The 68,283-nt window shown below is 50.2% G+C and overlaps 5 protein-coding genes and 1 pseudogene across 11 annotated transcripts in view; 3 read left to right on the top strand and 3 right to left on the bottom strand.

Annotated features, from left to right (window-relative positions):
- The first annotated feature begins 12,442 nt into the window (after positions 1 to 12,442).
- Positions 12,443 to 24,257, top strand: LOC307110225 (ATP-dependent Clp protease proteolytic subunit, mitochondrial-like; annotated as a pseudogene). The gene is made up of 2 exons: positions 12,443 to 12,526; positions 23,680 to 24,257. The product of its transcript is annotated as an ATP-dependent Clp protease proteolytic subunit, mitochondrial-like (transcript).
- Positions 24,258 to 32,877: 8,620 nt separating this feature from the next.
- On the top strand, positions 32,878 to 39,259 carry SLC37A4 (solute carrier family 37 member 4). 6 transcript variants are annotated; one of them, XM_079786958.1, is made up of 9 exons: positions 32,878 to 32,986; positions 33,946 to 34,288; positions 35,117 to 35,349; positions 35,631 to 35,874; positions 36,343 to 36,501; positions 36,704 to 36,789; positions 37,603 to 37,716; positions 38,282 to 38,420; positions 38,531 to 39,259. In XM_079786958.1, the coding sequence occupies exons 2-9, from the start codon at positions 34,141 to 34,143 to the stop codon at positions 38,695 to 38,697; spliced, it is 1,290 nt and encodes a 429-aa protein (XP_079643084.1). In that variant the 5' UTR covers positions 32,878 to 32,986; positions 33,946 to 34,140; the 3' UTR covers positions 38,698 to 39,259. The 6 variants fall into 6 exon arrangements, with proteins under 6 accessions (XP_079643084.1, XP_079643086.1, XP_079643085.1 ...); XM_079786960.1 differs by lacking the exon at positions 32,878 to 32,986 and having other exon boundaries at positions 33,005 to 34,288; positions 38,531 to 38,702; positions 38,932 to 39,259; XM_079786959.1 differs by lacking the exon at positions 32,878 to 32,986 and having other exon boundaries at positions 33,005 to 34,288; positions 38,531 to 38,702; positions 38,816 to 39,259.
- Positions 39,260 to 39,888: 629 nt separating this feature from the next.
- On the bottom strand, positions 39,889 to 43,509 carry TRAPPC4 (trafficking protein particle complex subunit 4). Its single transcript, XM_079786967.1, has 5 exons — positions 43,080 to 43,509; positions 42,740 to 42,914; positions 41,271 to 41,374; positions 40,498 to 40,624; positions 39,889 to 40,238 (listed from the first exon to the last, which is right to left on the bottom strand). The coding sequence occupies exons 1-5, from the start codon at positions 43,252 to 43,254 to the stop codon at positions 40,160 to 40,162; spliced, it is 660 nt and encodes a 219-aa protein (XP_079643093.1). The 5' UTR covers positions 43,255 to 43,509; the 3' UTR covers positions 39,889 to 40,159.
- A 58-nt stretch (positions 43,510 to 43,567) lies between these two features.
- On the top strand, positions 43,568 to 45,486 carry RPS25 (ribosomal protein S25). The gene is made up of 5 exons (XM_079786968.1): positions 43,568 to 43,717; positions 43,936 to 44,031; positions 44,501 to 44,684; positions 45,251 to 45,352; positions 45,442 to 45,486. Exons 1-4 carry the CDS (start codon positions 43,715 to 43,717, stop codon positions 45,343 to 45,345), a joined length of 378 nt encoding a protein of 125 aa, XP_079643094.1. The 5' UTR covers positions 43,568 to 43,714; the 3' UTR covers positions 45,346 to 45,352; positions 45,442 to 45,486.
- CENATAC (centrosomal AT-AC splicing factor) lies at positions 45,455 to 54,780 on the bottom strand. Its single transcript, XM_079786966.1, has 11 exons — positions 54,598 to 54,780; positions 54,303 to 54,466; positions 53,821 to 53,919; positions 49,117 to 49,183; positions 48,993 to 49,055; positions 48,616 to 48,680; positions 48,132 to 48,237; positions 47,040 to 47,070; positions 45,936 to 46,025; positions 45,722 to 45,854; positions 45,455 to 45,631 (listed from the first exon to the last, which is right to left on the bottom strand). The coding sequence occupies exons 1-11, from the start codon at positions 54,715 to 54,717 to the stop codon at positions 45,568 to 45,570; spliced, it is 1,002 nt and encodes a 333-aa protein (XP_079643092.1). The 5' UTR covers positions 54,718 to 54,780; the 3' UTR covers positions 45,455 to 45,567.
- A 7,329-nt stretch (positions 54,781 to 62,109) lies between these two features.
- Positions 62,110 to 68,283, bottom strand: part of FOXR1 (forkhead box R1) — a gene marked incomplete at both ends in the record, with an annotated part of 7,802 nt that continues 1,628 nt past the window's right edge. The window contains 5 exons of the mRNA XM_079788008.1: positions 62,110 to 62,138; positions 62,584 to 62,825; positions 63,809 to 64,035; positions 64,252 to 64,502; positions 64,594 to 64,668. Of these exons, the coding sequence (XP_079644134.1) occupies positions 62,110 to 62,138; positions 62,584 to 62,825; positions 63,809 to 64,035; positions 64,252 to 64,502; positions 64,594 to 64,668 (824 nt within the window). The remainder of the gene's footprint in view (positions 62,139 to 62,583; positions 62,826 to 63,808; positions 64,036 to 64,251; positions 64,503 to 64,593; positions 64,669 to 68,283) is intronic.

Raw genomic sequence — 68,283 nt, 5'->3', positions numbered from 1 at the left:
GCAGAGGAGGGGCCATGTGGCACAGGTGGGACCGGCTCGGGCCCTCGGCACCGCTGCCTCTCCTGAGCCACGGGCCCTTGCAGCTGCTGCGGCTTTGTCTGGAAGACGCCAGGTCTAATTAGCATATTACCCTTTTATCAGTATATACTAGATGCACGAAATTCGTGCGGCACGGGGGGGCGGGACGGGGGGGAGGTGTTCCCTCAGCTCAGTCTGCACTCTCTCCAATCCGGGATCCCTCTCACAATCCAGGACTGCTGGCTCCTAACCTCTTGCCTGCCTGCCTGCCAGCCTGATTGCCCCCTAACTGCTCCCCTGCCGGCCTGATTGAGGCCTAACTGCTCCCCTGCTGTCTCGATTGCTCCCTAACTGCCCTCCCCTGACAGCCCAATCGCCCCCTGACTGCCCTCCCCTGCTGGCCTGATTGCCCCTCACCACCTCTGCCTCGGCCCCCGCCACCGTGGCTTTATTTGGAAAGACATCCAGAATATGTCCAGTCTAATTAGCATATTACCTTTTTATTAGTATTGATTGGTAATCTAGCAATAAAAAGAAATTGTAGGGATAATTTGAAGTTTTGAATGATATTATCTTCCTTCAGTGATATTTAGTTTCCTTACAGTAGGCACTTAGGGCAGAGAAAAATAACCTTTTTTTAAAAGTCCCCCCAACTTTATTTGTTTAATTGACAAATACAACTGTAATACACTTAAAATATACAAAGTGATGATTTGATACATATACATTGTGAAATGATTTCCAAAATCACCCTGGCTAGTGTGGCTCGATTGTTTGGGCATTCTCCTGTGCCCAGGTCAGGGCACATGCCCAGGTTTTGGGCTTGATCCCCAGTGCAGGAGGCAGGCAATTGATGTTTCATGCTCACTTCAATGTTTCTCTCTCTCTCTCTCTCTCTCTCTCTCTCTCTCTCTGTCCCCCCTCCCTGTACCTTCTCGCTCTCTAAAAATCCATTAAAAAATCTTTTAAAAAATGATTCCCACAATCAAGTTAGTTGATTCTTCCATCCCCTCACAGGTACCTTTGCTGTGTATTATGTGAGAAAAATATTTACTGTCTTAGCAAATTGCAAGTATACAATATATTAACTGTAGTCACCATGTTGTACATTATTAGATCCTCAGAACTGATTCATTTTATAATTAAAGTTTATACTGTTGACCAACCTCTTCCCATTTCCTCCTCCTCTGAGCCCCTGACAAGCACCATTCTACTCTCTGTTTGACCTTTTTTTTTTTTTTTTTTTTTTTTTTTTTTTTTTTTTTTAGTTTCCAAATATAGCTGATACAATACACTATTGGTCTTTGTCTGGCTTATTTCACTAAACATAATGCCCTTGGGGTTGATCCATATTGTCATAAATGGTAGGATTTTCTTCTTTGTATGGCTGAACATTATTCAATTATATATAGATATATAATCACATTTTCTTTATCCATTCATCTGTCCGTCGACACTTAGATTGTTCCATACTTTGGCTATTGTGAATAGTACTGCAATGAGGATGAGAGTACTGATATCTCTTCAACACAGTGACTTCATGTCCTTTGGGTAGATACCCAGAAGTGGCATTGCTGGATCATATGGTAGTTCTAGTTTTATTTTTTAAATATATTTTTTATTTATTTCAGAGAGGAAGGGAGAGGGAAAGAGAGAGAGAAACATCAATGATGAGAGAATAATTGATCAGCTCCCTTTTGCATGCCCCACACTAAGGATCGAGCCCATAACCTGGGCATGTGCCCTGACCAGAACTGAACCATGACCTCCTGGTATATAGGTTGATGCTCAAACACTGAGGCACACCAGTGTTGAGGAGCACTAAACACTTGGTTGGAAAGTTTGTAAGGAGGACATTCTGAGAAAAGGGAAGTGTGCAGAAGGCTGCCCACCCTGTTTATCGCAATTTCAACTTAGGGGAGTGCTGAAGGTGGTGCCCCTAATTATTCCTTGACCTTTCCAAACAAGTCTGTGCACATGCAGATCCCTGGGTGTTTAATGGAATCCTTATGCTTAATCTTTGGGTGTCCTTGCTTAAAGGACACTGCAGACACATGTGTCCTCCCACTATTACTTACCCTACTGATTGTATCTAAGGGATAAACTTTATCTCAAACTGCTGCTACAATAAAAGCCTAACGAGGCAGGCAATTGAGGCTGTTGGGTTCATTTAGCCAGGCAGTCCCTTAGCCCTCTCTTTTACATCAAATGTTGTGTCAGAGTAATTCGTTCATCTGTCGCTCACGGTCTGCTGGTCAGCCCTGACAAGGTGGTGCCCCATGTGAGAACTAAGGGATGCAACAAGATGCAGTGGAAACCTCGAAAATGAAGAGGAAGGAGACAGAGTAACTGTGCAATAAGTCATTGGAGCCCACTTGGGATTTCCAAGTTCAAGGGTATGTTTTTCAGTTAAAGTTTCACAATAGGATAGCAGCTGTCCACTGAGTAACAGATTTCTTTGTTGCTTAAAAAGTTATTCAAAGCAATGATGCCTGAGTTATAGAAGAACAATTAAAGAGCCTGTTGCACTGTTATAATTTATAATCCTTGGTTCCCTTGGGATTTCCAAATTTGAGGGAATAGTTTTTCAGCTAAGGTTTCATAATGGGACAGAAATTGTCTGTAAATCAACAACAATATATAACAGTGCTTAAACAGTTGTTAAAAGTGAATGGTGCCTTGGTTACAAAGAAACAATTAAAGGGCCTTTTACAGACTATTAGCCTATATAATAAAAGGCTAATATGCAAATTGACCATCACTTCAACAGAAGAGATGACTGCCCCCATGTGGTCAAAGATGGCTGCCACAAGATGGCCAGCAGGGAAGGGCAGTTGGGAGGGACCAGGCCTGCAAGGGAAGGCAGTTGGGGGCGATCAGGCCTGCAGGGGAGGGCAGTTAGGAGTGACCAGGCCGGCAGAGGAGGGAAGTTGGGGGCGACCGGACCTGCAGGGAAGGGCGGTTGTGGGGGATCCAGGCCTGCAGGGGAGGGCAGTTAGGGGTGACCAGGCCTGCAGGGGAGGGCAGTTAGAGGCAAACAGGCTGGCAGGGGAGCAGTTAGGCATCAATCAGGCTGGCAGGGGAGTGGTTAGGGGGTAATCAGGCGGGCAGGCAGAAGCGGTTAGGGGCAATCAGGAAGGCAGGCAGGTGAGCAGTTGGGAGTCAGCAGTCCTGGATTGTGAGAGGGATGTCCGACTGCCCGTTTAGGTCCGATCCTACCGGGATCAGGCCTAAAAGGGCAGTCGGACATCCCTCAAGGGGTCCCAGATTGGAGAGGGTGCAGGCTGGGCTGAGGGACACACACCCCCATGCACGAATTTCGTGCACCGGGCCTGTAGTCCTATATAATAAAAGGCTAATATGCAAATTGACCAAACGGCGGCACAACTGATTGCTATGATGTGCATTGACCACCAGGGGGGCAGATGCTCAATGCAGGAGCTGCCCCCTTTGTGGTCAGTGTGCTCCCACAGGGGGAGCGCTGCTCAGCCAGAAGCCAGGCTCACGGCTGGCGAGCACATCAGCAGTGGCGGGAGCCTCTCCCGCCTCCATGGCTGCACTAAGGATGTCTGACTGCCAGCTTAGGCCCGCTCTTAAGCTGTCAGTCGGACTTCCCCTGAGGGCTCCCAGACTGTGAGAGGGTGCAGACCAGGCTGAGGGACCCCCTGAGTGCACGAATTTTGTGCACCAGGCTTCTAGTAACTTGATTCCCTGATGCTGGAACATTAGACCTTGATCTCTGGGAACAAGTAGGTAGGAATTTAGAGAGAAATCAGGCCCAGGAAAAATGAGTACCCTTGTCATCTTTAACTATGTGGGCTCTTGTTCTAGGTGCACTATGCCCACTTCATATTGAGGATCAAAGCCGACAGAAAGCCAGGAATATTTACCACCAACCCCTCCTTCTAAAGTAGAGCCTGTAAAGCCTGTAATACCTAAGGCCCCACCACCTGAGGAAATATTTCCTGATCCTCCGCCTCCAGTGTGGGAAGGCTCATCAACTAGATCGTCAGTTATGGGGTCCTGTGTCAGGCAAGCTATGTTAGAAGGAGAGCTTTTGGCTTGCCCAGTTATGCAAGATCAGCAAGGTAATTGAATATATGAACCGCTTTCCTTTAATACCTTTAAAGAAATAAGGAAAAGTGTTAGAGAAAATGGGGCTAACAGTCTGTTTATAAAAGGACTGCTTAATGCTTTGTCTGAAAATTACCATTTGACGCCTTGGGGACTGGCAGTCGTTTGGCTAAAACTACTTTAGACACCAGTCAATATTTGCTATGGAGAGCAGAATATGAAAAGATCTGTGAACAACAGACTGTTTGTGGGTGTTCACTGGCCACCCCACCTGGGAGCCCTCTGGACCACATTCTGGTTGTAAGTCCCGGGCACTATAAGACATCTTCTAAAAGATCCATGAAAAGGACTCTGATTTATTAAGTCTTGTCTGTGGGTTATGTGCACCTATAAATATCATATATAAGCGTGTCTGTTGATTGTTGTTTTATGTGTCTTTGTTGTTTGGTTTACTTTTTTAAAGATGAAGCATATTTCACTTTGTTAGGGCCCCCAGCTACCTGTGGTAGTGATTGCAGGAACTTCCCAGCAGCTGCCAAGAATTCTAAATCTTGGGAACCCTTTCTGCTCTCCTTTCTCAAAGCATCAGCAGTGTGGGGGCCACTCCCATTTTTGTAAAGTCACTGAAAGCCAGTGAGTTATCCCTGTTACAAAATTTGCCAAGAAAATGCCTTGGGTAATAATAACTGGCTTTAAAATCTCAAAGTTGTCAAGGCAAAATAAACATAACTAAAATGAAGGGTATATGATAAAACTTCTTCAGTGGTAATTATATATGCCTAACATAGTTTTCAAAAGTCTTTTGTAACTTAAAAATTTGGAGTTTGCTGAATTAAACAATAAAAGTTATTATATAAAAGGTATCCTATAAAATAAAAGGCTAATATGCAAATTGTCCTCATAGATGGGAGTTTGACCAACCAGGAGTTAGACATGTGAACGACAGACCAGGGGGAGGTGCAGAACATGGCAGGTGTTGGCGATGCGGTGCTGGCAGCAGGCGGCAGAGGACGTGCTGCTGGCCCCGATGGTCCCTGATGAGATCGGGACCATGGCAGGATGGTGGAACAGGTCAGCAGGTGGCACCAGGATAAGGCAGGTGCAAGCAGGGGCCCCAATAACCCTGCCAGTCACCCCACAGATTGGCCCTGATCACTGGCCAGGCCTAGGGACCCTACCTGTGCATGAATTTCGTGCACCGGGCCTCTAGTTTTTAAATAACAGGCTACTGAAATATTCATCTGAGTTTGCCTCATATGAAAAATCTAGAGGATAGATTTGAATCTGTTAATGAATGTCTTGTATTTTATTTGAAATTAGAGGCCTGGTGCATGAATTCATGCATGGGTGGGGTCCCTCAGGGTGGCCTGCAGGGATCAGGCCGAAACCTGTAGTCCAACAATGCCTGCCACTCCTGGCTGCCATTCCCGCTCATCCCAGCCCCGCTGCACCTGCTGAGGGCTTGCGCCCAGTCAATTCCAATCAGGAGAGGATTGCACCATCACAGCAGTGCTTGCCAGCCATGAGCCCTGCATCTGGCGCCCATCCTGAGGGACGCGATCAGTTGTTGGGAGCCACCTGGCAGCTGCTTTTATATTGTTTCTTCCTTGTGGAGTGTCTAGGGTGGGAAAGCGGCCACGGTGCCTGAGGCCAACTTCCAGGAGGCCAGCAGTGCTGTCAGGATTGTGCTGGTGGCACGGGTCCATCAGTGCCTGGCCCTTCTCCGGAGATTGGACCTGCGGGACTACTGAGGGAGTGAGTGGCTGCTGCCAGGCTGGTGGGCTGCTGGGATGGGTCGGTCAGCTGAGCAGTGCTCCCACTGTGGGAGTGCACTGACCACCAGCTCCTGCATTGAGCGTCTGCCCCCGGCGGTCACTGCACGTTATAGCGACCGGTCATTCAGTCATTTGGTCACTTAGCTCTTAAAGTGTGAATATATTGCTAATCTGAGAAATGCCACCTAAAAATTAAGGTTTTTAAGGGTTAAGAATTCTAATTAATTGGAAATAAAGTATGGCTTTGGTGTAACAGAAGACATGAGGCATGGAGATGCATTTTGAAGGAGAAAGAAAGTGATTTCTAAAGCTGGTTACTCCTGAAAGTTGTAAGGTTCTGAAGAAAGATTTGTGAAAGTTGTAGAAAGTTTGTGGAAGTTGTAGAATTTTGTGAAGAGAAATGTTGAAAGGAAATTGTATAAATGACAGGACAGTAAACCAGGACAAATGGGATAGGGAAACTGAGATGGTTAAACAGCAATTTGGAGCCATCTAGTAAATCCTATCTTCCCTAAACCAAGGACACTTAAGAGTAAATGATTTGAATGTTGCCTCCCTAACCAGAGGGTAAATAGCTTATATCAATGTACTTATCCTTATTTTTTGAATCTGAATTGGGAGACTGATAGCAGAAATCCAATTAGTGTCATTGGATGACTGCATCCAAGGACAAATGAAGTTAGAGAATAAACCTTATTTTGGTTAGTCCTTTTCTAGTCTGTTAATAGGGAAAATATCTTTCCTGTTTCTCTACCCACAAAGCAAAAGTTCTATAAATTATTAAAATAGTTATATTAATCAGGTTTTTAAAGCCATCTTTTAATCATGGGAATAGAAGTTTGTTAGCCTATGTTTGTGCCTAATACACTTTGATATATGATCTTTTGGTAAAATAAATTGGACAATCCTTCTAGGGTTTGAATTTTAAGAAACTTTTTCTTGACCTAGAATTGGCTTTAGATCATTCCAATAGGCTCTGGAATGTCTCAAGTGTTTGTTTTCTCTCTCATCAAGAAAACTTTTCTGGTTAAGGTGCATAGGAAGCTTTGTCAAATAATAATAACTCCTAGTATACTATGCTTTCATTTATAGCTCTAATTGTTATTCTGGAATATTGTGTTTTGCAGAAATAACACAATTCCATGTCATTTGTATTATTCTATACAGTATCTGGATTTATAGAAGTACTGGCAGGAAAAATCAGGAAAAACGAAAAATTTATTATGGGGCTGAATGAATGAAAAATAATTATATAGTTTTTGTAATTTTTGTTGCAAGTATTGCTGATTCTTAAACTTTTTGTTTTTCAGATATAAGAAAGCATTTAAAAAATATATTTTTATTTATTTCAGAGAGGAAGGGAGAAGAAGAGAGAGATAGAAACATCAGTGTTGAAAGGGAAACATTGATTGGCTTCCTCCTGCACGTTAGACTGAGCCTGCAACCCAGGCATGTGCCCCTGACCAGAATCGAACCCGGGACCCTTCGGTCCACAGGCCGACACTCTATCCACTGAGCCAAACTATCTAGGGCTAAGGAAGTATTTTTAATGCAAATTTGATAAATTATATATTCTCCCCACCTGTCCCTCCAGTATTTGGCAATTCTTAATAAGTGGCAATACATTTCTTTGCATGAATTCAATAAGAACTGTTTCTAATTGTAGCTATATTAACCAAGATAAACTGATAATCGGCCTGCTATGGCAGCCATGGTTTTACTGCCTTTTGTAGAACTTGGTCCATCCAGCATTCCACGGGAATCCCTTACAATCCACAAGGCAGGCCATTGTTGAATGTGCCCATGCTACCCTGAAGGGTATGCTAGTAAAACAAAAAAGGAGGAATATGGGACTCAAGGACCCAGCTATAATACTATCTAAAGCAATGTTTACCCTTATTTTTTGAATCTGAATGATCATTTTCAATCCTCAATAACCCCACCTCAGAAACCACAAGTCTTGTGGCAAGATGTGGACACTAATAACTGGATGGGACCCAATGAATTATTAACATGGGGGAGAGGATATGCGTGTGTTTCTACCCCCACAGGGCCGCTGTGGATTCTACTTCGCCAGATTAAACCGTATTGTGGAATGGCACTGGACCAATCCTCTTCCAGAAATGAAGAATCTGGGCCTGGGGACTCTGCAGCACCAAACACTGCGTCTTTGCAGGACCCAGACGGCCCTCGGAATAATCTGGGGAATGATGAAGCTGACCACAGAGACTGAGCAATTATTGGAGCCTACTCACACTCCACACATCTCAGGTAACTAACCATTGTTCTTTTTGTTTTTCTCATAGTCTATAAAATCAGAACTGGAGCAGTAAATGCACTTTGTGGACCCTGACATTCCAAAGCAGAAAGTTCACCACCTCCCTCTGTCTTCTACATTAAGCAAAACAAAAAGGGGGAGATGTTGGAAAGCACATGAGACTTGGTTAGAAAGTTTGTTTGTCGGAATTCCAACTTAGGGGAGTGCCGAAAGCAGTGCCCCTAATTATTCCTTGACCTTTCCAAACAAGTCTATGCATGTGCAGACCCCTGGCTGTTTACTGGAATCCTTATGCTTAATCTTTGGGTGTCCTTGCTTAAAGGACCCTACAAACACATGTGTCCTCTCAATATTACTTACCCTACTGATTGTATCTAAAAGATAAACTTTATCTCAAACTGCTGCTACAATAAAAGCCTAACGAGGCAGGCAATCGGGGCTGTCTGGTTCATTTAGCCAGGCAGTCCCCTTAGCCCTTTCTTTCACAGCAAATGTTATGTCAGAGTAATCCATTCATCTGGGTTATTCTGACATAACATGGTCTGCTGGTCAGCCCTGGCACACCGGCCAGGCTAGTTTTATTTTTTGAAAAACCTCCATACTGTTTTTCATAATGGCTGTACCGATCTATATTTCCACTGTCATGCAAATGTACAAGCATTCCCTTTGTTCCACATCCTCACCGATATACATATTTTAATATATTTTTATTGATTTCAGAGAGGAAGGGAGAGGAAGAGATAGAAACATCAATGATGAGAATCATTGAACTGCTGCCTCCTGCATGCCCCCTACTGGGAATCAAGCCTGCAACCTAGGCATGTGCCCTCGACCAGAACCAAACACGGGACCCTTCAGTTTCCAGGCGGATGCTCTATCCACTGAGCCAAACCAGTTAGGGCTGTTTTTCTTTTTTAAAAATTTATCTTTATTGTTGAAAGTGGTAATACTAAAAAGAACAAAAAAAAAGAAAGAAAGTAGTAACACCAATATGCCCTTCCCCTCCCCCCATTGACTCCCTCCGCCCTGACCCTACCCTTCAATTTGTTTCATCAGTGTTTTATAGTTTTCAGTGTACAGACCTTTCACCTAATTGGTTATTGTAAAAGAGATTATTTTCTTAATTTGTTTTTCACAGCCTGCCTAGTGGTCCTGGCAGGTCTGTCTCTTGCTTCATGCTTCAACAGTGTTTGAACAGAGAAGACCTGGGGACTCTCCATCTTCCAACCTCCTCTCCAGTTGCAACCTCCCGGAAGTCTTCTCAGCTATCCCCTGACTCTGGGACCAGACAAATCCATTTTGTGTTGTGTGTTTAGCCCCTTATTGCTGACCAATCCTGAGCCCTCATGTTCATCACAGTATTCCCCTGAGATGGAGAATGTTGTCAATTGTCTGGTCAACCTGTATCCCTTGGTCTCCAATGCCTCCCTCTTTCTCTTGGCTTCTATTTCCATTGCAGCGGTGTGACTTTGGAGGATTTAGGACACTTCTGCGAGTTGACCAAGAAGAAGTAAAAGGGAGCTGAGCATCTCTAGAAGATGCAGGACCGGCCTGGTGGCCATGCCTTCTTCCAGGGCTTACAGAAGCTCTCCCACCATGCCATGGGAGCTACCATGGCTCTATAGGACAACCTGAACCAGGCCCTTTTGGGTCTGCATGCCCTGGATTCTGCCCTCATAGACCCCATCTTTATGGCTTCCTGGAGAGCCACTTCCTAGATGAGGAGGTGAAAGTCATTAGGAGGATGGGCAACTACCTGCCTAAACTCCCCAGGCTAGTTGTCCCTCACTCTGGGATGGGCGAGTGTCTCTTCAAAAGGCTTACTCTCAAGTACTACAAGGAGCCTCCAGAGCCCACCGGCCTTTGAGGGGCCCCTCTGCATCCCCTGTGTCAGGACTTCTGACTCAGCCTCTCCCTGCAGCCATGAGGCAACTTTTTAAAAATATATACATACCATAGTTAATGTCACCTTCCTGAATAAGAAGGAAAAGTCAGAATCCAAAAAACACAAGGGTGAAGCATCCATCTTATATAAAAACGGCTGTTTGAAATTTTAACCCTGCTATTTGGCTTATGTAAATGCTTTCTTGCTTAAATAATAAGGAAAATAAGACTACTCCCACTTCAGAGAGGCCATTAAACCTTCCCCGGATGAAGTTATCAGTGCTGGCACCAGGCCAAGCCTTTGGTTGAGGTCTCTAGCACATAGGGGCTCTTTAAGAACTTGCAAAGGGGGTTGGAAACACCCCTATATTTGGGAGACAAAGAAGGTAAAAACATATAAATAGGGAAAGTTCCTCCATGTTGGGGCCCTGAATTTGAGAGACATTTTCCTCTGGACCTGCGCGTAATAAATGTAACTCCATCTCTCTAAGTGTTGCTTGGTTTTCTGTAATATTAATGGTTCCCTGAGCCAGGGAACAACTGTGCTTGGCCTTTTGGCCTCCGGTGAATGGGCCAGGTTTGGGGCCTGGGGGAGCCGGATAGGACTCTGGGAGGTGCGGCTCTGCTGATTTAGCAGAATTGAACTGGGGACTCCGGGCACTCCTGGACCTCATCCCAGGACCTGGCCGGCATCTGGAGAGAGTGGACAGACACTTTTGGACCTGTCGACAGAATTGGCAATGTAGGAGCCCCAGTTGGTTAGGCCCACTCCAAGTGAGTGGAAGGGGGAGCTTGATCACCTCCCTGGAAGTCAAGGACTTCCTCGGGGACTAGCTGAGACCCCGTTGGGTTATTACCTCTTTCTATTGTTTAATTTGTTTAAAGATAGGGCGGACCCGCTGTGACGGAATGCAGAAGTCTCTAGCAGCTGTGAGATTTCTTTTTCTCAGAGTAGTTTGCTCTCCATCAGAGAGGGAATCAGCCCACTTAACTAATAAACATTTCTCTCTATGTTTGTATAAGTAAGGGTTTCAATTTGCTCTGATTTGTGAATTTGCTATATTAAATTGAAATTTTGAAGTCCTAGGGTTAATTTAAAGGTATAAATTTGTGAAATTTCAAAGAACAAAGAACTTTTATTTATGGCTTTCTTATCTTTTTTGGTGGCCGGAGACTTCCAGGGGCAGGGCTTACAGCTCTGCAGGGCGGAGAGATTTACAGGCCCTGTCCCTGCCTGTGATATTATAGTCCAACGTGAGCCACCTGAGGCGGAACTAAGGCTGAAGTTATTATTAACTGTCTATGGATCCCGTTAACCCTGATTGTGTGTCTTGTGTGGTCTGTTGTCTTCGTGGTTGTGTGTTTTGTTTGACTTGCTGTTTTCAGTTATTTATTAGGATCCTCATAGAGGACATAACCTGGTCTTTCCCTTCCTCTTTCATCCTGATTCTAATAGCATCTGTAACTGGATTAAAGATCTTTTCTTTCAGGAGGCCCTCCAGGCTTTCAGTCTCCAAGAAATCTCCCTACACACCCTTATCCTCATCCGCTATCTTTCCAGGCCGACTAAGAGTCATTTTTCTCCACAGGTTGGACCCCAGCTTCCAGGAGGGAGGACTGCTACAGCGGTAGTCTGTAGTTTTCTCTGAAACTCCCACTGTTTCTATTTCTCCCCTCTGTAGGAATTGTCTTCCTCTGACTCACAGTAGGAAAGGGAGACAAGCAACTGGACTGGGTGGGGGACAGGGATGGTCGGAGAAATCAAGAGTGGTAAAGGAAGAGGATTTAAGATCCTAGGAGCTTAGAGTAAGAGGAAAGATCTATGAGGGAAAACAATGGTTACAGATAGAAAAAAGTATCCTTAAATGTAAAAAGCCTAAATATACAGGATCTCAGACCATTTGCCTTGTTTCAGGACAGAGTAAATGGTTAATGCAGAAAGAGAGGGGGGGTGGTATTGGCAGTTAATTATGAAGCAGGGAGAGATAGGTTTTTGTTGATTTTTACTGGCTGCAGACCGCTCTGCAGTCGTAGGGGTCTGGTCTAGGTGTCTTATCAGAACTTCACTAGATTCAAGGTTGAAAGTTTTCTGCAAGCATAATTAATCTTTCTCTTTTATTCTTTTTAACCCTTCCAATACTAAATTAGACTGATACAATATACTTGAAATTCATAAATATTAATCTAAAAATGCTGACTGTTCACTTTTGGTAATCATTAAAGCATTGAGATTTCTAAGAATAAAGAATTCTAATACATTACAAAAACTAAACTCCCAGGAGCCAAGCGGAGGAGAAACGGAGCTGAAGTCCGCAGCTGCCCTGGTGATTTAAAACTGGTTGCTAGGCAGACTCAGCCCCTGAGACAGGTGAAAGAAGGGGGTGAAGGGGGCTGGATGCCAGACCTGCCTGCAATGGCCTGGAAGAAGCAGCAGCAGCGAGAAAAGCGGGGGACAGCAGACATTTACCTGACACTAGAGCTGCCCCGCTGCTGCCCAGTGAGTAATGAGCATTTTACAACAAGCAACACAAGACTGAGGCCTTTGGCTTGCTGGCTGCAGCAGTTAAACCAGAAGCCAGTGACTGCGCCTGGCCTTCCGGCAGCCCCAGGAATAGAGCAGGGAGCCCAGGATCTGTGAAAGCAGCAGACAGAGCTAGTGAAAGCTCCCTGTTTGCGAATGTACTGAAAGGGTTCAGTACCTGCTGCTGCTGGAAGAGGAGGGGCTGAGATCCCTTCCAGTGCACTCCCTTGGGAGAGGCCTGGTCGCTGCTCTGCCACAAAGGGGACTGGCGGGAAGGCAAGGGGCCCAATACCCAAGCCACTGCCACAGAAGCCCTTTGCAATATGCAAAGCTGTTTCTAACTGCAACTCTGGCTGTTTTGGACTGGCAGCTTATGGCAGGGCCCTGTAACTAGTGAACGGTTAACAAAAAAGGCAAAGGAAAGGCTGGACCGGGGAGCCTTCAGGACTTTGAGAGTCTCCAAGAGAGGAGGAGTCTGACCGAGGGATGGCAGAGACCCTGTTGGGTTGGAAGGACCTAAGGCCGCATGTTAAACTTATAAATTACAGCTTTCTAGGCAGATGTCCAAGCCCAGGTATGTAGGGGTTAAGCTGCCTGTTTACAGCAAAACAACTTTCTCCCGTGCCAGAATAAATTTTAGGGAAATTAGACAGGCTGTGTTTGTGGCTAGAAAGAAGAACTGGCCGCCACGCACAGCCCTGACAGTGGCCTGCAAAAAACTGTATAATAGACTTAGATGATGCCTGCGTCTTCATGGACATGACTCCAGAGAGACAAGGACAATTTTGCTTCGTGTGGGAAGGTCAAGAATAGACTTTAGTCACCTCCCTAAGATATTTGTGTAGCCCTGCCATGTGTCATGTTCAGTAGCAGACGATTTAGCTGTCAGAAGTGGCCTCAGTGCCAATGTTACTGCCTCGCAGGCCTGTGTGACCATGCCCATGTCAGGGTGGCACAAACCTCAACTTTAGGAAACCGGGGAAGGCCTGTGTGGAACAGAGGGAAGTGGTGAAGTGGTGAGTACCAGCCCTTTGTCACAGGAATTATAGACCCCGTGAGGTCTTGTGACATGTGAGACCCTGTAAAGGAATAAAGCTCCCTTAGTCCTTTCTGAGAGGGCGTGTCACCCCTCCCAGAGACCATATGTAATTTAAGGACAAGTCAAGTAGGGGGAACCCTACTACAGGGACAGCTGTAATTGTCTATTTGAATATAGACACATTTTGAATTTCTTCTTGCCATTTGAAGACAGTTATATTACCTTAAAGAGTCCATGAAAAGGACTAACAAGGAAAATCAGAAGATCTTAAAACAGGTTAGTATATTTTTCTCCTTATATAATTCCTCCAAAATTTGGCAATTCTTAATAAATAAATCATGGCAATACATTTCTTTGCATAAATTCAATAAGACCGGTTTCTAATAGTGGTTTTAATAACTGAAAACTTTGATTGGAGTGTCATGTTTTAAAGAGTCCTGTCTGAACTCTGAAGACTTGAAGCCAATAAGAGTGCCAAGGAAAAGCCTGGTATCCTGCTTGGGAGCCCTGAAAATGGCTGGCGCTGGAGCATCAGGCCCATGCCCTACCATCACTGGCAGTTGGTCAGAGTAGAAGGGGACCAATAAGGACGACTCTGCGTCCCTGTGGAACCCGCAAGCACTCTAGGCCTCGATGAGTAGGAGGGCTACTGAGATGGGCCTTGAAGCTTAGGGCGTGGCCCCAGGTGGAGTCGCTGCAGGTGAGGGATTCACCTAACTCAGCAGATACTGCAGGCAGGCCGGAAGGCAGCTGGATGGCTTGGCTTCCTGCCCCTACGGGGCACACTAAGATTCAATCATGAAATTCCAGCAAAGATGGGGTGGGGGGGGGCAATGGTAAGATATGTACACATATAATACCTTAATAAAAAAATTGAAAAAAAAATTCCAGCAAAGGTAGTCAGTTACCATTCTTGTTGTGTTTATGCAAACAATCAGGCCAAATTGAGTACAATAGATAAATTGGTCTTGATCTGGATCTTTTGATAAACATAGAGGTAATTTTGAGGAGAAAAATTCTATTTCAATAGAGGTTATTAAAACTGGAATGTTTTCTTTCCCTTCCATCGGATCATTTGTTACAGTTTGTCTCTGCCAGGTCACAAGCCCACCTCCTTCTGTGCCCAGGCCTCATCGTCCCTCTGACAGACAGCAAGGATCTCTTGGCTCTGAGAGAAAACTCCATCCATCCTCAGCAGGAAGCAGCTACAGAAGAAATTCAATGTCCATTTTCCCTAAAAAAATTCAGAGCCAGCATCCTTGAGGTAATATATTAGGCAGTTAGACAGACATGAGCAGAGCAAGGACGATGGGCCAACTTGAGCTACCAGATGTAACTAAGTATTTAAGACAAGGGGCATAGCCAAAGAGGTACTCACCAAAGTCTCAGCCCCTAGAAAAGGCCAGTAGCCTATCTGTCCAAAAGACTTGACCCCTTTGCATTTGGGTGACCTACTTGCCTCCCGGCAGTAGCAGCCACAGCTATGCTTATCGAAAAGCAAATAAGTTAACCCTAGGGCGGGAACTAATTCTAACTGCCCCACATGAGGTCGAGGCTTTACTCCGGAACACACTGAAGTGCTGGATGTCAAACACTTCAGTCACCCAGTTTCAGGCTCTCCAGTGAACAAAAGAAAAACCAATAACAATTTATACTGATAGCAGGTACGCATTTACAATGGCTCACGTACACAGTGCTATTTGCAAGGTAAGTGTTCTCCACAGAAACAAGAGGGAACCGGGCCACAGATGAAGCAGCCCGGGAGGCTGCCCTAAAACCAGTGGGGCCTCTACAGATTCTAGTGCCTCTTCCAGACCCTGACCTACCCAATCTAAAAAGCTGAAATCCATAACCAGTCTTTACTCAAGTTCTTACAGGCTTTACAGTCTACCCAGGAAGCAATCCAGAAGCACCGAGACGCTCTGCCTGTACCAACTTCTGATCCGGTTCATCCCTTCCACCCTGGTGACTCTGTTTGGGTAAAGAAATTTGCCACCAAGGACTGACTCCTACCTGGAAAGGACCACCTCCACGGCAGTCAAGGTTGACAGAATCCCAATGTGGCTTCATCACACCCGGCTTAAGACAGCCCGGGCAAAATTGAGAGTCCAGGACTCTTCGGACTCTCTAAAGATTATCCCGACCCTCATTCTGGGCCCTTATCTTATAAGCAGGCCCACTAACTTTATTAGGCAGAAAATTAAGATTATAGTCCTCAGGGGTAAATATAACTCCCTCCCTGACAATGACTAAGAGTCAATGATTTGACTCATGTACATAAAACCAGTGGGGAATGAAGCATCCATCTTATATAAAAACTGCTGTTTGAAATTTTCACCCTGCTATTTGGCTTCTGTAGATGCTTGCTTGCTTAAATAATAAGGAAAACAGGACTACTCCCACTTTGGAGAGGCCATTAAACCTCCCCCGGACGAAGTTATCAGTGCTGGCACCAGGCCAGGCCTTTGGTTGAGGTCTCAACGCCCCAGCACATAGGGGCTCTTTAAGAACTTGCAAAGGGGGCCGGAAACACCCCATATTTGGGAGACAAAGAAGGTAAAAACATAAATAGGAAAAGTTCCTCCATGTTGGGGCCCAGAATTTGAGACATTTTCCTCTGGACCCGCGTGTAATAAACGTAACTCCATCTCTCTAAGTGTTGCTTGGTTCTTCTCTGGTTTTCTGTAACAAGGGCACTTTGGCTAATCCCATACTAACAGAAAACATTTGTTTTGGTAAAATACATAGAGATGACATTGCTGGAAAATAATATTTCTAACAAGGTTCATTTCCAGACCGTATAAAAAATTCATGCAAACCAACAAGCCATTTGGAAAAAAAAAGGTCATCGAGAGAAAGGTCACCACAGACAGAGCCAGGACGACCAACAAACACACAGCATTGGGGCGGCGCCGCCCCGAGGCCGCCTGGTCCCTGTCCCTCCGTCCTCTCCGCCCGCAGCCGTGACCACAATAACAACCCGAGGAAACGTGACAGCTCTCACTTCCTGCAAAGGAAACCGAGTGCAGAGCCTGAACCAGGAGGAAAGCAGGGCCGGGCCCCGCCCTGGGGCCACAGGCCATCCCTCGACGCTGCCAATGGCGCCGCCCGCCCAACACGTGGACCAGGCCAGGCGCCCGCTGCTGGCACCCCCAGTGGGCGCTTCCCCCTCCCGATGGCGGCCTGAGGCGCTGAGGCCCCGGTCAGCTCTGCGGCCCCTTCCTCTCCCCCGCCCGGAGGTGGAGCTCCGCGGTCCGGCGGCGGCCAATTCCACGGCTCAGGAAGCGCCGTAGGGAGCGGGCGCCGGGCCGCAGCTCAGGGCGCAGGCGAGGCCCGCGGGCCAGACGGCCCCTGAGCACCAGGCGGCTCTTAGCCGTGAGGGCCGGGCGGTGAGGGGTCCCCAGTGATAATTTTTGCCACCGGATTGGGAAGCATTCGAGATTCCTACGAACAGGCTCTCCCCCCTTGCTTTACTCAGGTTCCCCCCTCAGACCCTCCTCGGGAAGTCCTCTTTGTCCTCTCAAACCCCTTTCTCTGTCTTCTGACTCTTTCAACCCAGCGGATCGTTTCTCTCCACGTGTCTCAATCTCGCCACCTCCTTACAATCCTACACCTGTCCCTCTCTGACTAAGCACTCTTTTTCCCAGGTCAACGCCGGAGTGGAGTGCAGGAGTCCTTGGAGGACTCCGGAGTACGTTTAACCGTGTTTTTTTCCTTAACACACACTGGTCCCGCCCACTGACCTGCATTTACAGGCCCTTCCTCTCCCTCAGGGTGTTCGCTTCCTGAGCCTCAGTCTCCCTGAAACACCCCTCCTGGTCCCGCCCTCATTTTGGGAGGCAGGATGGGGCATTTCTACCTCTGAGAATTCTAACCCCCCTCCTTCCCCTGTGCTCTCCGCCAATCTCCGCTCCCGTGGCCTCAGCAAACGAATTCACAGGTGGCTGGCCATCCCCTTCTCACTCTCTGACCTTTCTCAAATTGAAAGACGTCTAGACTCTTTCTCTTCAGACCCTCTGAACCAGCAGCCGCCTTCTCCCCAGTCCCGGAGCCCAAATCCTGAGAACCTGAGCTCCAAAACAGCCTTTCCATCTAACACTCAATCTCAGGCCCAAAGACTGCCTTCCTCAGCTTCTTCTACTCTCGCGTCCACTCTACCCCTGAGGGAGGCAGCAGGAACTGAGGGCACACTCTTTGAGTCCATGTCCCATTCTCTATGTCCAGCCTCACAGATTGAGAGGCATCTCAGGTTTCTTTTCCCAATGACCTGACCACCTTTACTCCCCGACATACGCCGCAACTGCAGGTCCACAAACCCCTCAAAAAGACCTCGTTAACCTGACCTTTAAGGTCTTTAATAATAGAGACAAGGAGACCCAAATCCAAAACCAAGCAAGATCAGGCCAAGGCAGAGGCCCAGTAGGGGGCCTTCCAGCTCCTAGCCACCGCTTTCAAACCCCAAACGAAGTGCCGGTCCTCCAACCGCAGGTAAGTCGGGGCTGAACCTCCTCCGGGCCCATGCTTCTAATGCAGCAAGGAAGGACACTGAGCCAAGTCCTGCTCAAACCCGAGACCCCGCCTGGGCCCTGCCCAAGGTGCGGAAGGGAAGGCCACCGGAAATCAGACTGTAGTCTGGCCCCTCCGGTCTGGCCTCAGCCAGTCCAGCATGGCCACCCTCTGGATCCGGTTTGGAGCTCCCAGACCTCCTGGGACTGGCCACCGAAGAAGCTGCCCAGGCCCTGACAGGGCCCCACAGACTTACATCACCAGGACAGAGCCTCGGGGAACACTGTGGTGGCAGGTAAGCCGATCTCCTTTTTAATTGACACTGGGGCCACTTATTCTGCCCTCTCTGAATTCACTGGGACCCTTGTCCCCTCCTCAGTCTCTATTATGGGGGTTGACGGATTAGTCTCACAGCCATTAGCCACCTCATGTCTACACTGCATCTTACTAAATTCCCCCATTCACTCTTTTCCCATTCTACCTTGGTGCCCAGCCAGGGCTACCATGCATCCCCGCATAAAACCCAGTTGTCCCAAACCACAGTCACCTGCCTCAGTTTCACTCTCTTACCCTAAAAGGCCGAGCCATTCCTTGGACTGTAAACGCCTTATCTCCTCATCTCCTCTATGATCATTATCTGTAGGAAGAATGTGGCCATTTGGGACTGAAGCGGCTAGAGGCCTGGCTAGCCTGGGAACCGGCTGCGGGGCCTGCTCCCTCCCCCGCCCCCTGCCTTTTAGAAATAAAGAAAGATAAAAAGAAAGGAAGAAGTTACTCTGAGCAAGAAAGTGAGGCTTCAGTCTCCAAGCCTGGCAGGACAAGGTTGCTGGATACTTCTTAAGCTAAACCAGAATATTCAGTGTCTAACCTCTTATCCAACCTTCCAGGTCCCTGGCTTCCACTACTCCTTTCCTTCCCTTTCCCTCCCACTTTCACTGCAATACAATCTCAACCACTCATCTGTCACCCCTTATTGGTAGCGCCATGGTGACCACCCTCTAAAAGGAATCTCATACCCTTTAGTCCACCTCTTCTCCTTACACCTTTCAGCTTGTCTCCATGATCAGGGATTTTTCTTCCTCTGTGGGAAAAACACATACATCTGTCTCCCCATCAGCTGGACAGGAACCTGTACTCTTATCTATCTCTATGCAGCCCCCCAATAATCAGTCTTTACCTGTCCCCGTAATCCATCATATCTGACACAAAAGAGGAGTCCAGATCATCCCTCTCCTCCTAACCCTGGGCATCACAGCAGGAGTCGGAACTGCCACAGGGAGCTTAACCACTGCTCTACCTACTTTGAAACCCTGTCTCAGGACCTACAAGAAACATGTGGATGCCCAGCAAGGGGCAAAACTGGGAAAGCAAGAACCTCACCCCCAGGGTAACCTATTCTCCCCTTTCATATCACTAGTGAGGCCACTGAAACCCTACTCTTTTCCCCCTAAAAATAACATCTAGGTCTCAGTTGTATTTCAGCTCCAGGCCCAGAAAAGCGGCAAAACCAGACAAGTGACGCTGTGGCAGCCTCAAGACCAGCTTTTACCTCCCAAGTGACTCAACAGGACTTCGCTCTCAAGACTTCACCAACCAGTCCCTTGGGGAAATTATGCTGCTGCACTCCTCATCCAGCGTCCCATCATTAGGCCAACTGGTGTCTATTCCTTTAATTTTGCTCTTTGGCCCCTGTCTCATGCGTTGTTTCACTAGTCTCTTGCAGAACAGAATGCAGGCGTTCGCCAACCAGAAGGTGGGAGATATCTATCTGGCACTGAATTCAGAACCTAACACCAGAATCCTTGAGACCCAGGGTAGACGCCCCTAACGACTCCCCCTCTCAGCTGGAAGAAGTTACGGAAGATAGACCTTCACCCCCTGACCTTGCCCGGACTCTCAATTTTTAAAAAATAATCCTACCTAATAATAGACAAATATGCAAATTGACCGTACCTTCGCTATGCCTGCGATTGGCCAGGAGGCGCGGAGGGGCGGGACTCGGGGTGGCTGGTGTGGCCGATTGGGCCGGTGGGACGCTGAGCTCGCATCGACAGCGGCAGCTTGAGCTCAGCGTCTGCGCCATGGCTGTGCTGCGGCACAGAAGGGGCCTCTGGGCCAGCGAGCTCACGTCCCACCGCGGACCATCAAAAGCGGGGGAGCTGGGTGCCTGTCCGCTCAGGCACCAGGCCTTTCAGAAGGCTTCGCTGCGCTGGAGGCTTCTGAAAGGCCTGGTGCACCAGCGGACAGGCACCCAGCTCCCCCGCGATCGAAAGCAAAAGCGTGGGAGCTGGGTGCCTGTCCGCTCAGGCACCAGGCCTTTCAGAAGGCTTCGCTGCGCTGGAGGCTTCTGAAAGGCCTGGTGCACCAGCGGACAGGCACCCAGCTCCGCCGTGATCGAAAGCAAAAGCGTGGGAGCTGGATGCCTGTCCACTCAGGCACCAGGCCTTTCAGAAGCCTCCACCACGCTGGAGGCTTCTGAAAGGCCTGGTGCACCAGCGATCAAAAGCAAAAGCGTGGGAGCTGGGTGCCTGTCTGCTCAGGCACCGGGCCTTTCAGAAGCCTTTGCCGCGCCGGAGGCTTCTGAAAGGCCTGGTGCACCAGCGGACAGGCACCCAGCTCCCCCATGATTGAAAGCGAAAGCGTATAGGGGACCCTACACGTGCATGATTCAATCATGCACTGGGCCTCTAGTATTAACAAAAGCCTGGAATGATAGATCATCCCTTCCCCCAACTGATGGATGGAGTATGACGTCAACTCCACCTGCAGCCGGTCATTCTTGAACACCTTTATGGACTCTACATTGAACCACCAATCAGCACCTGCCAAATACCCTAAGCCCCCGATTCCTAATTCCCTAGGCCCCTAACCATGTGCCTTACATGAAACCACCAATCAGCGTGTGCTGAGTGCCCTAAGCCCCGTCCCCTCTTTTCCTTCCCTTAAAAGGCACTCTCACCCCGGCACGCTCTCTCTCTCTCTCTCTCTCTCTCTTCAATTAAGCCTGTGTCCTGGTTCTCCGGCCCTCTGTTTCATCTTTTACCTGGCGGTGAGGGGGCCCGGCCGTGAGGGGTCCCCGGCGGTGAGGGGCCCGGCGGTGAGGGGCCCGGCGGCGGTGGGGGGCCCGGCGGTGAGGGGTCCCCGGCGGTGAGGGGTCCCCGGCGGTGAGGCGTCCCGGGCGGTGGGGGGCCGGGCGGTGGGGGGCCTGGCGGTGGGGGGCCCGGCGGTGGGGGGCCCGGCGGTGAGGCTGCGCTCAGAAATGTCCGGCATGGGTGCTGAAGCTAGACCAAAGAGAATTGCTGTTTTAAAATCTGTGAGAGCATTGGGATTGTTTACTCTGTATGCAAATTTCTATAATGCCTGGCTTTAAAGACCACTAGCCCGGGGGTTCTCACTTGGTTAGAATGGATACACCAAGGTTTCCAGTTGGATCCCTGGGCGGGCACATACAGGAAACTACCAACGAATGCATAAATAAGTGGAACAACAAATCAATGTCTCTCTCTCTCTCAAATCAATAAGTAAAAAGTAAACAAAATCTATTGGTCTATCTTGCACTTTGGATCGCTTACCTGAGTGCTTTTTTTGTTGTTAATTCTCACCCAAGGATATTTTTTCCATTGCTTTTTTAGAGAGAGTGGGAGGGAGGAAGGGGAAGAGAGAGAGAAACATTCATTGGTTGCCTCCCACATGTGCCCCGACTGGGGTGGGGATGGAACCTGCAAACCAGGTACGTGCCCTTGACCAGGAATCGAACCCTCAGCACTTCCGTACACCGGCCGATACTTCATCCACTGAGCCACACCAGCCAGGGAAATGCATGCTTTTTTAACCTCATGCATTGGTCATTTGGAAAATCTTGGTTCACTGAATTATGCAGATCTTCCAAATGTTAACACCTTACATTACACAAAACCAAAGAATGATATTTGGTAATATCACCACTGATCTCATTGGAAACGTGATAAAAGAGCGGAAAGCTGGCCCTAGCCGGCTTGTCTGAGTGGCTAGAGCGTTGGACCATGGACTGAAGGGTCCTGGGTTTGATGCTGGTTAAGGACACATACCTTGGTTACAGGCTCGATCGTAGGCCCTGGTCAGGGTGCGTGCGGGAGGCAGCCAATCCTTGTGTCTCTCTCACATGGATGTTTCTCTCTCTGTCTCTCCCTGTCCCTTCCACTGTCTCTAAGGAATAAAAAAATCAATGGAAAATTATCCTCAGTAAGGATTGACAAACAAACAGAAAATAGTGGAAAGATATCAAGCTGAAATTTAAAAATTTTGGCCACAAATACTGTCAGTTATTTTCCTTGACATGACAGGATTACTTGGTTCATTTTGGAGAAAATGTCTGCCAAATCCCACATCTGGGTAACCATAGCTTGTCTCTCGGTTGTTCTTTCAGGTAAAACAATGTTCCATGCAGGAAGAGGCTGTGCTCAGCCCACAGCTCAGCTGCTTTTCCTCAGGCAGCCATTGTACTTCTATACGCAGCAGGAGTGCCTGGCATGCTTCGCATTTTATCACGCAAAGTATTAAAAAGATATGTGCTTGAGTTCAAAATTAATAAAGTTAATGATGTTTCCTACTTAATAAAGGAGAGTCTTAAGTGAAACTGGCTTTTTCCTTTTCCTTTTTAAACTCTGAGTGTGTGGTAGTGAAGAAAGCAAAGTGCGGTTTCACGTCACTGTCTTGATTCACACCAGGGCCAACAGCTGAATCTTCCATTTGCGTTTACTTCACCGGTGCAGATGTTAATATGCTAAAAAAATCAAATTAGAGCTCAGTATTATCATAAAGATAGTTTTAACCTCCTTGACCCCCTAAAAATACCTCAGGCGCCTGAAGATTACACTTTGAGAACCGCTGCCTTAATCCAACCAGGGTTTCAGCTTATTTCATTGGACGGCAGTCTTTGTGAAGATTGTGTATTTAATGCTCATCCTCATTCCTAAAGTACAGTCCTGCAGAGGCCCTCGGTGCCTGGGCGATTTCTCAGACGCCTTCTCCTTGGTGGGCCTTGAACTCCAGTTTTTGTTACCCCAGTCCTAGCAGACATCTGAAAGCTGTGCTGAGCTTCTCTTCCTCCGAGCAGCTCCTTCTGGACTGGTAAATGCCTTGGGGATGCAAACAGCACCAAATAGTAGGCTCACTTCTCTGTGCTTCTCTTCACTCTGAGACCTTGCTGTGTGTGGCAGGGTTATTAAAAAAAAAAAAAAAAAAAAAAAAGACTGCAGTTTTTCATCTACAACATTTGCAATGTGATTTTTCAGCTCCTCCCAATAGAGGTGGAGTCTATTTCTCCATCCCTTGAATCTTGGTGGTCTTATAGCTTGCTTCGGCCAATAGAAGACATAGAAGCAATAATGTACCATTTCTGAAACTAGGCCTCAGGAGGCTTGCATGCTTTGATTCTGTCTCAGACCCTTTCCTTGGGAATTGCCAGGGGACTAAAACCAAGCTCTTCTGCTGGAACGTGACAGACTACATGGGCCCGTCTTAGGTCAGCCAACCAGCAGCCAACCCACCTGCTGACTCGGAGACAGTGTTTTGGCCTCATCTTTCCACCCTCATCCCCACACAGCGGACACCCTCATCCCCACACAGCGGACACCCGAGGTGGGCCTGGCCCTGCAGCAGAGCCATCCCACTCACGCCCATCGTGGTGGAGCACAGTTGCGGCAAGCGTTCCTATGACATCTACTCGCAGCTGCTGTTCCTGCAGTCTGAGAGCAACAAGAAGCCCATCCACATGAACATCAACAGCCCTGGCGGCGCAGTGACCTCGGGCCTGGCCATCTATGATAGGATGCAGTACATCCTGACCTCATCTGCACGTGGTGTGTTGGCCAGGCAGCCTGCATGAGCTCCCTGCTTCTCACTGCGGGCACCCCAGGCATGCGCCACTCACTCCCCAACTCACGCATCATGATCCACAAGCCTCCTGGGGGTGCCCGGGGCCAAGCCACAGACATCACCATTCAGGCAGAGGAGATCATAAAACTCAAGAAGCAGCTCTACAGCATCTATGGCAAGCACACCAAACAGCCTACCGGTGACTGAGTCAGCCATGGACAGAGACCGCTGCATGAGCCCCACGGAGGCCAGGAGTTTGGCATCTTAGACAAGGTTCTGGTGGGTATCCTGGCTGAGACACTGTGATTTTAAATTAAACTTTTGTAGTAAAATTTTTAAAAAATCAGAACTTAAAATATGTATAACCTCTTCTTACTCTCACCTCTTAAAACTCATCTCAAGCCTTTGGGGAGAAAGATCTGAACTTTGTCTCCTGTCTCCTTATCTGACTGCCTTATAATGAAATCCTTTTCTCTGCAAAAGACCATTGCCTCAGAACCTGGTCTTTCTGTTGAGTAGTGGTCAATGAGCCCACTTGCTCAGCTGGGTTACAGTTTTGCTATACAACAGCTAACAGCAAAAGTCAGGTGATAACTTGGTGCTTTGGTTGCTGTTTGATACCTTCAAACACTTTTTCACATTTTGATCAGCAGTTTTATTGTTATTGGCAGGAGGATTGACCTGAAAAATTACTAGAAGCAAAACATCCTTGATGACTTTGTTTTTTCTAATATTTCCATTAATCCTTAAAAACAATATTTTGGGGGATATTTTAATATGTTGATTTTAACTCCTTGTCCCACCAATGTACCTTGTCTATTAGAAACTGTTCAATTTGTTTAATTCATTCTTGTAATGATTTCTTTCTTAAGTTGTCTACACTTTCTTTCCCCCCTTGAGCTCATATTCCCCTGGGGTATCTGCCATCTTGGCTGGCAGACTAGTGAGGAAGGGCTAATTTCAGGTCCTAGCATGTGCCCCTCCTGAAAAATCTGGCTTCTGTCTGAAGGAGGGTATGAGATATAGATCAAAGATTTTTCCAATGTTAAAATCATCCACAGCGGTACAACTCCCTTTTGGGGAGCTCTCTTGCTAACTTAGAAGCATTTTGCCTTTCAGATTTTGAAGTGGCAGAGTAAATGCCAGGATCCAGGCCATCTGCCTGTACCTGTGTTGAAAGTTGATACCCCAACCTGTTGACGTTCAACTGGTGGCTGTTTTCTGCCCTTAAGTAGTAACAAGGGCAAGCAACGAACTGTCCAACATAATGACATAATATTGAGGGAGAGTGAGTTACAGACCTAAAAACTCTCCCCTCCTGGTGGCAAATTCCAGCAGGTCATAATTATGCAAGAAGTTCCTCAGAAGGCTGATGGACCTTGGGTCTTCAGCAGGGCTGAAAATCTGCATATTATTACCTGCTGCTGAACAGCTGTGGGCATTTCCCCTAACCTGATCATCTTTTCCTGTTTATCAAACTGTACCTGTTTGCATTCCTAAAGGGCCAATGTGTTTTCCAGCAAATAAAAAGCCGTGGGTCCGGAGATTCAGGGAGGCCACTTCACTAGCAAGTGGAGCCTCCCCTGGCTCCCTCATGCCTCCCAAATTTATATTTCTTGTCTAGTCTCTTTATTCATTTACATCACAGCCCTTCTCCAGATTCCTGAACCCTAGCTGCGGAAAGACGCTAGCACCCTCCCCTATCTCCTACCCATAGTTTATGGTCCTCTGTCACTCTGTGCTCCTCCCACCACTCTCCACTCATACTCCAAACACACACTAGGCATTTATCAGCCATTTTCCAGGAATTTCTCCATGTTTCACTGTTAATTTTTTAAAATATTTTATTTTTAAAAAAATATATTTTCATTGATTTCAGAGAGGAAGGGATAGATAGATCAAAGATGAGAAAGAATCATTGATTGGCTGCCTCTTGCACACCCACATTGGGGATGGAACCCACAACCCGGGCATATATATGATCTCCTGATTCCTAGGTCGATGCTCAACCACTGAGTCATGCCGGCTGGAACATCTTCTTTATCATAGAAAAACCATTTATGCAAGGGTCTGTTTCTAGTGCATCTTGTTCCTCTACTGACTGGCAATGCTCTAAACCATGCAATTACCATAACCTTAGAATGGTTAATATTTGGCAGTGGAAATGTTCCTCTTTCCTTTTTTTTTTTTTGGTCAAGCTTTTTATTTTGATGCTTAGTTTTTCCTCCAGATGACCTTTAAAATAATTTTTTTTCCAGTTTTCAAGAAATACTATTGAGATTTTTTTGGAACTGTTCTAAAACTCCAAAAGAACTTGGAAAAAATTGACATTTTGACAGTATCGAAATGATAGCTTTTTTTTTCAGGCATCCAGTATGATTTACATTTATTTATTTTTATTTTACTAGTTAAAAAAATATTTTTATTGGTTTCAGAGAGCGAAGGGAGAGTGAGAGAGAGATAGAAACATCAATGATGAGATACAATCATCAATCGATCGGCTGCCTCCTACATGCCCCTACTAGGGATTGAGCCTGCAACCCGCATAACCCGAGCATGTGTCCTGACCGGGAATTGAACTGTGACTTCCTGGTTCATGGATCAATGCTCACCCACTGAGCCACACCAGCTGGGCTGATTTACATTTATTCACATTAGCTTTTATTATCTCTTAGTAAAGTCTGTCTTGCTTTTTTGTGATGTCATCTCATTTTCTTTCCTTATTTTTACACTAGAGGCCCGATGCATGAAGATTCCTGCAAGAATGGGCCTTCCTTCCCCTGGCTGCCGGCTCCACCTTCGCTTTGGCTGGAGCCACCTTTTCACTCCGGCCCTGAGCTGCCTTTCCGCCTTCCCACACTGCCCAGAGGCCCGGAGTGGCTGGGGCGGTGCGGAAAGCCTGCATCGTCGCCATGGCGACAACGCAAGTGTCCCACCCCGCCCCCGGCCACTTGGCGCCTGCATATGCAAATTAACCCTCCATCTTTGTTGGGTTAATTTGCATACTCACTCCTGATTGGCTGGTAAGCATCACAAAAGTATGGTCAATTTGCATCTTACTCTTTTATTAGTGTAGATATCTTGGGAAATAGTGAGAAAACTAGCATGTGAGTCCCTACTATGACCTGATCATTAAGACATTTTACAGTGTTTTCCTTTCTCCTCCTCTTCCTCCTCCTCCTCCTCCTTCCTCTTCAGCTTTGTTAGTTTATTTTCACAGCTATGCTGAAGTGGGTTATATAATCCATATTTTATTTTAGGGAACTTAAATGAGAGAAGATAGGCAAATAACAACATGAGCTGTGGCTGAGAGGAGGTTTGATTGTACCTAAGTTGGCACTGCAGGTGTGAAGCACTGTTAAACTCTGTCTCTGGGTAATCTTCAGGGCCCTTGTCAGGTGTCTCTGCCCTTAAACTGTGGCCAACGGAAACTCCTCCAGACTTCCTAGGTCTTGTTGATGTCGACTCTGAGATCCACTCCCTTCCCCTCTAGCCAACTAGTAGCGTCAGCAGTGGCTGAGGCAAGATTCTATATTCCCATTGTGTCTCTCTACTAGAAAGTTCACTGAAACTACAGCTCTGTCCACTTTCTGCTCCTTCTTCCATCTATTGCTCCTCAATGGCAAACTAATTTGTAGCAAACGGCATTTTGACAGTTTCACTTTCCTCAGCTCAAAGTCCTTAACTCTGTAAAAATGTGTAGCCCAGCTGGCATGGCTCAGTGGTTGAGCATATGAACCAGGAGGTCAGGGTTCAATTCCCAATCAGGGCACATGTGGGTTTGCTCCCCAGTGTGGGACATGTAGGAGGCAGCCAATCAATGATTCTCTCTCATCGCTGATGTTTCTATCTCTCTCTCCCCCTCTCCCTTCCTCTCTGAAATCAATAAAAATATTTTTTTTAGAAATGTGTATGCAATAACAGAAAAAATCAATATATAAAATGTTTATATGATGTGAGTGATTGCTCATCTACTAATTTACAGAGCATTTGTTCTGAACCAAACACTCCCTGTGTAGAGTGGTAAAGGGGCCATAGTCCATCCTCATGGAATTTATGTAGTTGGAGAGGCTGACAAGTAAATGGAAAACTTCAAGTCAATGGGAAAGATTATATTTATATATTCAAGGATATATATGTATACACGTATGTACTAGTACACACAAAAGAATAAAATCAGAAATGCTCTATTATAAGTGACAATCTTCAACTGGCATTTAAAACTTCTTTTTTATTTTTTCCAAGTTTATGCTAATAATAACGTATAACATGAATGATGGAAAACATTAAAAGCCCAGCTGGTGTGGCTCAGTGGTTGAGCAGCGACCTATGAACCAGAAGGTCACGGTTCGATTCCTAGTCAGGGCATATGCCGGGCCTGTGGACTCAATTCCCAGTAAGGGGTGTGCAGAAGGCAGCTGATCAAGGATTCTTTCTCATCATTGATGTTTCTATCTCTCTCTCCCTCTCCCTTCCTCTCTGAAATCAATAAAATATTTTAAAATAAATAAAAGTTAAACATATAAGGGCTCCCACTGACCAAATATGAGACAATTTAAGCAATCCTATCTAATAATAGACAAATATGCAAATTGACCATACCTCCGACACACCCACAAGCCACGCCCATAAGACACGCCCACCATCCAATCAGAGCGAACGTGCAAATTAACCCAAACCAAGATGGCTACAGCCACAGAGAGCAAGGTTTCCTAGGTAACAGAGGAAGCCAAGCTTTCTGCCTGCCCTTGCCAGGCCTAAGCCTCCACTCAAGCTACAAAGTTTCAATTATAGAAGGTAAACAAATTCAAACAAATGGCGGCAGAATGGAGCTTGAGAGAGCAGGCCAGGGTTGCCGCCGGCAACAAGGGAAGCAAAGCTTTCCGCACACCCTGGCCGGGCTCACCAGCTTAAGGCTACAAAGTTTCAATTGTAGAAGGTGAATTAACTGCCACAGAAATGGCTGCCGGAGCCCTAGGCTTGGCTCCGCTCCAGGCTACAAAGTTTCAATTGTAGAAGGAAAATAAATTCCAGAAACCAGGGCCTCCTCTTGCGTTACCAGGGGGCGTGACCTGCCTGCAAACCACCACAGGCCCCTTGCTCAGGCCACACCCCAAGGGAACCCCCACCTGATCCGGGACGCCCTTCAGGGCAAACCAGCTGGCCCCCACCCCTGTACCAGGCCTCTATCCTATCTAATAAAAGAGTAATATACAGATTGATCATCACTGCAACACACAATATAGCTGCCCCCATGTGGTCAAAGATCCTGCCCCCATGTGGACACAAGATGGCCACCACAAGATGGCCAGCAGGAGAGGGCAGTTGGGAGGCACCTGGCCTGTAAGGGGGGGCAGTTGAGAAGGACCAGGCCTGCAAGGGAGGGCAGTTGGAGGTGATCAACCCTGCAGGAGAGGGCAGTTAGGGGTAACCAGGCCGGCAGAGGAGGGAAGTTGGGGGCAAACAGGCTGGCAGCAGAGTGGTTAGGGGGTGATCAGGCTGGCAGGCAGAAGCGGTTAGGGGCAATCAGGAAGGCAGGCAGGCAAGCAGTTGGGAGCCAGCAGTCCTGGATTGTGAGAGGGATGTCCGACTGCCCGTTTAGGCCCGATTGGGCCTAAACGGGCAGTCGGACATCCCTTGAGGGGTCCCAGATTGGAGAGGGTGCAGGCTGGGCTGAGGGACAACCCCCCTCCGTGCACGAATTTCGTGCACCGGGCCTCTAGTAAGATAAATAATAGTGGGCACAGATTATAATACATCAAATACAATGATACTAATCTTTTGTTGTTGTTAATCCTCACTTGAGGACACTTTTTTCCATTGTTTAGAGAGATAGAAACATCCATGTGAGAGACACATAGATTGGCCTCCGGCACATGCCCCGACCAGGGCCAGGGATTGAGCCTGCAACCGCAGTGTGGGCCCTGGACTGGGATTGAACCCAGGAACCTTCAGTCTGGGGGACAATGCTCCAACTCCTGAGCCAATACTAATCTTTTTTTTTTTTAAAGAAATTTCTTTTAAGTCCAGTTGCTCTTTTTAAAAATATATATTTTTTTGTTGATTTCAGAGAGGAAGGGAGAAGGAGAGATAGAAACATCAATGATGAGAGAGAATCATTGATTGGCTGCCTCCCGCACGCCCCACACTGGGGATCAGCCCACAACCCGGGCATGTGCCCTTGACCGGGAATCAAACCTGTGACCTCTTGGTTCTTGGGTTGACGCTCAGCCACTGAGCCACACCTGGCTGGACAATACTAATCTTTTTAATTTTTAATTTTTTACATATTTTTATTGATTTCAGAGAGGAAGGGAGAGAGAAATATCCATGATGAGAGAGAATCATGGATCGGCTGTCTTCTGCATGCCCCACACTGGGGATCAAGCCCGAAACCTGGGCATGTGCCCTTGACTGGGAATCGAACCCGGGACCCTTCAGTTCACAGGTCGATGCTCTATCCACTGAGCCAAACTCGTTAGGGCAATACTATGCTAATTTTTTAAAGAGGGGAGGGTGAGGGAGACGACCTCTTTACAAAAGAATGCCAACTCATAAGTATAGAAGGAATAATATATGGAGAAAAATCTCCATTTGCAACCACCATATTAATAAATGGATTCAGACAAGAATTATCAATAGATGCTAAAACCACTGGGTGAAAGATTATTGGAACAGGATATTTCATAGTATTGAAGAATGATCCCATAGATTGCTAATTAAAAAAAGGAAAAAGTACCTTTATACTATAGAAATCAGGTGGACACCTTTTAACTAAATGGCCACACTTACTACATGCCTCCTGATGTGGCACACTGAGAATGACACCCCATCGAACTTGTGCCACAATGTTTCACCTGATCTTTACTGCAAAAACAGTCTGATGAGTTCATGTTGGGGGACATTCTGCAGAATAACTGACCTAGACTCTTGAAAAATATGCAAGTCATGGAAGATTGTTTTCAAAATATATTTTTATTTATTTTATATATTTTATTTTTATTTATTTATTTTAAATATATTTTTATTGATTTCAGAGAGGAAGGGAGAGGGGAAGAGAGACCGAAACATCAATGATGAGAGACAATCATTGATCGGCTGCTTCCTGCACACCCCACACTGAGGATCGAGCCCGCAACCCCCACAACCTGGGCATGTGCCCTGATCGGGAATGGAACTGTGACCTCCTGGCTCATAGGTTGATGCTCAGCCACTGAGCCACACTGGCCGGCCTTTTTTTCTTTTTTAAATGGGTAACTGCTTTATCTTTATTTAGGCCTTAGGAAGAAAATTAACTTTGATCACATGTTACCTCTTTAAAAAATCTAATTTTACATAGATAGGATCAAATGATCAGAGACATCATTTCTTCTGTAAAAACTGGCCAAATTATGCTGTGGCTGGTGTGGCTCAGTTGGTTCGGTGTTGTCTTGTGCACCGGGACAACAAACATATTTTATGTTTTTATTGATTTCAGAGAAGACGGGAGAGTGAGAGAGATAGAAACATCAATGATGAGAGAGAATCATCAATAGGCTGTCTCCTTCACGCCCTGACTGGTGATCCAGCCCGAAACCCAGGCATGTGCCCTGACCAGGAATCGAACCATGACCTCCTGGTTGACACTCAACCACTGAGCCATGCCAGCTGGGCAATTACTACATCTTTTTTATCCGCTCATCTACTGATGGGCACTTGAGCTGTTCCTAGATACTGGCTATGAATATAGGGGTGCATACATTCTTTCTGATTGGTGTTTCAGGTTTCTTGGGATATATTCCCAGAAGTGGGATCACTGGGTCAAATGGAGTTCCATTTTCAATTTTTTGAGGAAACTTCATACTGTTTTCCATAATGGCTGCACCAGTCTGCATTCCCACCAGCAGTGCACGAGGGTTCCCTTTTCTCCACATCCTCTCAGCACTTGTCATTTGTTGACTTATTGATGGTGGCCATTCTGATAGGTGTGAGGTGGTACCTCATTGTAGCTTTAATTTGCATCTCTCTGATGGTCAGTGACACTGAGCATTTTTTCATGTGTCTATTGGACATCTATCTGCATGTCCTCTTTGGAGAAGTGCCTATTCAGGTCCTTTGACCATTTTTTATTTCATTTTAATTTTAAAATTGATTTTAGAGATAGGAAGGAGGAAGAGAGAGAGAGAGAGAGAGAGAGAGAGAGAGAGAGAGAGAGAGAGAGAGAGGGAGAGAGAAGAGAGAAAAACACATTGATTGGTTGCGTCTTGCACGGGCCTGGACCCGGAGTCGAACCCGCCACCTTTTGCTGTAAGGGACAATGCGTCCAATCAACTGAGCCACACTGGCCAGGGCTCCTTTGCCCATTTTAAAATCGGATTGTTTGTCTTCCTAGTGTTGAGTTATATACTTTCTTTATACATTATATATATATATGATTGAGGGAAGGGAGGGGGAGAGAGAGAGAGAAACATCGATGTATCGACTGGCTGCCTCCTGCATGCTCCCATTCCCATCCTGGGGATCGGCGGCGACCCCAGCCTGTGCTCTGACTGGAAATCCACCTGGTGACCCCTCGGGGATGCTCAAACCCTGAGCCATGTGGGCGGGGCTAGGAGCCGTATTTTTTTGTTTTGTTACAACGGGAAATGCGATTGTACTAGTCTTCTTGGTTTCCCTTTCTGAGAGTCCATTATTGGTGTGTAAAATGCAAATTTGGCTGGCGTGGCTCAGTGGTTGCGCGTGGGCCTAAGAACCGGGAGGGTTGGATTCCCAGTCAGGGCACCTGCCCGGGTTGCAGGCTGGCTCCCAGCGGGAGGCAGAGCCAATGATTCCCTGCATCACTGATGTTTCTCCCTTCCTCTCCCAAGTCAATAAAAACACGTTTAAAGGAAATAAAACAGGGTTGCCCAGCCCTAAGGAGAGCGTCCTCGCCCAGGACAGGGTGACGGGCAGGGTTAAGCCTGAACCTTGGGGCCTGGACTTGGCTCTCCGAGGCCCCGCCTCACCCGGCCCGGCGCAGACTCCGCCGCCGGCCTAGGGCTCCTCCCGCCGGCCCGGTAGGTGGTGTGCGGGAGCGGCGTCTCCGCCGGCGGGGCTGCAGAGGGGGTCTCAGGGCCTAGGCTCCTTTGCTGGAGCCCCAACAAAGGTTGCCCCATTTCCGCTACAACCGGAGTTGTTCCTGCGGCTGGGGAGGCGGGGGGACAATTCTTGATTCTGGGGACCAAGGAGGCGCCGCCCGGGACCAGCGCCGGCTCCTTCACGTGCATCAGGCCGTCCCCGCACCGCTGCAGCTCCCGCACCCGGCCGATCCCTCCCCGGCCGGTGTCGGGGTGCGGGGCAGCCTGAGGCCATGGGCTGTGCAGGCGCGCGCTCCCGCCTCTCCCTCCCCCACGCCCGCCGGGCGCCCCCGCGGGGCCTCCGCGAGGTCTGCTGCTCCGCTGGCCCGGCTCCTTCCGCTCCAGTTGCCTTTCAGCCGCGCGGAGAGGCGGAGGGAGGGGGCGGGCAGGCACTGCCGCGGGAAGCCCGAGGCCGCCGAGTGGCCCTACGACCCCAGCCCCTGGTGAGGCCTTGGGGTGACACCGTGAGTCCTGCACTGGGGCCTCCTTCCTGTAACTGCAACAGCACAGTTCGGCCCGGGGGCCGAGCATTGGGGGGACAGGCTGGGGTCAGTTCTGTGAGCCTCTTCAAGTGGTGCTGTTGGGTCCACGTCCGAGGCGGTGTGTGTGGAAACACCCGCCCCTGGTCCGGGCCAGCACCCAGCAGACCCAGTAACGCTGTGCTGGATGAATGAGAAGGTGGTGCCTGGGAGCGGGCCGGAGAGGGCCGCTCTGCTGCCTCCCTGGGCGCTTGCAGACAAAAGTAATTAGGTGAGGCTTTAATCACCGCTCATTGCACAGGCAGAGGAACAAGAGCAGGGGAAGGAGACATCCTGGGGACACAGGGTGCTGGCCTGGCGCAGGGCACGGCCTCCGGCCCCCACAGCTTGGCTGTCAATCTGTTTTCTTGTCTCCCTCAGGACACTGGGTTCCCTAGGAGCTGCCCCGGGCTTAATGATTGTCCAGAAGGTGGCTATAAAGAGAGCCCGGGAGTCTAGGTGGAGGAGGGAGCAGAGAAAGCCCAGCTCAGCAGATCTGGGCACCGAGGGAGCTGCAGGCAGGAGCCGAGGTCAGAGGCGCCCTGTCCTGGCCTGCAGGGCTCGCTGGCTTCCGCCATGGCTGCCCGGGGCTATGGCTACTATCGCACTGTGATCTTCTCGGCCATGTACGGAGGCTACAGCCTGTACTACTTCAACCGCAAGACCTTCTCCTTCGTCATGCCCTCGCTGGTGGAGGAGGTCCCTCTGGACAAGGATGACCTGGGTGAGCCTCAGCGCAGGTGGGGCCAGGCCACAGGGCCCGCAGGACCACATGAGTGTGTGTGGCGTGTGGTGTGTAAGGCCGTGATGAGTGTGGAGCATCTGCACAGCAGAGGTGAGGGGACAGTCTCCGTGTGCGGACGGAGGCGGAGAGCCATGTACGTGGTGTTGGTGAAGGGCTGTCAGCATGATCCATGCAGCCTGAGGCAGGCTCTAACTGATGTGTCTGTGTGCTGTGACCCACGTGTACCCCGAGGTGCTGAGTGTGTTCAGGGGGATTTTGAGTCTGGTTGCCTGTCATGCGGGTGCATGCTGAGCACTTGCTGGCCACTGGCGCTGTGAGCATGGAACTGGAGTCGGCACCACGGCCTCAGGGGGCCCAGCAGGTTACCTTTCGGGAGGAATGTGGTCCCTGATTCCATTCTAAGTCCTTCGCCCCATGTTCAAAGGTGGGGCAACAGAGTGGCCAGAGACCTGGGTTGGCACCCAGGGTGAGGGGGAATCAAGTGGATGTGACTCCCAGGGAGGGTGCTCCTGTCCTGCCCCTTCTTGCTTCCAGACAGCTGTCGCTGGAACTCTCCAAGAGGCTGAAAGGTCATGGGTCAGCCGGGGCTAGCGCTGACGGGAAGCAGGGAGAGCAGCTGAGGCAGGGCAGTGGTGGGTCCCAGCACAGGTCGGGGTCCCGGCACAGGTCCTGCTAGTGCCCCTGGAAGGAAGCTGTCTCACCCTGCCCAGCACCTCTGCCCGCCTGACCCCAGCTTCTCCAACCTCTCCTGCGCCTCTGCCCTGCCCCTGACCCCCAGGGGTCCTGTTCCCTGCCCCTCCCCTGCAGGGCTCATCACCAGCAGCCAGTCGGCAGCCTACGCCATCAGCAAGTTTGTGAGTGGGGTGCTGTCTGACCAGATGAGCGCTCGCTGGCTCTTCTCGTCCGGGCTGCTCCTGGTCGGCCTGGTCAACGTAGCCTTTTCCTGGAGCTCCACAGTGTCTGCCTTCGCTGCCCTCTGGTTCCTCAATGGCCTGGCGCAGGGCCTGGGCTGGCCCCCGTGTGGGAAGGTCCTCAGGAAGGTGAGTCTCAATGGGCCCTGAGGATCCGCGGAGCTGGGAGCCGGCACCTCCACCTCCACCCGAGGGTTTCTCAGGAGGGTCAGCCTGGCTCCTGTGCTTGCCGAGGTATTTTAGGAGCCTGGCATGGTGGGTCAGGTGGCAAATGAGGGAACTGGCCTGCCAGAGAGAAGCGCCCTCTTCCTCATTCCTGCCATGTGAGCTTCTGGGTCTGCCCCCTTGGTCCCCTCCTTCTGCATGGACTGTAGGCCGGGCACCTACCTACTCTGTCCCTGTGCCCACAGTGGTTTGAGCCATCTCAGTTTGGCACTTGGTGGGCCATCCTGTCAACCAGCATGAACCTGGCTGGAGGGCTGGGCCCCATCCTGGCAACCGTTCTGGCCCAGAGCTACAGCTGGCGCAGCACGCTGGCCCTGTCGGGGGCGCTGTGTGTGGCTGTCTCCGTCCTCTGTCTCCTGCTCATCCACAATGAACCTGCCGACGTTGGACTCCGCAACCTGGACCCCACCCCCTCCAAGGGCAAAAAGGGTGAGCACCCACCTAGGCTGACCCCTTGGGTCATAACTTGGCAGACGTTTGTCAAGGCCTGGCCTGTGCTAGCCAATGGGTGAGGGGTTGGAATGGTGATGGAGAGTGGGTGGGGAGCGAGTAGGTAAAACTCCATTCCAAACACAATTAAGTGTCAGACAAAGGGCAGCGCCCATAAATGCTAGGGTTCATATTCTATCCTGACCCTTCCCCTCACAGAGCCAGGCTTCCCTGTCCTGGGCAGCAGCCGAAGCCGAAGCGGCTGGGCGCTGTCCTCCATCCGCCCTGGTCCTCAGTGTCGCTCACTGGCTGAGGCTTGCAGCGAGGGGAGGGCAGCGCAGGGGTGAGGGGACCTCGGCTGACCCGGGCTCTGGATGGACTCTGTTCCTGTGGCTGGTTAATGACTGGTGGGCGCTCCCTGGGGGAGGGCAGCGGGAGCAGAGCCTGAGGCCTGGCCTCCCCCCCCAGGCTCCGCGAAGGAGGAGAGTACCTTACCGGAGCTGCTGCTGTCCCCCTACCTGTGGGTGCTCTCCACTGGCTACCTGGTGGTGTTCGGAGTCAAGACCTGCTGTACTGACTGGGGCCAGTTCTTCCTTATCCAGGAGAAAGGACAGTCAGCCCTTGTGGGTAAGGGGAGTGTTGGGACGGGTGGGCACAGGGCAGAAACCAGTGCGGGGCGTGGGCAATGCAGGCCCGGCTTCCCTTCGTTCCCTTCTCTTCTCTCCCTGAGGCTGGGGACTAGGCGGGCAGATGTGACCAGCCGTGGGGACCCTCTGGGACAACCCCAATGTGCAGCACCCTTTCTTTCCTCTCCCACACCCCACTGCAGGTAGCTCCTACATGAGTGCCCTGGAGGTCGGGGGCCTTGTAGGCAGCATTGCCGCTGGCTACCTGTCGGACCGGGCCATGGCGAAGGTGAGTGGGCAGAAGGGACAGGAGGCGGGTCCCTAAATCTTCCCAGCCAGACCCTAGCCAGTTTGACCCTGAGGATAGAGCAGTGGCCTGTGGACTCAAGGGCCCTGGGTTTGATTCCAGTCAAGGGCACATGCCCGGGTTGCAGGCTCGATCCCCAGTAGAGGGTGTGCAGGAGGCAGCCGATCACTGATTCTCTCTCATCATTGATGCTTCTCTCTCTCCCTTCCTCTCTGAAATCAATCAAAACATATATATATAAAAGTCTTCCCAGGCAGAATGGGACAGGCACCAGAGGGGGGAGCCCTGGGGCACAGGCAGGTTGGCATGTGCTGGTTTAGGCCGATGTGGAAATCAGGCCTTTGGGGAAAGGGTTTTTTAAAATATATATATATATATATATTTTTATTTCAGAGAGGAAGGGAGAGGGAGAGATAGAAACATCAATGATGAGAAGCCCACAACCCAGGCATGTGCCCTGACTAGGAATTGAACCGTAAGCTCCTGGTTCTTAGGTCGATGCTCAACCACTGAGCCCCGCCGGCCGGACAGGAAAGGGTTTTAACTTATGTCAAAGTGAGTCAGAATCTCTCTCAGCCTAGCAGTGGGCTTCTCACAGCCCCAGCCATGGCTGGGAGGATGGTGCAGCTGCCAGCACATGCCCCGAGCTGGCCTGCGTGGAGGAAGGGACATGGTGGAGTCTGGCCTCAGAGCCTCGGAGGTCCCAATGGAGGGACTGCTCACGACCGGTCGGCAGAGGCCTGTGTGTCAGAGCCCAGGGTCCTGGGTCCTGACGTGGCTGGACTGTCTCCACAGGCAGGGCCGTCTGCCCACGGGAACCCTCGCCATGGCCTGCTGCTGGCGATGATGGCAGGCATGACAGCGTCCATGTACCTCTTCCGGGTAACCGTGACCAGGGACGCCCCCAAGGTAAGTAAGGGGCTGGGCCAGGGCAGGCATGGAATGAGGAAGCAAGGGCCAGGGACTCCTCTCCTCTGGCTGCGGCCCGACCCGACTCCTCCGGCTCAGTTTCCCTTTCTGGTTCTGTTTGTGCCTCGGCTCCTCTCCTCTGCACTCTGGTGCCCTCCCTCCTGACTGGCTCTGGTTTTCTCCTCTTCCTTCTGCTCCTCAGGATGTTGCTTTCTGGACTCTGGCTCTTCACCCTCTCGCTGAGCTCACAGGCTTTAAGGAGCATGAGGTGCCTTATCTGTGTCTGTTTCTCACCTTTGTCCTGCCCCTCTGCCTGGCCCAGCCAGTCCAGCTCCCAGGAGCCAGCGCCTCACTCAGAGGCCGGCTCCTGTATCTCCTCCACCCACCCACAGGGCCCCAGGGCCGCTCAGTGTGGCCACTCCTCCGGCTCTGCACTGGCAGTTGTGTTGGGAGTGGGGTGAGGGGTCACCGCCTCCTGACTAGTCCCTTGTTTCTGGGGAACGCCTCCTCTCTGGGGGGGAGGGGGGCGTGCCCAGCCCTCAATGCTGCCCTGCACTCCCTGCAGCTCTGGATCCTGGTGTTGGGAGCTCTGTTTGGTTTCTCCTCTTATGGCCCCATCGCCTTGTTTGGAGTCATTGCCAATGAGAGTGCCCCTCCCAACTTGTGTGGCACCTCCCATGCCATCGTGGGACTCATGGCCAATGGTAAGCGATGCCCTTTAGTCTCTCCCTCACTCCCACATGGCCAGTTAGAGGCTGGGGGTGCCCACTGACCAGTTTCACAAGTGACTTTGCTCTTGCCTCCTCCCTGGCAGTGGGTGGCTTTCTGGCCGGGTTGCCCTTCAGCACCATTGCCAAGCACTACAACTGGAGCACAGCCTTCTGGGTGGCGGAAGTGATCTGCGCAGCCAGCACAGCTGCCTTCTTCGTCCTGCGGAACATCCGCACCAAGATGGGCCGCGTGCCCACGAAGGCCGAGTGAGGCAGGTTCCAGCACCCGCTCCCACCTGGCCCCGCCCCACCGGCTGGGAGGGGAGGGGCCTGCTCTGGCCCGCACTGAGCCTCTGACTTCCTTCTGCTCCTTTTCCCTGGCCAGGCAGCACTGGACAGCATCAGTGGCTAATGAGGTTCCGGCTCCCCATCCTATGCTCTATTTAAAGGATCACCTTTGTTCTAGGATTCCATTAGCTTCTATTTTCTGCCTTCAAACAGGAAGCCCTTACAGCCAGGGAGTCTCCTACACTCTTCTTCTCTCCTGGGCCCTGCCTGGCCCCCATCCCGTCCCGTCCCGTCCGTCCGTCCCCACCAGGGGTGAGGCTCTCCTGCAGCTGCAGGCCACCATGCCCTGCCTTCTGCCCTAAGGCCTCTCAGCAGAGGTAACTGCTACTACCAGTTCCTCAGGGTCCAGGGAAAGAGACCATCACTCTCACCATTATCCTGGGTACACCCCCGTCGGGTAAGGGCGGGAGGGTAGGAAGACATTATAGGTTTGGCCAATGACCCAGGTCCAAAAGATTAAAGCTAGATTTCATACTAAACACTGACAGCGAGTCAGTCCTTCTTTCAAGAGGTATAAGCCAGGCAGCTTTCTCTGGAAAATACCCTTCTGGGGCCTGCTTTCCACCCTAAAAGTGAGACCCAATTCCCTGGAATGGGAAAGCGGACATGGACTCCTGTGAATGTACGTCTCCTCCGCCTTCAGTTTAACACTGTATATCTAGCAACGATCACTTCAGAGATGGAGTTACGGGGTTTCGCGCAGATTAAGAAGTGAGTGGAGGGAGGCAGAAGCCTGGGTTCAGCCTCAGGCGGTCAGTAACTGGCTGAGACTGCAGCACCGAGCACCTGCTAAACCTCTGGTCTGCAACAGAGCCTCGCCCCTGAGGTTTGAGTGTGAGGATTAAATGAGATAAAGCAACAATGCGGTAAAGCCTGGCTGTAAACACTTGATAAATGTTCCATCATCATCATCATCACCACAATCACCAGCCTAGAAGTCAGTGGTAATTATGAAACTAGATCCAAGGGCCCTGATTCAGAGTCCCACGATCATTCATTTAATGAGCACATTGGTGTGTTTTTTTTACTAGAATATCTCCCCAGAATTCCCTTATCATTTTTGTCTCCCCTTCTGGGCCTTTCCCCCAAAACCATCAATTAGGATTGAAAACACTGAGATCAAAGGAATGTTTATTATAGCATTTATGGGCCTACCTCCTCCATAAATAAAATATGTAGAGTCGGGAAGTAGGACCATGACAGATGGAGAGGAAAGAGCATGGTAGTAAGGCTCAGGGATCAGTACTGTCAACCAGCTCAGCCCCCGCCCCCCCCCCTCAGGTGTACTAACAAGGCGCCTGGGACTTCCACTGGAGGACTCAGTAGGACCCCTGCCACAGGATCAGTTTAGGAAGGCGGCAGTGGGGTATTGTTGCAGGTTCAGCCTATGACCCGGGTCCAAAAGTTCCAGCCTTCTCTGCCACCTCCAGGGCTACCTTCAGGTTCTGGTCGAACAGCTCACACCTACACCGGGCCCAGGAGGCACACGTGAGGACCAAGTGGGAGGCTAAGGCTCCCTCCCCGCTCTGGGGGCAGAGGCAGAGCCAGGGACATGCCTGCTTGAAGGACACACTTCCCCAGGAAAAGTCATGGACTTCTTAGTAAGTAAAAGGCTACTCACTCTTGTTTTATTTTCACAAATCTCCATTATACCTCAAAGTGACTCTGGAGAAGAGCACGCAGGCTGGGGCAAGAACTTGATCTGGGGAGTGGGACTACCTACCTGATGGGCATTTCCAGGGAGTAGAATGGATTCTTGAGGGCAAAGTCTGAGTAAATCTCATAAATCTTTCGGAGTAGAGAGTCTATTCCAGCTTGCCTAGGGTCTGCCAGCACCACAAACTTGATTCCTGGAGAGGGGCCAGGAATGGTTACCAAAGGGTAGAGAAGGCAACGAACAGCGTCATCCTGTGTTTGTATAGCACTTCAGTTTTGCAAAGCACTTTCATCAGCCTGTTGTCATTTTATCCTTATTGCTCCACAGAGCAGAAAGGCAAGGTTTTAAATCCGTAAGTGAGACCACGAGTCGAAGTGACTTGATCACATCACTCAGCGGACTGAGAGGCTTTGAGTTCTCTCTCTCACTTACTTCTGGAATTGGGGTCCCTCAGTAGAAAGTGCCAGGCAGGGGACAAACGCAGGCAATTTCCAATTATCTGCGTTAAAAGCGAGTGAAGCCATGGAACTCACGATCCAAAGGTCACCACTTGGCATTCAAATTTCATTTTGAAACAACACACCTTCCAAAATGTGCAACGTGAGCTGACATTAGGTGAGTTTTCTGTGTGCACAAGATAACCAGGGCTGAGCATACTGGGTGGTGTGGACAAAATCAGCGGCACATTAACTATTAACTAGCTTTGGGCTCACAAAACAGACAGATGTGCCCATGCTGGCCTGCCCAGGAAGCCACCCCACGCCACGGCTTCCCCAAGCTTGGTCAGTCCCTTCCACAGCCCATCCCGTTGCATCCCCTGCCCATCTGGAGACGCCTACCTGTCAGGGTCTGGAAGCAGTGCAGCTTGAATGTGTCTGTCTCCAGCATCTCAATGCCTGAGCTGCCCTGTTCAGGAGACAGCTGGGAGCCGATTGCGAACAGCCTATTTGCAAAGGAGGCAAAGCTGGGGATGCACCCACTGCTGTGAGGGAGGAGTGCTTCCCCAAACCTCCCACCGAAGCGATCCTCTCTGCGGCGGAGTTCACATTACAGTTGGAGGCAGGCAGAACGGGCAGTGGGAACAAAACTTCTCTCAAGTTCACTCGAATTCTGCAAGGATTTTACAGCATGTCCTCAAATAACATCGTTTATTTTAACACTGATGAGATGCCATAGGAACTTTTCACATCAATTGACCTGTGGCAAAACTGATTTCATGATACAATTGACTTAAATATGGGTTTTGAACTGTGTGGGTCCACTTATACACAATTTTTTCCAAAAAATAAATAGTTGGCCTTCCTATCCAGGGGTTTCAAATACAAGGATTCAACCACCTCTGGATCAAAAATAGTATTTTCAATCCATAGTAGGAGATTTCTGGAGGTAGAGGGCCAACTGTCTGCATTGTTGTATGCTGTTTTATTTATTGATTTTTAGAGAGAGAGGAAGAGAGAGAGGGAGGGACAAAGAAACATTGATTTCTTCCACTTATTTAGGCATTCACTGGTTGATTCTTGTATGTGCCCTTATGGGGATCCAACCTTCAATCTTGGCATCTGGACGATGCTCTAACCAACTGAGCTTGCAGACACCAAGGGATGACAGTCGTTTTGGGTCAAGTTATTTGTGACGGGCTCACACCCCTAAACCCCTGTGGTTCAAGGTCAACTGTACCTCCTTTTGCTTAATGTTGCAGAACCCACTGAGGATGTTAAGTGAGGACTTATTGTATATCCATACTTTGCTATACATTAAGAACTTTGGGAAAAATTTAAAAAAAAAAAAGAAGAACTTTGGGAAAAATTAACACCGGGGCCCACCATGCGACTCAATGGTTGAGCGTGGACCTATGAACCAGGAGGTCAGGGTTCGATTCCAGGTCAAAGCACAGGCCAGGTTTGTGGCCTCCATCCCCAGTAGGGGGCGTGCAGGAGACAGCTGATCAATGATTCTCCCTCATCATTAATGTTTCTCTCCCCTTCCTCTCTGGAATCAATTAAACATAATAGGAATGTTACTTAACCCAAGGCTAGCATACCCATCACAGCTCATACTGTGGTTGAGAACAGAAAAAGATCCTAAAGATCTTTTAGTTCAACTGCCTTACTATACACATGGCGAACTGAGGTTCCGAGAAGCTGAGGTAAGCCACAGCCCACCAATGCCAGTATGACCTAAAACCTGGCCGAACTGAACCGGTCGTTCTTTTCCTAACGACTTAAAAGTAGAGGCAGGTAAGCACTAACCCGCCAGCCTAAGAGCCCAGTGCAGGCCAGGAGGCACGAGGCAGGGTTGGAGGACTTACGAGTGGAACATGGAGGCCAGCATGAGCTTCTCATTGGAGGTGAGGCGGGGCCGGCCGAATCGCACGGACACGGGATAGTTGGCGGGGTTGCCAAGGTACTCCAGCACCTCTTTGCCATCGGCCGTGTACTTGCCGTTCACGTCCTTGCCATTGATGGCCAGCACTGCGTGGCCCACTGCAGAGGCGAGGCGAGGGTCAACGAAGCCCCATCCAGTGGATTCCGCCAAGGGAACAGGGACGCGACCCCAGCCCCAGCCCACCGCCGCGGGGCCGCCTCCCGAGCCCGGCCCACCGCCGCGGGACTCCCTCCCGAGCCCGGCCCACCCTGAACCCAGCCCACCCCGGATGCCGTCGCGCTGGCCAAAGGCAACTAGCACTCGCTCGTCGTGTAGCTTGAGCAGCAGATCAAGCGGGTAACTGAACGTCTTCTCAGCCTCGGCTCGTGGCGCGTAGCTGTCCAGCTGGTAAATGAGGCCGCCGGCTTTGTTCACCACGTACACACTGAAAATAGCCATCGTTGCGCCGCGGCGGCGAGCCGGGCAATGGGCGGCCTGGCTGGACCGCAGTCGCTGGGCCCGCCCGCCGCCGCCGGCCGCGCTAGCGCACTGGAGGCTACGCGCGGGGGGCGCGACGCCGGAAACTAGTTGCCTGGATTGATAGCGGGTTTCCGGCCTCTCTCCCGGCTCTTAGTGCCAGGGCAGAGCTGCGCACGACTGCTTCCTAACCAGCGGCACAGCTCAACGAGGCAGGCGGGGTGCGGGCTCGGGAATCGGAGCCCAGGGCTCTGCTCGCTTCCGCTTCCGGCTCCAGCGAGGGGCGGGGCCTCGGGCGCCCTCCGCGGGCCCCGCCCCTTGCCCCTTGCCCCGGAAGCGCTTGCCGGCGGGGAAGGCTTCTGCCTTTGGTGGGGAGCGGCGCTTCCTCTCGGGCCGACATCTTGGCGAGGCAGCAGCGCGTCCCTGCTCTCCGAGTCCCGCGATGGTGAGTGCGGCGCTGCGGCCCGGACGCCGGCGGTGCTGTGTCCACGCGGTGGAGGCTCCGCGGGCGGGACCCCTGGGACTGCGGGCTGCAGCCTGGGGCGGGTGGCCCCGCTCACCACGTGCTCCGCTGGGGGCCGGGCCGGGCCGGGCCGGATCGGGCGCGGTAGGGGGGGTCTGGCCGCGCTAGGAGTCGGCGGTATCCACATTTTTCTTCAACAGCCGCCCAAGGACGACAAGAAGAAGAAAGATGCTGGGAAGTCGGCCAAGAAAGACAAAGACCCCGTGAACAAGTCGGGGGGCAAGGCCAAAAAGAAGGTAGGAGTGAGCCCCTCTAAGAGAAGGGCAACTGGGGCGCCGTCCCACATGGCCATAGTAAAAGTGACGTCTAGCGGATGGCTTTTAACATTGTGGGGTACAGAGGCAGACTATTAGAGCTCATGCGCCTATCGCCGTTCTCGCTTCTTCTCATTTCAAGAACGGTGTGGTGCCTGCTACTTGGAACTTCAAATGTGTTTGAAGACATTTGTTCTGGTGCCTCGCATGTAACATTATTCCAACCAGTCCGGCAGGACTCAACCCATATCCCAAAGTCTCAAAGCCTAATTTATGTGACGCCATTAAAGGTTACCAGGGTCTCGTACTTTATATCCTAATTATTTGAATCTTAATTTGTAGTTTCAGGCCCAGGAACCTCGTGCTGTCAGGAGCTTCTGATAGGGTTGTCTGGGAGCGCGAGGGGTTTCTGTCAGCAGCACTTACCCTTCCTTTTTGTTTTTGTGAGCAGAAGTGGTCCAAAGGCAAAGTTCGGGACAAGCTCAATAACCTGGTCTTGTTTGACAAAGCCACGTATGACAAGCTCTGTAAGGAAGTTCCCAACTACAAGCTGATCACCCCAGCTGTGGTCTCCGAGAGGCTGAAGATTCGCGGCTCCTTGGCCAGGGCAGCCCTTCAGGAGCTCCTTAGTAAAGGTGAGAGGGGGAATAATATTGCACTGGAGTGGTTTTGCACATTATTTTTAAAACTTATTTTTATTGATTTCAGAGAGGAAGGGAAAGGAGGAGATAGAAACATCAATGATGAGAATTGTTGATGGGCTGCCTCCTGCACACCCCACACTGGGGATGGAGCCCACAACCCAGGCATGTGCCCTGACCAGGAATCGAACCATGACCTCCTCGTTTATAGGTCGATGCTCAACCATAGCCACGATGGCCGTGCTGCACATTAAATTGTCATGACCGTTTTAGCCATCTTAAATGTTTTAACTGGAATTTGTAAAAAAGAATAGGCTTGGGCTAACCAGTGGTGGTTAGTAATACGATTATAATATGTCATTTTTGTGCTCTTAAGTGCTGTGAGGGTGGCCATCTTGAGCAGGTGGTGGGTCCCTCATTTACAAAGGGTAAGTAAAATTAGGCTGTCACCCAGAATGTAGGCATGTCTGTTACTGACGTCATGCTCAAATTCAGCATTTCTGTTTTGGAAAGAGGTATAACACACAGCACTGTGTGAAAGCCTTGCTCTTTCTCCTTAGGACTTATTAAACTCGTCTCGAAGCACAGAGCTCAAGTGATTTACACCAGAAACACCAAAGGTGGGGATGCCCCAGCTGCTGGAGAAGATGCATGAACAAGAGGTGAGCAAGAACCCAGGGGCTCCTGGTGCAGGAAGTATGCCTTCCCTTTATAAGGCCGTAGGCTGATGCTTTTTACTTTTTTTTTACAGATCTCACCAGCTGTACATTTTGAAAAATAAACCTTTATTAAATCAGTAAGTGGGTGTGTCTTTTTCCTAAGTGAGGCAGTCACAAAGGGTAGTGCAGGTGTGGGTTTGCTGGCGTGGCTTCTAGCCTTATGAAACCATTTTCTTTGACGGCTGTTTGTTCCTTGCTGCGGCTTCAGTTTTGAATTGATGCCTGAAAGGAAATGAAGGGTTAGCAGGACAAAAGGATGACATCTCCAAAGCGGGGAGGAGGGTGGGTGGGCTCCTGGCCCTGGACCCAAACCTGGATTGCCAGCGGCGCCCGTTGTTCCAGACCCGTCCGAAAGAGGGCAGCCAGCCTGCGCTGGTGCTGGAGCTGTGGTCAAAGTTGGCTCCAACTCTGTCTGGGGGGAGTTTCTTCAATTTCTGTTTTTCCTCTGTAACAATAAGGAAATGATTTTATGTGAGTAGGAAGATTTAAAGAGCCCCCACTGCCATTCTTGCTTTAGTTTACTCACTTTCTTTAAGAAATTCTTCATAGGAAGGGCCTATTGGTTGGTTCCCAGAGCTGTGTTCCTCATCTTGGGCCATCCAGGGCGGTGTGGCGCCTGGGAAAGACCTGTTAGTTACTTGGAGAGTTACCAGGCTGCATATGCCAACCATTCCTTTTTGTTGAGGACTGCTCCAGTGTGCATTTGTTGAGGCGGATTGTTTTCAGTTTGGGGCTACTATGACCATTTGTGTACAAGCCTTTCTTTACTCTTGGAATGGCTGGATCATAACGTATGTTTAAGGAATTGCTTGACTGTTTTCCAAAGTGGCTGTGCCGTTTTACATTGCACCAGCAATGAATAAGTTCTTTCAGTATGGGCCCAGTCTTCCACTTAGCCATTCTGAGGAACATCTTTGTATATGCCTTTATTGAGTTTTGAGTTCTTGATATATTCAGGATCCAAGCCCTTCATCAATTGGTTTTCTTTCTTTTTTCTTTTCCATTCTCATCCTGACCCCCTACCCTTTGGAAATCATCAGCTTGTTCTCTATATGGGTCTGTTTCTGTCTTGGTTTTTTTAGATTTCACATATATGGTATTTGTCTTTTTCTGACTTCATTCAGCATAATACTCCCTAGGTCCAAATGGCAAGCTTTCATTTTTTTTATTGCGGATACACACACAGATCGCATCTTTCTCCATTTATCTGTTGGGCACCTAGATTGCAGTTAGTGCTTTATCTTAATTAACCTTATTTCTCCTGGGGCACCGTTCCTGGTGCAATACCAGGCCGATGCGGAGTGAATGGAGCAAGTTCCTATTCCATCTCCCTGCTCCAAGAGGCCATCTGATATATTGTCCTCAGTTAAAGGATGTATCTATATTAAACTGGTCGAGAATAGATACTATGCCCTGGCAGGGTAGCTCAGTTGATTAGGCTGTGGATTCCCTCCTGGTTGGGGCACATATGATTCAACAAATGAATGCGTAAATAAGTGGAACAACAAATCGATGTTTCTCAAGAAAAACAAAAACACAGTTACTACACTTGATCTTAGCCAGAAGGCCAAGAAGACATTCGACTTTGCTTTTTTAAAAAGGTACCTCTTACAGTTGGAGAAACACTTACCTGAGTGGATGTTACCAACTCCTGGTGTGTCCTGCAGTTGGAAGTGGGAAAAAAAACAACCTAGATATAGAAAGCCAAGAGTAATAGGGTACTCACAGCTAGAGAAAGGGCAAACTAGGAGGTGGCTGGAGCCAATGCCACAGCTAGTTCTGTACCCCGTTGATGCTAAATCCTAAGAGCACGGGAAACCATTGAAAGTCCAGTCCTCAAGAGACTCGGTCTTCATAGAAAAGATGGGCCTGCTACATGCCAGGGAAAACCCTTTTCTCACAACATACATGTTGGGGAAGAGAACTAAGAAAGCACAAGTTACATTCACAGGCTTGTACATGGTACTTAAGAGATAACTTCAGATAAGCCTTCCAGGAAATGCGGCATTTGAGCTAAAACCTGAAGGGAGGTTAGTAACTAGGTCATGAGGAAAAGAAAGCATATTTAAGGCAATGCAACTGCATGCACACAAAGTGAAGAGCACAGTACAGCTGGAGTAAAGACTAAAAGGCCCAGCCGGCGTGGCTCAGAGGTTGAGCATTGACCTACGAACCAGGAGGTCACTGGTTTGATTCCCGCCCAGGGCACAAGCCTGGGTTGTGGGCTCCATCCCCAGTATGGGTTGTACAGGAGGCAGCCGATCGATGATTCTCTCTCATCATTGATATTTCTATCTGTCCCTCTCCCTTCCTCTCTGAAATTAAAAAAAAAGACTAGAGACAGCAGGGGGGAGGGGTAGGAACTGTTTCAAGAGATCAATGTACTGAGGCACACGGACATACTTGATGTGGAAGATGGAGGGGAGAGGATCTGCATCTAAGCCTATTGGAAATACAGGAGGGGGGTTAATTACAGATGCCGTGGGACACCTAGGGACCAATGGCTTCTCCAGATGATACAGGTTGGGTGTTGGCACTCCTAAGGGGTAGTGGGGGCAACAGGTATGGAGGGAGGGTGAGAAACACACCTGAAAACCCTATACTACAAAACTGGCAAGAAAACCCTGCAGCGAAGACAAGACTGGGTAGGAAACCTGGGAAAGATGGGTGTCTTGGGAGCCGAGGGGCATTTGTGCGTTCCTGGCTGGCTTGTCCATTGTACCTGATGACCAATGAATGTCAGACGTTGTCCTGTCTCCATCCAGTCAAGCTCTGGGGCAGGGGGCAGGTCCAAGTATGAGGGCCACTGTGAGGTGGAGGCTACTTGACTGAAAAAGACAAACAGGAGCCAGGCTGGCAAACGAGGTCCTTGATCCATGAGGACGGCAAAGATGCGATTTGTTCCCACATCCCAGCCAAAAGTTACAGAATGCAGCCTAGCTGGTTTGGCTCAGTGGATAGAGCGTTGGCCTGCAGACTGAAGGGTCCCAGGTTCAATTCCAATCAAGGGCACATGCCCGGGTTGCGGGCTTGATCCCCAGAAGGGGGTGTGCAGGAGGCAGCCAATCACTGATTCTCTTTCATCATTGATGTTTCTACCTCTTTCTCCCTCTCCCTCTCAGAAATCAATAAAAATATATTAGAAAAAAAAGTTACAGAATGCTCTAGCAGGTCAAACTCAACTCGCGATTCCCCTCCAATCTTACCTGGTTGTCCCTTTCCAGCTTCCAGGTGCCGAAGAGCCCTCTTCTGGGTCTGGCACTGCCTGAGACTGAGTTTGATTCAGGAAAAATAAATGTGTCTAGGATGCTTAAGAGTCTACCTAGGCCGTGCTCCCACCCTCCAGAAGGAAACAAATTGGCATATGGAGGGTACTGCCCATCTTGCAGCACCCCCCGCCTCCCAGCCCTGCCCACATCTCCACTGATAAGGCCTTCCCCTAGCGGACAGGTAAGGGAATTCAGGCAGAGCAGGTGAAGCTTGGAGTCCATGAGTTTTAGAGCTGATGGTGAAATGCTGGACCTGGGAGAAGCAGGGATCAGTGGATTTGGATACTGCTCTGGCTTCTCCGAGGGAAACCAACCTCTAAGACGGACCGAACCACCTCCTGCCGGCTCTGCTCCACCGCTCGGATATGAGCTGCCATCTGTGGAAGAGAGGCTGCTTAGATGGGTACAAGAGCATGGGGCCGGGTCCCTGTGACTTACCTCTTTGACCACCTCGTCCTCTTTTTCCTCATAGGAATCCAAACCTTTCACCATGGATTTCTTGAATCTAAAAAGAAAAAGGGCAAGTCAGCCCAGAACCTCAGGCCCTGCCAATTGTGAAAAGATCTTCAGTAGATAATTTTTTCTTTTAAGTTTTTAGTAATTTCAAACTCACAAAATAGTACAATGAACACCTGTGTACTTCTCATCCAGACGCACTAACATTTTTTCATACTGGCTCCACTTCTCTTTTATACACACATTTCCTTTTTGCCAAAACAAAAATGGATTTTAGACATCACAAGACAACTCTAAATACTTCAGCATGCATCTCCTGAGAGCATCTATGGAACCATGAAACCATGACCACATTTATGAAAGTCAATTACTCTTTAATATTCAAATTATCCCATACTAGAGGCCCGGTGCATGAAATTCGTGGTGGTGGTTGTGGGGGGTCCCCTCAGCCCAGGCTGCACCCTCTCCAATCTGGGACCCCTTGAGGGATGTCTGACTGCCCGTTTAGGCCCGATCCCAGGATGTCAGTCAGGACATCCCTCTCACAGGACATCTCTCTCACAATCCAGAACTGCTGGCTCCCAACTGTTCACCTGCCTGCCTGATTGCCCCTAACCGCTTCTGCCTGCCAGCCTGATTGACGCCTAACTGCTCCCCTGCTGGCCCGATTGCCCCTAACTTCCCTCCCCTGCAGGCCTGGTCCCCCCCCAACTGCCCTCCCCTGCTGACCTGGTCACCCCTTACTGCCCTCCCCTGCCAGCCTGGTCACCCCTAACTGCTCTCCCCTGCTGGCCTGGTCACCCCTAACTGCTCTCCCCTGCTGGCCTGGTCCCCCCCCAACTGTCCTCTCCTGCAGGCCTGGTCACCCCCAACTGCCCTCCCCTGCTGGCCTGATTGCCCACAACTGCCCTCCCCTGCTGGCCATCTTGTGTCCACATGGGGTGGCCATCTTGTGTGTTGGAGTGATGGTCAATTTGCATATTACTCTTATTAGATAGGATGTGGCTATTGAGACCCTCTTCAAACCAGCTCTTGTCCTCTGCACCACTCCTTGGGCTCACTGTGTACTTTCCCTGCTCCAGCCTGAAATCAACTGTTCTCCAATGAGATCTGCTTTCTTGCAGTAGAAAGTCACATTTAGAAACAGAGCTGAGTGTTAGTAAAGTTATTGCTCCACAGGTGCACGTATAGCTCTTTCAGAGGACAGAGCTTTCATTTCCTTAAATAAAAATTCATACTGATCTCAACCAAATCCCTCCATTCCTACTTGTCTCTTCCTTCTGCCATACTGAAATCTCTGGTTCCTCACAACATCAATAGACAGTTTACTGTTGAACAACGTGGGGGGTTAGGGCACCAACTCCTGCACAGCTGAAATCCAGGTATGACTACAGTTGGCCCTCAGCATACACACTCGCAACTGGGGAGTTGGCTCTTGAACAACATGGGATTGATCTGCGCTGGCCCGTTGAAAAACATGTATAAGTGGACCCATGCAGTCCAAACCCATGTTGTTCAAGGGTAAACTGTCCAACACACACAAAAGTATCAGAACACCAATATCACCATTAACAGTGAAACTACTAAGCACAGCTCAAGATTTCTTTTCAATTCTTTAGTCCTTAGAAAATACCCCTTTAAGATGTACAGTCAGAATGTTGTGTACAAAAGTTACTTGAGCCCTAGCTGGTTTGGCTCAGTGGATAGAGCTCTGGCTTGTGGACTGAAGGGTCCCAGGTTCAATTCCACGCAAGGGCACATGCCCAGGTTGTGGGCTCAATCAGTAGGGGGTGTGCGGGAGGCAGCCAATCAATGATTCTCTCGCATCATTGATGTTTCTATCTCTCTCTCCCTCTCCCTTTTTCTCTGAAATCAATAAAAATATATTTTAAAAGAAGTTACTTGAATTCTTATTCTTTTGTGATTGTTATCAACTTGACTTATAATTAGGGAAAATTGTCTTTGCAATCAATTTTAGGATCTGTTTTCTAACAACAACAAAAAATGTTTTTAAATCCTCACCCAAGGATATTTTTTCCATTGATTTCTAGAGTGGAAGGGAGGGAGGAGGGAGAGAAAAACATCAATGTGAGAGACACATCAACTGACTTCCCCCCAACATACCCCAACTGGGGCTCAAGAACATGCAACCAAGGTACATGCCCTTGGCCAAAAATCAAACCTGTGACTCTGGTGTGCAGGCCAACACTCTAACCACTGGGCAAACAGGGCTCTAACTGAAATTTTAATTGGTGGGGGAACAGCTCTCCCAGTGCCCTGGCAGCCCTGCACGTAGCTGCACAGGCAAAGCCTTGAACCGCAGTTTGTCGGTCTTGGCTGAATGCCTGTGTGATCCCAGAACACAAGAGGACAGGAGGCCTGGAAGGCACTGAGGCCATGTCCTACCCTCTCTTCCCTGGGAGGCTGCCATGAGACAGTTTCTCATCAACCCCCAGGTTCTGATGAGGTTGGGCTTTCTGTCCCGTCCGCGCAGAGCAGAGCTGCGACCTGAGAACCATGCAGCTGCAGCTTCAGCCGACTCCTGGCTCCCAGCCACTCCCCCGATTCATGCTGAGGTCCCCCGGCCCTTTCTGTTTCAGTGCAGTCCTTTCTGGCACGCTGGACAAGGACCTGGGAGGCTGGCACTTTGGGCTTACTCTCTTTGCTGACTAGGTAAGGAATAAACTGTCTAAACCTAAAAGTGGCTCATTTTATCATTACTGGTCAGTCAGGCTCGGCCTTGTCTGGTCTTATGTGTGGTCTTAAAATGTGTAAAATTCGCCCTAGCTGGTTTGGCTCAGTGGATAGAGCGTCGGCCTGCAGACTGAAGGGTCCCAGGTTCGATTCCAGTTAAAGGCATGTACTGGGTTGCGGGCTTGATCCCCAGTAGGGGGCGTGCAGGAGGCAGCCGATCAATGATTCTCTTTCATCACTGATGTTTCTATCTCTCCCTCTACCTTCCTCTCTGAAATCAATAAAAATATTTTTTTTAATATATTTTATTGATTTTTTACAGAGAGGAAGGGAGAGGGATAGAGAGTTAGAAACATCGATGAGAGAGAATCATCAATCAGCTGCCTCTTGCACACCCCCTACTGGGGATGTGCCCGCAACCAAGGTACATGCCCTTGACCGGAATCGAACCTGGGACCTTCAGTCCGCAGGCCGACGCTCTATCCACTGAGCCAAACCGGTTTCGGCAATAAAAATATTTTTTTAAAAAATGTGTAAAATTAGCCCTGGCTGGTGTGGTACGGTGATTGGAGCATCAGCCCATGCACTGGAGTTGCAGGTTGGATTCCCAGTCAAGGGCATGTGCCTGGGTTGGGGGTTCACTCCCTGCCCTCTGGTGGAGCGCGTGCGGGAGGCAACAGTTGATGTGCCATCCATGTTTCTCTCTCCCTTCCTCCCACTCTCTTTGAAAAGCAATGCAAAAAATATCCTCAAGTAAGGATTAACAACAACAAAATTTATACAGCTAAAAGTCAAAACTATCCTCCTATATAATAAAAGCCCAGCAGCTGAATGGCAGAATGACCAGAACGACCAGTTGCTATGACATACACTGACCACCAGGGGGCAGAGGCTTAACGCAAGAGTTGCCCCCTGGTGGTCAGTGTGCTCCCATAGCTGGTCGATCCCCACAGGCCATGCCCCCCACCAGTGCATGAATCCCATGCACCAGGCCTCTAGTATTTTCATAAATTCCAAGAGTCTGTCCTCATAATTCTCAATCATAAACTTTTCTGATTAACTATCCTTTAGTCACCCACCCAAACCCTTTGTGGCTGGGTCAGGTAATGAGACGTGAGTGCTTTTTGGCCTCAGATTCCCATCTCCTAATCGGAGCCACAGGTTCGTGAAGGCAGGTAGTGGGATTTAAGCATTTCTTTTTTCTTTTTTTAAAGTGTTGGGTCTTTATTTATTGATTGATTGATTTCAGAGAGGAAGGGAGAGGGAGAGGGAGAGAGAGAGATAGAAACATCAATGATGAGAGAGAATCATTGATTGGCTGCCTCCTGCACATCCCCTACTGGGGATCGAGCCGGAAACCTGGGCATGTGCTCTTGACTGGAATTGAACCCGGGACCCTTCAGGCCGACACTCTATCCACTGAGCCAAACCAGCTAGGGCGGATTGAAGCATTTCTTATCATTCCCTCATTACTCCCCACACTGAGAAGAACGGAATAATAGACACTAGACCCCATGAGCTTCTCTGTGACGGCTCCACGTCCACAATCTGAATATGGTCCCGATGCGAGTGGTGTCCTGGGGCTGCCTGTCCCTCCCTGGAGGCAGCCAGGCTCACACCCCTCTGGGCTGGCCAGCTTCCTGCACCTCCGCTTCTAAGGGCCCTCCAGAGGCCAGAGCGTCTAAAACTATTGCAAGTGGGTGCTGGGTGGGCACTGTGCATTCACTGTGCCACACTTCATTGATTAGTCAACCTTTACTGCCTATTGCTCTCTATTTGCTAAATCCCATTTGTCAATCCCATCCCCAACTAGATTATAAACCTCTCAAAGACTCTTGTCCAATACAGTACCTAGAGTAATGAGTCCTATGAAGACAATAGACACTTGTAAATTCTTTACAAAACTTTCCACCTAAGAGGAAGCTCTAGTACTTGACACAGACCCAGAGAATTCACATTCTGCCACTTCGTCCTTCATAAGCAGCGACTTACTGTGCATAATCCTGAGGGGAGATGAGAAACTTCTCTTTCATCTGAAACTCAGCCTTGTTCTCCCACCAGAATCGGTTTGTTGCTTTCTTATGCTCTGGGCTGAGAATAGAGAATATGGATGATCTCAGTGATAGATTATAGACTATCGATCAGGTATTAGCCAGGTACTAGATAAGTAATGCCAGCTGACATCTGGGTTTCTGCCTCTGGGCAAGGCTGGCAGAGAATCAGTCACCAGTCTCTTCCAGATGTCCAGTCTCCATCCTCAACCACAATGCGAGAGCCTGAGGAGGTGGCCTCGAGCTGGCTGCCCTGCTGGCTTTCCCAGTGAGACCACCCACACCGCTGGGATCGTGGCAGTCCAAAGCCCTCCTATCCCTTAGGGCAGGCAACCTCTACAGGGTGGCCATCCATCCCCCTGGCCAGACCCTCCCTCGCACGTGTGCAGGCGGACAGGCCCGAGGCCCCCGGCCGGCCCTCACCTGGCCAGGTGCTCCAGCAGCCCCCCGTGCAGCACCGTCAGGTTCCCGTGGCTGAGGTGTGTGCGCACCTCGCAGCCGCAGCACAGGCACCAGCAGCGCCGCTCGTGCTCCGGGACGTACCGCTCCACCTGCGCCGAGCGGACGGCCTTGCGGGCGGCCTCCACCTGAGGGAGAGGCGGGATGACCGGAGGAGGCCAAGTGGGAGCCAGGGTGGGGCACCCGAGCGAGCCCCGCCCCCCCATCCCATCGGGTCCTCACTGGTCTGCCCGCCCGTCCCCAAGCCGCCCGCCCGCACCTGGGGCAGGAGCCGGTCCAAAGCCGCCTGCAGCTGCCGCCGGTGCTTGCGGCTGTAGACGTGCCCGCGGCCGCAGAAGAAGGTCTGGCGGCACAGAGAGCAGCGCTGCGCCGGAGCCATCGCCGGGCGGGGGGGAGCGCTGCGCCGCGGGTCCTACGCAACCCGTGACCCCTCACCCCTGGGGGCGGGGCCGGCCCGTCTGCGGCTGCGCGGACCCTCCCCCCGACTCCCTCCGCTCATGCGCTGTGGGCGTCAACAGCCGTGGTGCTGCCCCGCCGGAAAGGGGCCGGAAGGAGCCACAAAGGGCGGGAAAAGGGGTGGGCCGGGCGGGTGCGCGGAAGGAGAGCCCGCCAGCAGGTGGCACTGCGGGGCCGAAAACCACACACACACGTCGGGGACCCTATTGGACCTTAGCTAGTCATGCGTAGGGGGCTCACTGGGGCCCAGAGCTTTACATGACTTCCTCAGTAACCCTCACAATAACCCTATATGGCGTGCTATTGGTTTTTAGAATGCTTTATTTATTTACTAGAGGCCCAGTGCACGAAATTCATGCACAGGGGTGGTGTGTGTGTGTGGTGTGTACCTCAGCTCAGCCTGCGTCCTCTCGCAATCCAGGACCCCTTGGGGATGTTGGGCCTAAACCGGCAGTCGGACATCCCTCTCGCAATCCGGGATGCTGCATGCACCAGTGACGATACTTTTCATACAGGTGAAAGGCATCTTGCTGTTGTGTGGGCAGCCACATTTTCTTGCCCTGATTATAAAAAGTAGAACATAACATGACCCTTCTGAGGCAGTAGTGCCATCTTCCCCATCTTATGGGTGGAAAAACTGAAGTAGAGAGAAGTTAAGTAATTGGCTTTGTCACACAGTTATAAGTGCCAGAATCAGGGCTGACCACAAAATGTGCAAGCCATTGTCCATGCATGTCATCGCTGCATCATCCTGTTTTTTCAGTGTTAGAGTAGCCTTGCCAGGTTTTAATTTTTAAATCTAAGAGACTGTTCCCAATGTATAGGGAAGGGTCCCTAGGCCTGGCAGGTGATCAGGGCCATCTGTGGGGCGACCGGTGGCAGGGTGATCGGGAGGGGAAAGGGGGGGTGACCCGCTGGCACCTGCCTTGGCTGGTGGCCTGGCGCTGCCCACTGGCAGGCCCTGCCTCCCCACCACAGCCACCGGTCACCTCCCTCTGGGTGTTGGGGGGCAGACACTCAAGCAGGGGCAGCTCCTGCATTGAGCATCTGCCTCCTGTGGTCAGTGCATGTCATAGCGACCGGTCGGTCTGCTGGTCATTCTGCCGTTCAGTCCATTTGCATATTAGGGTTTTGTTATATAGGATTTGAGAGAGAGAGAGAGAGAGGGAGAGACAAATTGGTTGATTCTTTTTTTTTAAATATATTTTATTGATTTTTTACAGAGAGGAAGGGAGAGGGATAGAGAACTAGAAACATCGATGAGAGAGAATCATCGACCAGCTGCCTCCTGCACACCCCCTACCAGGGATGTGCCCGCAGCCAATGTACATGCCCTTGACTGGAATCGAACCTGGGACCTTTCAGTCCGCAGACCGACGCTCTATCCATTGAGCCAAACCGGTTTCGGCCAAATTGGTTGATTCTTGAGTGTGCCCTGACTGGAGATCAACACTCGACCAACTGAACTACCAGTCAGGGCTGCGTATACTATTGTTATGGGCATTTTACAGGCAAGAACACTGAGGCCGGGGGAGGAAGGACTGTGTAAGGTTGCAGAGGTGCTAAGCAGGGGAGGCCGCACCTTGGGCCCGTGCTCTTGAGCACCGCAGACTATGAGGAGCACAAGCTAAGGGCGGCCATCACCTAAGACCTGATCACAGCCATGCCCAGAGGGTGTATGAGCATCGCTCCTGTGAAGCGGAAAAGGGGAAACTGTAAAGGGTACACAATCATTCCTGAGGGTGAGCAGAATTTTCAACCTGTACCAGTGTCAGTCTAGTGGAATTTTTATTCATTCTTTGCAAACCCTTCACTGAGCATCAGCGGCCATCCTGCCTGTCCTGCTCCTAAGCCCTAGGCTGGGCCGAAGGTGAGCTGCTTCTTTACAAGGCTGAAGTCCTCAGGTCCTGACCTCCACCCAGAGTTCCGCGACAGAAGCCTGGGGTAGTGCAGACCTTACCTAAAGGATGAGCAGACAGACGCGGCCCAGAGTCTCAGATCCCTTAGATTTGTTAGGAGTACGGAGCATTCACCTGGTGGCTACAATGTCTGTAGGTATATACACAGTCAACTTTACATAATTCAGGCCCAGAAAGTACCAGCCTCCTCTTCAGATTTTGAATTCTGTTGAAGCTTCCCTTTAGCCTCTGCCAGATTCGATCCATTTTGATGACCCTTGCAACACTCAATTCCTTGACCTCCCGTCATTCCCCTGACAGGCTCAATCCTGGGCCTTGTTCACCCAAAATTGTTCCTTCTTCCAAAAAAGAAAATAAACAAACAAACAAAATTGTTCCTTCTCTGAATCCAAACTCGGAAGTTCTGCTTTGACCAACATCTTCCATCTTCCCATATAACCTTACCTTCCAGCTGGTCTTTTACCTCCAGGAAGACTCCCTTTCTAGAAGTGACTCACCCATTCACTCAGAGAATTAATTGTTCAGCATCTACCAGCTGCCAGATGCTTTGCTCTAGGCCAGTGGTTTTCAAAGTGTGACCAGCCAGATCAGCATCTGAGAGCATTGTTAGAAATGCAAATTTTTGCCCAGCCAGAGTGGCTCAAGAGGTCACGGTTCCATTCCCCGTCAAGACACATACCTGGGTTGCAGGCTTGATCCCCAGTGTGGGGCATGCAGAAGGCAGCCAATCAGAGAGAGAGAAACATCAATGTGAGAGAGACACATCAATTGGTTGCCTTCTGCACGTGCCTCGACCAGGGGCCGGAATGGAGCCTGTAACCATGGTACATGCCCTTGACCAGAATCGAACCTGGGACCCTTCAGTCCATAGGCCAACGCTCTAACCATTGAGCCAAACAGGCTAGGGCAATCCTTGTGTTCTTGCAGTAGGTAAAGATTTCTTAGCTACTACTCCAAAAGAATGAACCATAAAAGAAAAATAACGGGTAAATTGGGACTTTATCAAAACTAAAAAAAAACACAACGCAAACTTTTCTTAGACACTGTTAAAAGGTAAAAACCAAGTCACAGACTGGGAGAAAGTATTTTGAAAATTATATATCTGACAGATAGGCTTGTGTCCAGAATCTATAAAGAACTTTCAAAACTCAATTATAAAAAATAAACCCAATACCAAAAAAAAAAAAGGCAGCCAACCAAAATGATTCTCTCTCATCATTGATATTTCTATTGCTTTCTCCCTCTCCCTTCCTCTCTGAAACCAATAAAAATATATTTTTTTAAAAAGAGAGAGAAATGCAAATTCTTGGGCCCCACCCCAGATCTGAATCAGAAGTCTGGTGTGGGGCCCGCCGTCTTTGGCGTAATGAGCCCTTCGTGTGATCCTGACGCTCAGTCGCGTTTAAGGACAGTGGGTTAGGTCTTAGGTCCTCTTGACTTTGCTTTCCACATTGAATGTTAGAGATCTTTCCACCACACTCTCTGGCAAACTGTCACTCGCTTGACTTTCCAAGACCTCTCATTCTGTCCCACCACAGCTATGGAGCAAACGGAGAGTGGAAAGGGCACAGGCGAGAACAGAGCCACCGCCATCTAGTAATTACTCACCTACCAACTATCCATGAGAGGTTCTCTTACAGACCCTGGGAACCGGAGGAGGAAACAAGGCTGTGGGAAGATAAGATGCCTCTGTGGGTTTATTACTCAGAAAAGAAATACATTTTGTGAATAGATCAAGGACAGGACACGCTTATTTAAAAAAAAAAAAAAAAAAAAGGTCTGTTTTCAGCCCGGCTGGCGTGGCTAAGTGGTTGAGCATCGACCTATGAACCAGGAGGTCATGGTTCGATTCCCAGTCAGGGCACATGCCCGTGTTGTGAGCTCAATCCCCTTTGGTCCGAAGGTCCATGCTCTGTCCACTGAGCCAAACTGGCCAGGGCAATAAAAATTCTTTAAAACAAAGAGAAAAGCTTTTCAAGTGCAGAAACCTGCCTTGTGATGTCTGACTCCCTAGAACTAATATAAAGTGATCTTCTATACATGTTTGTCGAATTAAGTTAAAACCATCAAAACTTGAGGCACCTGGGGTTACGATGCCTCTGAGGTGGGAATCTGAGCAAGGAAAGAGCCTACGAAGCATGCAGCTAACAGCCTACTAATTAATAGTATCAAACAACAAAATGGGCTAATGGGTAGTTTTATTTATTTTAAAACTGTAAAAAGTAATTTCTGGTAAAAAAAAAAAAAAGAAAGAAAGAAACCTGTATAGAGGCTATAAATAAAAAGTGGTTGTCCTCCGTATCTCTTGCTCCCCCCACTCCTCAAACATGACTAGTGCTATTTGATACCTATATTCTTCAAGACGTCTTCTATGTAAACATATTTTTATTTTATTTTTAATGTTTTTATTGATTTCAGAGAGAGATGAGGGAGAGATAGAAGCATCAATGATGAGAGAGAATCATTGATTGGCTGCCTCCTGCACATCCCCGACTGGGAATCAAGCCCACTACTTGGGCATGTGCCCTGATGGGGGTGGGATGGGGGGAGTCAAATGGTGACTGGTTCATAGGTTGATGCTCAACCAATGAGCCACACCAGCCGGGCTAAACATATTTTTATATATGAACAATAATTTTTGTCACATTTAAAATCATATCGAGCATACTGTTTACTGTTTGTATTTTTTACTCCAAAAGTGTATTGTGGATATCTTTCTATAAATACTATCTATATCCTGATGACTCTCAAATGTATTTATACCTTCAGCTGAGATATATCGTCTCAACTCTGACTTGTAACAATTATCTACTTCACATAAGCACTCTGATTTCTCTGATTCTAAACAAAACTGCTTAAACATGCTGCTCTTACAGGCTTTCTCTCATCATTCACCCAATTACTCAAACCAAAAATCTGAGTCTTGCCTGGCCAGTGTCGTGCAGTGTTTGATCGTTGACCCATGCACCAGGAGGCCACTGGTTTGATTCCCCGTCAGGGCACACGATTGGGTTACGGGCTTGGTTCCCCCTGTGGGTGGGCAGGGGGCCCTCCATGCTGTTTCCATCGCTCTCTCCCTCTCCCTTCCTTTCTCTCTAAAATCAATAAAAACAAATTAAAAAACAAAACAAAGAAACCTGAGTCATTCTTTTCTCTTCCAGCATCCAGTCAATACTGTTGACTTGTTGATTCTACCTCCAAGATTCATCATCAAGTCAGCCTGCTTCTCTTCATTTCTACTGCCACTGCCCCGGGGCCCCTGGCCTACTGCAAGCAACTCCCCACAGGCCTTCCTGCGTCTGTTTGCACCCCGCAAGCCACCTTCAGTGAGTGGCCAGATAGGATCTTACTTTTAAAATCGATCAGTTGCCTCCCGTATGTGTCCTGACCAGGATCAAACCTACTTACATATGTGCACTGACCGGCACTCGAACCCAAGCCTCTTGGTGCACGGGACAACACTCCAACCAGCTGGATGAGTGGCTAAGCATGATTTTTAAAATAAAATCAGGTGTGTCAGTTACTTCGATTACTTTCCACTGTCCTTGCAAGGGCGACATGGTTTAGTCCCTGCCTCCCCCGCAGCCTCACCCCGATCTCTGTCCCCCGCTATTGGCCATGGCCTTACCGCCATTCTCTCTATAGACCACAGGGAGGCGGGCCTGCCTCCTGGCTCTGGCCGTTCTGTCCCTCCCCTAGAAGGCTTCTCCTCCCATCTTCAGCCCGGAGCGCACTGCGTTGGTCTCAGCTACAATGTCTTTCTCGGAAGGCCGTCTCTGGCCTCCCCAATCTCATCCGAGCGCCACAATAACCTGCACTGCGTGTGGACGCCATCACCGCACATGGTTAGCGTCTGTTTGCTATGTCCTTACATCCAGGCCGAAACTGAGGGAGGACCCCTTTTGGCTTTCACCTTCAGCACGAAGCTCTGCTCCATCCCCTGGTGTTCCACTCTGGCACGAAGAAAGACATTGTGAGCTCATCTTCCTGACCAGAGAGGTGCCTGCCTGAGGCGGGTGCTGCCGAACAGAGGCCCAGCGCTTGGCCTGCACGCAGGGCGGGAGGGGCGGAGGGGAGACCGCCTCAGCCCCAGCCGCCTGCAGGGCCAGGGAGGCCCCTGGACCAGGGGATCCATGCTCTCAATTCAAGCACCAGCCCTGCCACCTCCAGGAGGTGCGATGCCCAGGCCCTGGAGGGGTGTGTGCGGGAGAGCCACGTTTCGGTGCAGGCCTAGGCGGGCGGGCGAGGGGAAGCCGGAGGGAATGGGACCGGTCAGCTCAGCCTGGGGGAAACCCATTGCCTTCAGGCACCGCCTAATGTCCGTGGCATCCAGACATAGCTCCGAGCCTCGTTCCTCTTTCTTTTTTAAAAATATGTTTTTATTGATTTCAGAGAGGAAGGGAGAGGGAGGGAGAGAGAGAAACATCAGTGATGAGAATCATGGATCGGCTGCCTCCCGCATGTCCCACACTGGGGATGGAGCCCACAACCCGGGCCTGTGCCCTGAGCGGGAATCGAACCGTGACCTCCTGGTTCATAGGTCAGTGCTCAACCCCTGAGCCACGCCGGCCGGGCTGACCACGTTCCTTTCTTACTTGCCCCCTATTCCCCTCAGGCCTGAGGCTGGCAGCTGGCCTAGCCCTGAGCACGGCCTCCCATGCCCAGGAAAGTCCCCGGCTGGGTCTGCAGCGCTAAGACCGGAACCCCGCGGGCTCTGGCTCTTGCTGAGGGTGTGGTGAGGCCGAGTGGCGCGGGGCGGCCCAGGCACCCGCCCGCGGTTCCACCCGTGTGTACGGGGAAAGGAGCCCGACTACTCCCTTCTCCAAGAAAGCATTTCCTCTCACCTTCGCGCTGCTCCTGAGTGGGCAGTGCTCTTTGGGGTCTTTTGCAGGCTGGCTGCTACAAGAGCATCTCCCAAGACTATCGTCATCACCCAGAAAAGCGGGAACTGTGTCCGACCGGCATGGCTCAGTGGTTGAGTGTTGACCTATGAACCAGGTCAGGGTTTGATTTCTGGTCAGGGCACTGAGGGCTTGATCCCCGGTGGTGGGCGTGCAGGAGGCACCTGATCAGTGATTCTCTCTCATCATTGATGCTTCCATCTCTCCCTTTTCCTTCCTCTCTGAAGTCAATAAGAATATATTTTAAAAGGAAAAATTGGAATTGTTCCAGGATTCCAAAGAGGGTGAAGAATTTTCTTCCTTTGAGGAAAGAAAGAGTATGGGACCCCTTTGCTGCACACCAGACCACTGCCCCATTGCCTCAGGGGCATCCGTCAGCTCTGGGGACACCCCATTCCCAACCTCAGAGCTCACCGCCCCATCCTCAGAGACCACACACACACACAGGCTGCTGCTGGAGCTTTAATAAGGCACAGGCTGGCCTCGCTTCTGGGCTTACAGGTCAAAGAGGAAGGGCATCACATCTGCAAGAGAGGAGGAGTCACCGGAGCCGCGGCCCCCCCGGCGGTCTTCCCCGAAGGCCCACGTGCCAGGCGTGAGCGTGAGGAGTTTCTCAGCCCTCCTCCTAGAGCAGAAGAGCCTAGAACACTCCTCCTGGTGTCCGGGCAAAGAGAGCGCCCCTTGGCGCACGGTCGCTCATGCCAGGCCCCGACACTGTGGCCACATGTCCCTAGGCTGCTGGCCTGGGAGCAGGACCGATGGTGTCCGAGCTGTTTCTCCATCAGCTCCCTGGACCTCAGGTCCCAACTTGTGGGTGGGTCCCACTTTAGGCGGCCGCCCCTCCCCCCACCTCAGACCCTGCTATCCTCTCCCCTTCCTCCCTTGGCGGGTTTCCTTCCTTGCACATCCAGCCTCGGGCCAGGATCTCCAGCCCCCCCGCCCCCCCCCCACCCGCGAGGCGGCCCGCACCTGGCTGGCTCATGCACTGCTGGATCCTTGCCAGCTGCGCGGAGGCCAAGGCCCGGGCCTCCTCCTGGAAGCGGCGGCGGCCCTCCTCCGTCAGCTTCCAGCGGCAGGCCCGGGGCCAGGAGCCGGGCCCCGCCGCCCGCGGGCCGGCCGGCACCTTCTCAAAGCTGCCTCGGAAGCAGAGGTTGTGGCGGATGGTGTTCTTCCAGCCCTCGGGCGCCGTCCGGAAGAAGGGGAAGTGCTGTCTGAGGGCGGGTGGGAGGGAGCGGTCTGGGCCTGGCTCCCGGGCCGGGACCCTCGGCCCGCCCTCCAGGGGAGGCTCTGCTGGTTGAGCCCGTGGGAAACCTCCCCCTGCTCATGGTGGGCACAAACCCCGTCTTCTGAACGAGGCCTCGCCTGCCCCGGCCCCAGGCTCCCTAGCCTCCCTCCCTCTGAGAACGGGGACCTTGACTTGCAAGAGCAACGGGCACAAATCGGGCCAACCAACTCCTGGGAGAGGCTGGTCCAGGAGGGGAACCCCTGAGGGCGAACATTCCGAGGCTCTTCCGATACGGGAAGGGCCTGAGGAATCCCCACACTCATGTGCACGTGACTGCCAAAGCTCCAGGAGAGCCCCTCCTCAGCCATGTGCCCTGGATGGGGGAGCTGTGCCCAGCAGTGCTGCCCACGGGGGAAGCGTGGGGAGACTGCTGGGGAACCCAGACTTTATACTAGATGATCTTTAGAGGGAGGTGGGAGAATTTGTCACCCAGGGGAACTTATGTTTTAAAGAACTAAGATGAAACCTGGCCAGCGTGGCTCAGTGATTGAGCATCGACAGGAGGTCACAGTTTGATTCCGGTCCAGGGCACATGCCCAGGCTGTGGGCTCGATCCCCAGTGGGGGGCGTGCAGGAGGCAGCCAGTCAATGTTCTCTCTCATCTTGATGTTTTTCTCTCTCTCTCCCTCTCCCTTCCTCTCTGAATCAATACAAATAAATTTTTTAAAAAGAACTAAGATGTAAAAAGAGTCGAGTTTTTGAATGTGAGAGTGGGTGGAGGTGGGCATCTTCCCCGCATGTGATGTGTGGACACACATCTAGGGACTACGCAGAGCCAGTGCCCTGAGAACACCCCTGTCCTCCGGGTCCGGGTGGTGAAAGCCAGGCGGCAGCAAAGGGCTGGGTGGACTGGAAGGTTTCAGACCAGGGCCCTCACCCCCGCCCCTCCTCAGGCCCGCAGGCACCTACCGGGTGAAACTGTAGATCTGCTGCACGTGGAGGCCGCAGGGGGCGCTGTTTCTCAGTGCCAGGGCTATGAGGTGGAAGTAATTGAGAGGCGGCCGGGGCCAGGGCCTCCCCTCCTGGCTGGTGGCTTGCCCGAGCCTCCGACTCTGGAGGGGGGCCCTTTTGTGAGGGGACGGGAGAGCCGTGGAGGAGCCGTCGTGCTGGTCCTGAGCCTCCTCCTCTTCTGTGAGCTGCAGGGGTGCAGAGTGGGGACTGCCCTGACCCTTGGCCTCTCCTCGGTGCAGTGGCAGGAAGGGGCCGTGGTGCAGGGCCTCCCTCTGGACTGGTCCCCGACCCACGGGCACAGCTGACTGCTGAGCCCATTAACCCTGTGAGATCCCTGAACACCAGGACTCTGCGATGCATCATCCCTTTGCCCACCCCGCCGGCAACCCCGAGACCCCCACCTCCGAGCTGCTGGGGGAAGAAAGGGGTGGCTTCGGAGGGGGAGACTGCTCCCCAGAGGACGCGGGCAGCAGCTCCCCCACTCCGGCCTCCGAGCAGCGGGCACAGTCTTCCTCTTTCGGGGGCAGCAGAGGGGAGGGGAGTGTGCTGGTCAGGCCCTCCCCCTTCCTGGGCTGTGAGACCTCCAGCTTTCCAGGGGGAAACACGATGGTGGGGTTCACCCACATCCACAGGTTGGGCTCAGTGTGTGGGCCTGTGCAGAGAGAAAGCAGGTTGGGCGCCTTAGTTCATGGCGTTGGGGGTCCAGCCGGGCCTTGGGGCCACCCACTCGCTCCCACACTCACCATCTCCATCAGGGGAGGGGCTTTTCCCCACAGGCAGTGGTGGCGGCTCAACCACACGGAGTCTGTATCTGGCAACTGGAAAAGACAGAAGAGGGTCAAAACGCCCTAGGACGTCCACCGTGGCCCCCGGGCCCTGGGCTCCGAGGCTTGTGGGATGGGCCGTGAGCCCTGTGGGGAGATATGACTCCATATCTGCTAGTTTTTCCTTACGTCTCGGACCTCATGCACCGTTGCGTCCCTCTCTTCTCACACTGTGCACACTGTCCCTGAAGGATCTGATGGGTGCCTGTGGCTTCGTTACCTTCTACCAGGATAAAAACTTTCACATCTCTACCCAGACTTCTCTACTCGCTCTTTTTTAAAATATGTATCTTTATTGATTTCAGAGAGGGAGAGAGATACAAACATCAATGATGAGAGAGAATCATTGATCAGTTGCCTCCTGCATGTCCCCCCCCCCCCGCCCCACCCGGGGATCGAGCCCACAACCCGGGCACATGCCCTGACTGGAATCAAACCCAGGACCCTTCAGTCTGCAGGCTGATGCTCTATCCACTGAGCCAAAGCGGCTAGGTCTGAATATCATTTCTAAAACTAAACTCCAATTTAAAAAAACAAAAACTAAACTCCCTCTTCCTCCTGGATTCCATTTCAGCACGTCACCCCACCTCTTAAGCAGCCTTTCAGGCCAGGCACTTAGAAATCGCTTTTGACTCTTCTCTTTCCCAACAGCCACAGCAAATCAATGACCAAGTCTGATCATCCTAGTCCAAGCCATAACCCAAATGGCCGGGTTATCAGTTATCCCCTTTCTTTAACTGATCATAGTACAGTTTGAATGATCTCTCTAACGTGTGAACCCCATCTTGTCAGCCTGCAGTAAAGATTTGAAATGGCTTCCCATTGCCTTCGGGCCGAGTCTAAAGATACTCCTTGGAAATGTCCAACATTGGCTGCTCACAGGTGGAGTCATTCCTCCCAGACCCTTCACCACCTCCCACAGACCACACTCTTGATCCCAGGCCTTCCTACAAGCTGTTTCTTTAGCCAGAACACGCTTCCTTCTTCTGTTTGCATGGTTCATTGCTATCGTGGACGGAAGGGGCCACATGCTGACCTGACAGCTCAGGGGAGGCCTGCATGGCGGTCTTGCAGACTCAGAGACCTAAAGTCACCACAAAGGATGGTCTGAAATGGAACTTTAACTAAAGCAGTGATGGTGAGCAGTTACGTCCTAGGCCGGTATCTGCACTGACAAGGTCAACCTTTACCTGAACTGAGCCCACCTGTCTTTTTGCGTCTATGGTAACACACCCTTGAAATGTCTGGGTAGCTTGTAACTTCCCTTTTTCCGGACCCCTTGGGGTACACCTAATGTGCCTGGGTGCCCAGCATTGTTATCATGTTAATTGTTGACTGTTAACTATCCTGTAAGTATGTGTCCATCATTTTACTTTTTATCCAATCCCAGGGGTTTCCCGCTTTGCTTTCTCTCGCCTCTCTACTCTATCAATGGATTTCATGTACCCACCTCCGTCCCTCCTTTGATGGCAATGTATAAATACAGATGTAACCCGCCATTCTCCGGAGCATTATCTCAATTCGTTCAGATTCTTCTTCCCGGCAATTGTCAACAGTTTGGCTCAAATAAACTCACAAAAATCCTTCCCAGGTTGGAATGTTTTCACGTTGTCCTCCACCGCTGCCCCAAACCACATCGTCGGGATCTGTGGTGCTAAATCCGATGTCAGCCCACCTCTCAGCTGGCCACTCATTCCTTAAAACTCTTCCTTCCTGTGGGTGGTTTCCGGAGAGCCACAGCCTTTGATTTTCAATGGCCCTCTCCTCAGGTTTTGCTGGTTCTCTCTCTTCTCTCCAATCTCTTTACAATGTGATGCCCCCAGGGCTCATCCTTGTTCCTTCTCTCTTCTCTATTCTCACCTCTATACCGGACTCTCAAAATTGCTATCTGCAGTCCACACCTCCAGAACTCCAGGCGTATATTTATCTGCTTACTCAACATTTCTACTTGGATATGGAAAAAGTATTTCAACTCAGCCTGTCCAGAACAGCATTCCTAGTTTCTTCCTAAACCTGCTTCTCTCAGTAGAAAGCAACTCCATCCTTCCACTTATGTAGCCAAACACTTGGGAGGAATCATCCTCTAACCTCTCTTACACCACACATCCACTCTATCAGCAAACCTAGCTGGTTCTACCTTCTCACCACATCCCCTACTACCATCCTGGCGGTCCAGTCTAGCATCATCTCTTGTTTGAACAACTATAATAGCTTTCCAGTTAACTAGTCGCCTGGTTTCTAGGATCCTAATTTCTTTTCTTTTTGTATGTGTGTTAATCCTCACCCGAGGGCATTTTCCCATTGATTTTTTTTAAATGTATTTTTATTGATTTCAAAGAAGAAGGGAGAGAGAGAGAAATACCAATGATGAGAGAGAATCATTGATTGGCTGTCTCTTGCATGCCCGTTACTGGGGATAGAGCATGCAACCAGGGCATGTGCCCTGACCGAGAATTGAACCCTTACCTCCTGGTTCATAGGTAGAAATTCAACCACTGAGCCACACCAGCTGGGCTCCATTGATTTTTAGAGAGTGGAAAGGAGGGGGAGAGATAGAGAGAAACATCGATGTGAGAGAGACACATCGACTGGTTCCTACCAGAGCTGGGAATCTAGCCTGCAACTGAGGTACATGTCCTTGACCAGAATTGAACCTGGGACCCTTCAGTCTGTAGGCGAATGCTCTATCCACTGAGCCAAACCGGCTAGGGCCTACTTTCTTTATATGTACAGTGTACCCACAACACAGCAGCCACAGTGATCTTTTCAGAATATAGATCATGCCAGGCCAGCTACATAACTTGTGGAGCTCCTTGTTAAAAAATTATTAAAAATCTCAAGACAGCCGAAACCGGTTTGGCTCAATGGATAGAGCGTCGGCCTGCGGACTGAAAGGTCCCAGGTTCGATTCCGGTCAAGGGCATGTACCTTGGTTACGGGCACATCCCCAGTAGGGGGTGTGTAGGAGGCAGCTGGTCGATGTTTCTCTCTCATCGATGTTTCTAACTCTCTATCCCTCTCTCTTCCTCACTGTAATAAATCAATAAAATATATTTTAAAAAAAATCTCAAGACAGTTATAGCAGCACATTGAATTAAGTGAGAAGGTTAAAGGCGAATTCTTTCTATAACATCTGGTTCCCTCTAAGGGAACTTTCCTCAAGCGGAACAGTGTAACCCAGATGGGAAAATATAACCTATTGCCCCTTTCCTGCAGTCTGGGCTAGCAAGATTTGTTGCCTGTTTGCTCACATGTTACAGAGGCCATAAACTGTAAAACAACACACAACCCCAGAGAGGGCTGTCAGTACTGGTGCCAGACCAGGCCCTTAGGTGTGGTCTCACAACCCCCATCCCCACGCACGGGGCTTTTTGCAAAGCCCCTGAAAGGTCCGGAAGTCCCATCCATATTTGGGGACAAAGAAACCAAAAAGTTATAAAGGAAAAGCTTCCACTAGATAGATTGCTTTGCTCAGACTTTGAGAGGCAACTCCTCTGAGGCCGCTGGCGTAATAAAGCTGTGTGACCCCATTTCTCTAAGTGTCGCTTGGTTTTTCTCCCGTCTTCTGTAACGTAAGTGTTGCCATCCTATGCAGCTACACAGGTCACA

Source organism: Cnephaeus nilssonii (assembly GCF_951640355.1).
Source record: "Cnephaeus nilssonii genome assembly, chromosome: 13".
Taxonomy (NCBI): domain Eukaryota; kingdom Metazoa; phylum Chordata; class Mammalia; order Chiroptera; family Vespertilionidae; genus Cnephaeus; species Cnephaeus nilssonii.
Note: the sequence above shows the minus strand (reverse complement) of the source record. Positions and strands in the feature narration are given on the sequence as shown.

Coding starts and splice junctions, on each gene's coding strand:
- SLC37A4 (XM_079786958.1), top strand. CDS start 34,141: ATGGCTGCCCGGGGCTATGGCTACTATCGCACTGTGATCTTCTCGGCC. Junction 34,289..35,116: donor TCTGGACAAGGATGACCTGG/GTGAGCCTCAGC, acceptor CCTCCCCTGCAG/GGCTCATCACCAGCAGCCAG. Junction 36,502..36,703: donor AGGACAGTCAGCCCTTGTGG/GTAAGGGGAGTG, acceptor ACCCCACTGCAG/GTAGCTCCTACATGAGTGCC.
- TRAPPC4 (XM_079786967.1), bottom strand. CDS start 43,254: ATGGCTATTTTCAGTGTGTACGTGGTGAACAAAGCCGGCGGCCTCATT. Junction 42,915..43,079: donor CCAGCGCGACGGCATCCGGG/GTGGGCTGGGTT, acceptor TCGCCTCTGCAG/TGGGCCACGCAGTGCTGGCC. Junction 40,239..40,497: donor TCCCTGGAAATGCCCATCAG/GTAGGTAGTCCC, acceptor GGCCCGGTGTAG/GTGTGAGCTGTTCGACCAGA.
- RPS25 (XM_079786968.1), top strand. Junction 44,032..44,500: donor GGGGCAAGGCCAAAAAGAAG/GTAGGAGTGAGC, acceptor TTTTGTGAGCAG/AAGTGGTCCAAAGGCAAAGT. Junction 44,685..45,250: donor TCAGGAGCTCCTTAGTAAAG/GTGAGAGGGGGA, acceptor CTTTCTCCTTAG/GACTTATTAAACTCGTCTCG.
- CENATAC (XM_079786966.1), bottom strand. CDS start 54,717: ATGGCTCCGGCGCAGCGCTGCTCTCTGTGCCGCCAGACCTTCTTCTGC. Junction 48,238..48,615: donor AGCTGGAAAGGGACAACCAG/GTAAGATTGGAG, acceptor TGTCTTTTTCAG/TCAAGTAGCCTCCACCTCAC. Junction 47,071..48,131: donor TGACATTCATTGGTCATCAG/GTACAATGGACA, acceptor TTCCAACTGCAG/GACACACCAGGAGTTGGTAA.